We start from the raw sequence: 60,948 nt of genomic DNA, 5'->3' as shown, positions 1-60,948 counted from the left end.
ATTCTGAAGGCTATGCTGAGCCTGAGGGGACCGTGGAAACAGGCAGACTGTAGACAGCCAGGGTAACAGTAAAGGTCCTCACAGCTTCCCGGGCACCTCCTGCAGGGGGTAATCTACAACTCTCAGAGTTACGAATGCCTCGCCTACGAAAGGACGTCCAAGGGGACAAGGGTAACAGCCTTTCCGGTCTCCAGAATGGCAGGCCAGGGCTGGGTGACCGCCACGGTGGGCCTGACATCCCAGACTGCAGTCCTGACGGATTTCTTTAGCTCACTTATTCACATATGCTTATTAAGGGGCACTGTCACGTAGCTGGTGATTTTTACCTTCTAGGAGCTTACAGTCAAAATAATTTTTAAAAATGTAGTCAATCAGTCCGTAGCGTCTAGTAAGTGACCTCTGTTGCCAAACATTTCACCAGGTACCTCAGGATGTTATGCATGTGAAGAGAATCTGAGTCTGCCTTCGGAACAAAGAGGATCAGCACCAGAGAGTGAGGCCGTAAGGGGATGGGATGGCGGGGGAAGGAGGCAGTAGAGTTCTGTAAACACATAAAATCAGGCACTGAATCCCGTTCTGCCAGGATTCAGTGCTGACAAATTGCCACCATTACACATTTTATGCCATAACTGACCTGCGTGCCGATTTAAGCACATGGCAATAGCAATTTCAATAATTACTGCAATTTTAGGAAAGTACTACTACCCAAATGTATTTTGAACACTTGGGAAGCACAGTGTGTCCTGTTTATTGTTTTCATAGGAAAAACATATTAATTTTCATCAAAAAAATAATTGGATAGAAGATAAGCATATCATCATGCTCACATAAACTGATGTAAAATACACATTTCTGATGTTTCTTGAAAAAAGAAAAAGGAGAGTATCATGGGAGTTACAACTTTGAAAGAACTGTGAAAAAATAAAAGCACATTATAGATACTGGGAGTATTTTAGAACTGGAGAAAGAAAGGTTCTTAATGATTATCTTCAGGATAGAACAGGAAGGGAGTCATGGATTTAAATCCAGGTGGACAGAAATTAATTATCCCCCCTAAAAAAGTCAGAGAACATAAAAGACAGAATCTACAACGAATATATAACGTGACAGAAACCAAAACCAACACAAGAAAAATTGCCTACATATTTCTTTCTAGCCCAGGACTCTGACTTCACTTATATTCCACAAGGGAATTAGAGAAAAGAAGTTTTGTTTTGTTCTGTGTTCTTGGTGAGTAGCCTAAAGTCTTATGAATTTTTGTATAATCTCAATAGCACTGCGGGAAAAATCCCTCAGCAACTAATGAACTCTATTTGCTCTCTTTTAATTCTGACTTATACCCTAGTCCAATATGATTGTGCTAGTTCTGACTTTCTACTAAAGGTGAAAAATAAAATTACTTTTAGGCCATTTAAATCATTCTATGTCTTTCAGTAGACTAAACCTGACATTACAGCCCGAGATGTTCTTTTTGTACTCGAATGAGTAATGTTGCCTTCTCCTCCCTCTTCACTTCTTGCTTTCACGCTTCCCTCCTTCCTCCCCTCCTTTCCTTCTTTAGAGTACTGAATGTATTAGTTAGACTTTGACCATCACTGTTGCTCAGAGAGAGGAGTAGCTGTACTTCGAGCAAGCATTTTCCATCCAGGGGGTCCTAAGTTCCCAGGCAAGAGCAGCTCGCCAGCCTCTGCAACACTGATGAGAGTCCCATGGTATTGTGTTTAAGGTGGCCATCAGTCCCTGCTGGGCATGGAGAGAAACCCAGACCTTCTAACTGGAGAGCTAAGGTCTCCTGCCCTAACTGGAATGATTTCTGATTCATTTATACAAAGAAACTAGGCGTTCCTGGGAGATACAGCAAAAAGAAGTACACTTTCCAATCACCCCAGGCTCATGTGACTCCCCACAGATCATCTCAACAGAGAGGGAGAGAGAAGTTGGCAGACTTCAGCATATTAATAGCAAACAACAAATTAACAACTATGTACTTTAATCGTCAACATTCATAATTGCACAGAGTATCACAGATCACTTAAATAATACATGTCAGTTAATCTAATGAAGAAACTAGTCATGCAGAACATTCAGAGCAATACCGTGAGCGTGTAAAAACTGTCTGCGAGTGACACTTAACACAAAAAGTACAGAATGAGAGCAGGTCTTTGAGGAGCAGTTATATAAAACCCCTACCAACAGGCAAAGCACTATGGAGAGACACACGTCAGTACAGTCAACCTGCCAGGTCTCTCCAGTAAACGCACAGCAACTCTAATAGGATCGGCTACACCGACTGTGCACACACACACACAGCCATTTCAAACGCTCTAGTGTTGTGTGGTGATGGGAATGCAGAATAGGAACAAAAGGGGCTACCACTCACTTGTAAAACTGAATCCAGTGGGGGAAATCTAGACTCCTGACTAGTTGACTTGAAAATGGAATAAACAGAACTCTGTCACAGAGAAAAAAAATTTCTTAAAAATGTATATGTGTCCAAAATGGCTGAAAATCTTGTCCATGCTAGGGGAAAGTTGAATGTGGAAAAATTTGCATTAAAAAAAATCTATGCTGTAAAGAAAATAAAAAGCCAGAGCATTTTGGCATTAGCAAAAGGCTGAACTTAGTTCTCAGGCAATAAATTTATGGGGAAACATGACAGGCTCCTCATTAAAGCTTTGTGTACGTTGGCTGAATTTTATACAAGATTCTTGAATCTTATGGAAAATTGGGCACGGCCTGACATCTGAACAATGTCCCTGGTTTGTTTGATTTCTAAAGCATCGGAAAATGTTGCACTTTGGAAATCAAGTAGAGAAGAATAAACACACTAAAATAGAACTGGGCTGAATCTGAAAGTTATTTTTCCATATGTCTCTATAAGATATTTATTACCTTTATTTCTCCTACAAATACAGCTTCCCATGCTGGAAATACTGTGATACCTTTTTTTTGGTGGTGAGAAAAAGAGTCCTGTTAAGACAAATCTTCCCCAGCAGCAATAACCACCTAAGGATAGGCAATTTTCAGCTGGCTTTTCAGAGGCTGGTTGCCATGACAAAGAGCACAATTTATTCCTCAGTCCCTTATCACAACTACAGATCACAGACCATAAAAATTAACAAGCCTCTTTTTCCTTTTCCTGATGATTTCAGAGTTCCTCATCCTTACCTGAGGTCTTTTGTTCCCCCAATTAAATGGAATGAATGTCAGTCATCTAGCAATTCAATTAATGCCGATTCAAAATTCTGGCCAAACAAGAATCTATAATCACAACCTCCTAATCACAGCTCAGTCATGAGAATGAAAAGTAAGCAGGAAATTGCACTAATTACTCAATTAGACTAATACTGTATTTCTAAGCAAGGATTTCAGGGGTTGTCAGCTCTGACAAAGGGCTGTGGAGTCGTCCTCACCTTGTGTGCTGGTGGTGACCCAACCAAAGCCAGTGTTTTCAAGGGGCCATGATTTCTACCCATCTAATATGAATATGCCTGAGCTGGATAATGGAAATTTACAACTAATAAACCAACCACAAATGAGGGGCGACTCCAGGGGGCTTCAATGAATGGCTCTCAACCCAGCCCTGTACAGTGGATAGGGCTTTCCCATGAGGGTGGCTGAGCACACATCATCACCTGTGCTGGCCCCAGAACATCTCGTGAGGGGGAGCTTCGCACACATGTGAGAGCGGCTACTAAGTCTTAACTCAGTAATGCTTACAGGTATCGGCTTCCAAACTCAAGACAGAACGTGCATCGGGTGGGTGCTGGGCAAAAAGCTCCTCAGCCAGCGGGTCCACACCTGATGGAGACCCTGGTGGCGGCTCTGAATCATCTGCACCCCTAGGGGCAGCTTCTCAGGCTGCAAAGCCTACCTAGAGAACCTTCATGAAACCAAGAACACTGAGTGAAAAAGAACTGGCTGGGAAGGACACACAGATGTGCCTGAAGTAGTTACAAAACAATGCAGGACACAGACCAAAACAAACTCGACCTTATTTTTTAAAAAATGAAAGCCTAAAAAAATTAAGACTTTTTTCCTACTCAGTTTCAGAGACTTAAATATTCTGTAAACAACAGGGAGGACACTAGAGCCTGTCATGCCTCTGGTTTTTGTAAAAATCCTTCCCAAGCTGGATGTGGGAAAGGAGTTGGAGATAGGAAGAGGGCCTGGCACACATGCTGAGGTCTTTGCAGCAGTTTCTGAAATGACCAACTTGGGAACTGCTCGGGGTTCCAAAAGGAGAGAAAACATTTATTTGACTAAGGCAGACAAGGTCCTTTACTTCCAGGGTTTGCCTTGCAGGTGGCCACTGCCCAGTGAGCGGGGATTCTGGTGGCTGGCAGGGCCCCCGGCAGGCAGGTTCTGACCGCTGCGGGTGCCTGGAACCTTGGCATCTCTTCCAGAAGCGTTAGCTTGGCTCAGCCGGCCTGGAGGAAGCAAGAAAGCAGGGAGCAGAGCTGCAAAAATGATTGCAGAGACAATCTGCCAAGTATACTTTTAAACTAATGAAGTCTTATGCTACACACCACTTTTAAGCTAATGAAGTTCTGTTCAGCATCTTCTTTAGGTTAAAACTTACTCTTGAGCCTTGAGATCAATTAGAAGGTGGGGAAGAAGGTAGGGATGGAAGGAAACCCAGATTATTGTTCTTTCCTTCCTCTCCACTGTCCCAACCAACCTCGCCTATTCGTCATTCCTTCTCACTAGAGAAGGAACAGGAACGACTAGAGGAGAAAGAGAAAGCACTGTGTCAAAGGAAAGGCTGGAAGTGTAAGAAGCAGCAGCAGAAGGAAGCAAAGTTTTCCAAGAAGGAATCAAGGGCTTCCCCGGTGGCTCACTGGTAAATAATCCACTGGCCAATGCAGGAGACATGGGTTCAGTCCCTGGGTTGGGAAGACCTTCTTGGAGAAGGGAATGGCAACCCACTCCAGTATTCTTGCTTGGAAAATCCCATGGACAGACGAGCCTGGCAGGCTATAGTCCTTGGGATGGCAAAAGAGTCAGACACGACTTAGCGACTAAACAATGGTAATGATGAGGGGAAAGATGGAATGCTTTGTATTCCAAGAAGGAATCTGAATGCTTTGGCTTAGCCTCTCAGCTCCTCCTAAGATACCCACTTTATTTGACTGAAAACTTTTCTTTCAGTTGTCTGTGTGCAATGCCTAATTCTTGCCATCATCTGGGAGCACCTCCGCTCACTCATTTCCCTTCTCCTCACATAGCACCTGCATATTTCCCTCCCCCCTGCAAATATTTTAAGAATCTGAATATAAGAGATCAAGCTTCTCATATGATGAGGTTGATGTTCAAAGCTGTAAATCTCAAGTTCTACAGAAACATTATTTCCAAAGGTCAAAATATCTTACTAGGATTGTCTGCAGGACCCTGGTCCTCTTCCAGGTAATATTCTATCTTCTTTAGGTCTTCCGGGGTAAATCTCCATTTATTTTCAGCTGGTAGGGGTGGCACTTTGGGACTGGATCGTTTTCGGGCAGAACCAGGAGGAAGGGCCTGCTGGCAAGATGCTGGCAGGGAACCTGTAATCAGTCCTTCTGGGAATTTCTGAGCTAAGACTTTTAGACCTGGGTATGGAAGATCATCAGAAAAAGCACTGTTAGCATGGTAAGGCCAAGGCAAACCTGGAAAGGAGCCCACGTGTCTCCTCAACACAAGGACGGGAAATCTTTCTTAATTGCTTCACCATTAAGTAAATTACACCAGAAAATGTCCGTTGTTATGTGGGATTCTGAGAATTCCACCAGAAATTGCTTTGCTCAAGTCTTCAGCATTAAGGCTTTCTTACAGAACCATAAAGCAACATCATTCTTTCAGGAATTAGAAACATGTGCTGATTGAGGTAAGGGAAGTTTCACATATCCTGACTCCCTTCCGCCAGCATGTTTTTTTTCTATTTCCAGAATACTGAATTCTGAGCTCTGCAGGGGAGGGGAGGGGGGAAACTCTAGGAGTGAAGCAGAAGGAGTGTGAGTCCAAGTATTTGCCTTTTAAGTGCTAAGCAGAACGTAGCCCCTCACCTCCAGAAAGCATGAAGAGGTTCTCAAATCCCCGCTCGCACATGGTGGTGGCCGCCTGGCTGGCCAGCCTCTCGTCGTCGTCATACAGGATGATGATCTTGCCGTGGGCATTTTTCTAACAGTCACATGAGTTAAGGTTTGACCACACTGAGCTAATGCTCCTAGACTATACAGAAATGCCGAAGGAAGGAAAGCAGTCAAGGTTTGCCTATCTTGAGTTCAGGGAGCACGGGATGACCCCTCTTCAGGGCATCCTGGATTTTTTTTCCTGTGCTGAAAACCAGCACAAGCTGGTATCCTTTTCTTGTGTGTGTGTGTGTACACATAACTCTCTCTCTCTCTCTCTATATATATATATCTCTCTCTCCAAGATGGCACTAGTTACATACTGTATACTCTTTGGCCCTTTCATCTGTACAGTCCTGGAGAGCAATTATTATAAACTCCATTTACAGATGAGGAAACATAAAAACTTGAGTGCCCGGTGTGTGCACTGCAGCCTTACTGAGAACGGTAAAAAAGTGGGAACCGCCTAAAAGTCCAGTCCTCCAGAGAAGAATTATTTAGTAAACTACAGTAAATCTTAAGATCAGATATTTTACTGCACCAAAAACAGAGTTTATACAGAGCTTGTGTTAGTGTGGGGAAATTCAAGTAATAGGAAGTGGGGGAAGCAACACACTAAATTATATATCTAAGTATGACTTCCACTTTGTTAAAAAGACTACATAGAAGACCGCCTGGAATAACATACACAAAAGATTCCCTAAGAGTTTCTTATGCAGTTGTGTGGTTATCGGGGATTTCAGTTTTCTTTTTTATATTTTTCAGTATTTAAATTTTCTATTTGTACAATTTTTATGAGCAAAGCAAACTAAAATTTTAAGAAGAAAAAAATTAAAATAGAAGGAAAAAATTCAATCCTTATATTTTACTTGGGGAAAATGAAAAAAAAAAAAAGCTTTCTGGGGAAAAAAATGTCTTAGGATTAACTGTCAATAGATCCTAACTGTTAATCTAACGTTTCTTGTCCAACTGCAGGATGGACTAGAAAGCAGCCTCAGCAATAGCTAAAGATCCAAATTCTAAAATATGCTAAGTTAGCTAATTAATATCGGTAATAAATTTGATTCTTACAATCCTTATACCACCCAACTCCTTAAAGTACAACAAAGGATACATACTCAAGAATATCATTTGAGTAAGGGTTCATTGTTCTAGACAGAGTTGCAATTGGGTAACTGTAAGCTGCAAAGAGAAGAAAAAGCTTAGGAAGTTTGTAGTTCTCAGTACAACTTGGCTCCAATCCCTAGCTGGTTTAACACCTAAGAGTTAAACATATTTTCAAACTCACTAGTGATAAACCTAAATGCTTCTGTGAGAGAGAAGAGAACAGGACACAGTGAAGGACAGGAAGCATTCTGACATTTAGCCCTGGGCCCCTGATCCCTCTGAGAATTTCCCCAGCCTCTCTCAGAGCATGCGGTGGAGCCAACTCACAGGTTCCCGGAACCCCTCTGGCTAGCACTGTGCTGACCACGGGGTGTGGGTCGAGTCTGCCTGGGCTCAGGACCGGGCTCTGTTCTTGGGAGTGAGACACTGAAAAGCCTTTCTCTCTTACCTCCAACAATGTGGCACTGCTGGTAAGAGTCTCTATCTCGTACATCTAGCAGCAGGAAAGGGCAGTCGGGATAAGGTTTGTCTTTGGTATTGGGCTCTGTTTTCTTCACAAGCCCTTTGTCTAGATCCAGTTCCCCAACACCACTGATGACGCTGCAAGTGCAAAAGTAGGTCGGCAGACACTAGTCAGGGTGGGTGGCTTAAAGGTCAAATGCGTTTCTTCAGAATGGCGACAAGAGTGCTCAATGTCTTTTCAAAAAACACTTCAAAGGAAAAGGAAAATGGATATGGGCTCTCAGTTCTGTCTCTGAATGCAAGGTACTATGGATGGATTCTTATTCTATCACCCTGGACACCAAGGAAGGGATCCACTGTCCATACTCACCTTCAGAGAGTGCATGTTAGGTCATTAGCATGGCAGAGGGGGCAGAAACTGTAGGGCACATGCTGCCTCCAGCAACAAGGGCAGCATTCAGAGAAAGAAAGAGGCGAACAGTTAATCCAATGGAATTTTGATGAGTGTAAGAAAGCAGAGCAAAAGGAAAGAATAAGGTTGACCGGACAGGAAAACTGAAGACATTTCTATGTATATTATATATAACATAAAGTAACAATGGTGTTTTAATATATTTCATATACTGTGACTTATCCAGTATGTCTTATCCTCAATGTCTTTAATAGTTATCTGTAGTCACTTAAATTTTTATGGGTTATGAGGTTAAGGTTGAAGAGGCTTTTAGATTTTGTGGCATATGATAAGACGGTGGAAAAACTACGATTAAAATGAGGAAGGTTTGTTTCTGACCCATTTCTGAAGTCATAGAATTACCAAAGTTGCTTGCCAGGTTAATATAGGCAAAATGTGGCACAAACATGAGTTGGAGAAAACATGTGTTATGAGCAAAATGCCAAGCAGTGAAATATCTGCACTGGGATAAGAAGATGATCACTCTTCTGGTAATATGGAGACACACATGCCAAACCACAGGCTGGTTGGTCTGTAGCAATAGCTCCTCTCCCATCACAGCAAGTCGAAGTCTGCCTTTAAATCCAATGAAAAGCTACAACTCTATGCCATATGGTGCATATTTTGTTGATCAAAGAAGAAAAAACTATGTCATATGAAACTACATCCTCACGGAAGCCTTGTTCGTCTATCTTGTTTTGAATGCAATTTTAGAGTCCCTGCACAGAAGTAGTCATGAAAATAATAGTAGTGCGATTGACAAGAGCAGTGCTGTCCCCAGTAGAACTAGCTTGTCTGGTAGACCTGTTTTACCAGTAGAAGAGATGGATACGTGCAGAACATTAGTACCATCTTATAACCGACAGTGAATACAGGTGAGGACGTGCTGCACCGTGAAACTGCCCCGTGCATTGGAGAGCTGACATCAAGGCTGCTTTCACTCTCCTTTGCACCTATTTAATATCAGAGCACTATGTGTGGCGCTCTGTTTTTCTTCTGATTCTAGACAGGGTAATTATAAGCTGCAGCAGACAGAAAAGGAGAGGGGGGAATCATACTCTGAGTCAAAAGACAGTGGTTGTAAAACTAAGTCCTAATAGCAAACTTGCATATGTGAAAGCTCAGAAGAAAGGGGTTGAGGAGTGAAAATTAAAGCTCTCCTATCAATATATGCTTGCATTAACTAAGAATGCTGTGAAAAGATTCAGGAGGTGGCATTTATATATAGAGAAAATCAAATGGCTGGGATGAAAATGTGGGATTTCACGACACCAACCTGTTTCTAAGGTAATTAAATCATTGACATGGTACATAGATTAATGAAGGTAAAATGCAGTGAAAACATGAATCTGATAAGAGCACCTCTGAAGAGTTGAGCGGCTAAAGTCCCCGGCTCCCTCACTGTTTATGAACTGCACGGGGCTTGGCGACTGCTCCCCAGGGCTCCCATTCCCGTTGGTCTTGGCAGTGATTTCAGCATCAGGCTCTGAAGTTGCAGAATCATTGTCTAAAATGAATAAATAAATAAATTTAACCTCAGAATTTGTATTTACTTGTTAGGTAGTTCCACTGAAAGTAGGTGGAGAAAAGGAACTCATATGATCATTATTAAACTGTTCTCTAAGTTCTAACATACAGATTCTCAAACTGTAGTCTGTGGACCCCAGGAGTCCCAAAGACCCTTTTTCAGGGGATCTGAAAGGTGAAAACTATTTTCATAATACTACAATGTTATTTGTCTTTTTTATCAAGCTGCGGTTTGCACTGAGGGTAACCATGGCAGTAACATTTTTTAAAAAGTCCCTGATAAAGTAGTAATCATAATTTTTATTAAATGTCCTCCTTAAATAACACATCTTTAAAATATTCTGTGTGATGAAATGGGAGAATCCACACACAACAAATTTGCTACATACTAACATCCCATTGGTGTTTCAAGGGAAAGTATGTGTGGGATTCGTGCTGCTTTTGCCTTGAACTCCACTTTTATGTGGAAGAAAAATTGACATGAAAACTATAGTTATTTAGGTTTGTGCATTTGGCATATATTTTCTAAAAGATGATCTAAGTGAATTTCTCATTTCAAGGAAAACAACCAATGGTATTTGTTGCAATGATTAAATTTTAAACAAAAATAGAATTTTGGAAACTATTTGCCACCAAGAGCTTGACTTCTTTACCATCTTAATGACTTTCCTGGTAAGATGGGTGTTGAGGTTAATAAATGTGACTTTTTGATATTGTGTAGTGAAATCTGTCAACATTTGGAAGATAACTCTTAACTCAGTGAAAGTAGTGAAAATGAAAGTCGCTCAGTCGTGTCCAACTCTTTGCGACCTCATGGACTATATAGTCCATGGAATTCTCCAAGCTAGAATACTAGAGTGGGTAGACTTTCCCTTCTCCAGGGGATCTTCTCAAACCAGGGATTGAACCCAGGTCTCCTGCATTGCAGGTGGATTCTTTACCAGCTGAGCCACAAGGGAAGCCCAAGAATACTGGAGTGGGTAGCCTATCCCTTCTCCAGGGGATCTTCCTGAGCCAAGAATCGAACCGGGGTCTCCTGCATTGCAGGTGGATTCTTTACCAACTGAGCTATCAGGGAAGGCCTCATCAGTACTTTCCAAATGACCAATGAATGATATTATAAAATTATGTATGAGTAAAAAATACATTCAGAGTTCAAAACAGACCAATGGGCTCAATGTAACAGGGTATGAAAAGTTCATTGATATGGTTTCAGATTCCACACTACAACCAACCTTTAAGAAGGTACCAGCTATCAAGTTTTGATGTAGTGTCAAAGAAAAATATTCATATTATATGAAAGGGCTATTAAAATGTTCTTCCTTTGTTCAATTAAGATCTGGGTGAGGCCAGATTTTCTTCAGGTTACTTCAGCCCAAAGAGTATATTGCAACAGACTGAATGCAGAAGGTATGAGATATTAGCTGTCTTCTGTTAAAACAGACATTAACATGACTTACAAAAAGTGTGAAACAATGTTATGCTTCATATATATTTTTGTTTTGGAAACACAGCTATTTTGCATAAAAATGTTATTTATGTTTGCAATGGGGTTAATATTATTATTTTTAAGGTAAATAGCAAATAAATATTCTTAAAATTCTATTTAAATTTTTAATATCACAAGTATTAATAGATATAATTCACAAAAACCAAAACTCTTTGAGGTCGTCAAAAATAAAGTGTAGAGGAAGACTAGTACCAAAAGGCTTGAGAATGTGCTGTTCTAACCAGTATAATGAGAGAATAAATAGAAATAGGAAGTGTAGTTATTAAAGAGAATATAAAATTTTAATTTGCATATAACATACCTAGAAACTTTAAGAGAATCCTATGAAAATAAGGAGAATATTCATAAATATGTTAGATTTTAAAATTAATCTAGATTGTAAGGTTAATTAAAAAAAATAAGCTATTTATAAAATAAATAAATACTGACAATCAAAATATTTTTTCTATATACCAGTAAGAAAATAACATGAAGAACATCTCATTTACGATAACAGCTAGTTACAAAATATACTGTCCTAGAAAATTAACCTATTAAAGAATGTAAAGGCCCTATAAAAACTGATAAGTGCTTTATAGGTCTTATAAAAATTTTACTTAGGGACATTAAAGAAGACCTGAATGAAGAGAGAGTGACATATTGTGCATGTTCCTGACTTAGTGATTAAAGTAAAGTGATGTTAATCCTTTCCTAATTTAATTTTCAGCCTTAAAACAAATCCCAATGGACTTTTTAAAAAAAAAAAGCTTAAAAGGATTTTAAAGATGAGAAGAAAAAAGATATATGTATATGTAATTCGGAGAATCTGCCTTTTCAAGTAGTCACATATATTGAAAAGGTAAAGGATCAAAACAGTGCAGTAGAACAATGGAAAATTACAAAGAACACAGAAACAAATCCTAGGAGATAGATATATATATATAAATCTAATGTATGTTAAAGGTACAAAAACCAGTAGGTAAGAACTATTAAATAAATAGTGCTGGGATAATCTGCCAACTATTTTAAAAAAGCAACCTTAGATAACCTCTTCTTATTTTGGATTTTATGACTCTAAAGCACCAAAATGAAAATACATCAGGCTAACAGATTTAATCATAAAAAATGCAAACCTCAAATATGTCAAAAGTCAACACAAAGAAAATTAAAAATCACAAATTAGGGAAAAAATCCATGACATGTGTAAGTGAGAAAAGGTTAATATACTTAGTTCATTAATATTTTAAAACTAGCTCTTTAGTAGAAAAAAGATTGTATGCACAAAATAAAAATGCAATCAAGATAAAACTGTTAACACGGAAAGGAAGCCTTCTTTGCACTCCAGAACTGCAGGCCATCAGGCCCCTTCCCCCAAGGGAACTACCTTCAAATATTTGTCTCCTTCCAAAAATGAAACAACTACATATTTTACATATATTTATTTCTCCTCTTCTTACATATCCAGAAAGACGCTATTCATACTGCTCTACACTATGGTTTGTTGTTTACTTTTTTTTTAACTTAATAACATCAAGTAAAGATTTTTCTCATTTATTTTCAAGGCTATATTGGTTTCCAATGAATAAAGAGATCATAATCATTTAAAGATTTTACAAATCAGTAAGTAAAAGATGAACATTCCATTAGAAAAAAGCAAGAAAGGACATGTCCTCAAAAGAAGAAATATCTATGGCCAACAAACACAGACATGTATGCCAAGGCTTGATCTCGTTTTCCGATAAATTAAAACTAAAACTATTATATACCGTTCTTCATCCATCAAACTGGGAAACATTTACAAAAGTGAGAACTATTCAGCACTGGCTAGGATGGGGAGAAATGGGTCTTCTTATTTGTTCGGTGGGAATACAAACAAGTAGAACCTTTCTGGAGATAATGTGGAATCAGCGCTGAGCATCTTAAAACGGTTCCACCCTTTGACCCTCTGCAGCAGTTTATCTTCAGGAAATAAGTCAGAACCATATAAAAATTTATGTATTTACATTACAACATTCTCTCATAAAAATGAAAAATCAGAAAAACATTAATGGCCAACAATAGGAGAATAATTAAATAAATCATGGCATATCTAAAGGCTAGACATTATATGACAACACAGCCTTTACAATTGAGCTTTGAAATCTATTTAATAGCAAAGTTTTCATGATAAAATGTTCAATGATAGCAGTATAATACAAAACTATATACGAAGAGTATGGATTTGGGTGGGGAAAATAGACCAAAATGTTAATAGGGTTTATTAGTTATTTTAATGTTCTTCTTTATATTTTTTTAACAGGTTTCTGATTTTCTAGAAATATATTTTAAAGCAGGGAAAAAATAAATATTATAAAAGGAGTTATTTTATTCCTTCAAAAACAGCCAATGTGTATACAGATACAATCTGCTCTACAAGCATTACTGAGTGAGTTATTATTCTGTATAGAGCACTAAAAACACTAATATTACTCACACATTATGGTGTCCTACTTTACAAGAGCCTATTTTGCTCTGCAAATTTATCTCAGAAGAGAAAATTGCATGTGCCCATATGTCCTGGTGTTGCAATCTCGACAATGAATTAAAGGACAAAATCCAGGTACTTTATAATAACCAGGTTAAAACTGGGAGTACTCGTATGAGGAGACTCAATTATCTCTATTACAAAGAGCCCTTATTTCTCTGCAGTGTGAGAGGCATCCGTCAAAAGATAAATTCCTGCCTTTTTCAGATTCTCTTTATCCTCCCTAACAAAAACAAGCCCAGGGAAATGACAGTTGAGTTGTACAAACCCAGTGTTCAGTCTTCCTGAGAAACTTGTCTTGAAATCAGAAGTCAAATTCCTGGCCTACATCAACCTTAACAAAACACATCCCCCTTCAACAAGCAGCCGCACACTGACAGCTGAGGACTTCAGGATGAATAAAGACCTTTGCTCTGTGGATTCTTTTCATGACAGTACACCTAAGAGGCTTTCTTTTCAACTTGGTATTTAAGAAAGGAGATCTGGTGCCTATCTGTCTTGCTAGTCTTATCTCATAACCCTCACTCAGACCCCAGCCAGACTGGGTTATGTGATTCCCCAAACACGCTTGGACTTCTCCGTGCCTTTGCTCAGGCTGCTCCTCAGCCTGAGACAGTCTCACCCTTAACTTGCACCTGTTGAGATTCCAGGCCCTGGAGGCCATGGTATGCACGTGCACACATGTATTGGGGAGGAAAATAACAACAGAAAGACAAGGTTACTCATATGACAGAAATTCACATGACTCCATGTAAGCAGAGCTGTGTCTTTTTCATCTTCAGCTGTAGTCCCATAGCACCTAACTCTGTGGCCTGTACATATACAGAGAGCAGTAAAAATATTTGTTTAAAAAATTAATTAGTATATTAAACACATTTAAAACATTTAAGACTAAAAATGTTACAACCAGTAAACCAGACAGCTTTTTTTTTTTTTAAAGAAATAAGAATTAGCAAAGCAGCAGATAGCATTTCTCAGAGAGTCACAATCTAATTACAGACAGATACATCAAAGTCCCTGTGAACACAATAGCACAGGATCCCACAGTCAAATGGTCAACTTGTTATTTTCCCCAAATCCTCAATTCTCATTACCTTCTAGCCTTTGAATCTCCTCAGCTGTCACTTCCAGTGTTTGATCAGATAGGGACGCAACCTGGATGACCTGATAGAAAACAGAATGAAATGTGTAGATGTGTGTATGTTTGTCTTTAAACAGAGGCAATTCTGGTTTTAACAGAAGATGAGGAAATATCAATCAAAGATCTCCTGTTTTAAGAAACTGTCAGTGTTCCCAGTTGAAGACTAAATCTCAGGTCTTCTTACTTTGACGGCAGTAATTACATTACATTTTCTTAATTCCAGAAGAAAAAACTTGTTTAAAACATTACACAATAAACTCAAAAGACCAAAAGGATAATTTTGGACAAGAAACATAAATAAGGGTTTAAAACTGCCTTCATGTATATTCTAGTTTCAATATAACATGCTATTTCTTAAAAAATGCATAACAGCATTGTATTAGAAATTATTCAGTGAAGAAATAAATGTAATTATGGATATATTGATTACAATGTTGTACACCCAATACATAGTTTTTTAAAGTACTTTTCTGTTGTAGGAAGTGATAAATTAGGAGATTGTGATTAATATACACATACTACTATATATAAAATAGATAATTAACAAGGACCTACTGTATAGCACAGGGAACTCAATATTCCATAATAACTTATATGAGAAAAGGATCTGAAAAAGAATATATATACATATAATAACTGATTCACTGTGCTGTACACCTGAAACTAACACAACATTATAAATCAACTGTACTCCAATAAACATTTAAAAAATGGTACGTAAAATTCAAATTAAAAAATAAATAAATCACTTTTCACAACTTAGCTCATTAGACTAACATCCACCTTGAGTTGCATATCACTGGAACTTTTGTTTGGGGGCCAGAGAGACATTTTGTCCATAATTTTCAAATGAAAGAAGAAAGTGACTTTCCTAAAGTAACAAAATAGCCCATGGCAGAAAGACTTGGAAAAAAGAGTACAGTCATAGATGGGAGATGACCTGCTTTCCACAGAGAAATATGTCCAAGCAATAAAGAACCCAGAATTCTAGATTCTCATTATTAAGATAAATTGACAAGGAAAAGTAAAACTTAAACTACAAATTTGATGATTAAAAAGTAGAATTTATATTTTACTGTATAAAGTTCTTTTCAAAGAAAAAAAGTTTCATCCCAATTAGCCCTCTCATAGGTGAAATATAAAGAAGCAGAAGAAAACCCTCTGCAAACACCACTCAGAGTTGAATTTGGAAACACAGAAAGTAGCACAAATGAGATAGTCTTTACTCCAGTGGAAGACCATTAAACTTACCAGCTGGGCAAAAGTTGTTACTTTTAGTCTCTTGAAAAGCTCATCTTTTTTGTATCTGTAATCTGCAAAGCAGAACGGGACAAATATTTTTCCAGGTTTATTTTGCTTTCTTGGAGGTACTAATTCTTTCTAGTCATCAAGAAATTTCATCAAGAAATGTACCAAAAAATGGTATATTTTTCCAGTTATCTACATGTATTTCCTTGCATTACCTCACTTGATCTTCCTGATACCCTCAGAATTAAATGTGGCAGGTGTTATATCATTTTTGCTTTGGCCAGGAGAAGCCTCCAGCTGAAATTCTAAGCTACCTTTTTGGGTCCAGCAATTTTACCTCTTCCCTTTATTTTTATTGGTCTACAACTATCCTTACTATGCTGTCTCTACTTTGACCTCATTGTATAGCATACATTTTTGTAAGTCCTTTAAATCCTTTTCAGAACAAGCAGGGGATAAATATCTGAATTTTACAAATGAGGACAGAGACCCAGAGAAGCTGAGGTGCCCTAGGTCAAAAGCTGGTAAGACATTTATACCCCAGTATTCTGTCTCTGTCCTAGAAAGAGAATAATTATTCCTGAGGTTACAAACTATGCTAGAAATGGAGGAAGACCTTTTTTTCCTGGAGTCAATACTGGGCACAAACTTATGATTGGTCCTGATAATCTCTTATATCAATTTTCCTTCAACTTTACTTCAATAAAAATCAACTTATTGCAGTTTTGCAATAGGAAAAAGTTCTGGAGATCTATTGTACGACAAAGTAAATATACTTAACAGTACTGAACTGTACACTGAAAAATTTATAATCAAAGATTTATAATGGTAAATCTTGTATTGTGGGTTTTTTAAAAACCAAAATTAGAAAAAAAAGAAAAATCAACGGAAAACATCAATATTTATTCAATGCTAGCTTTACAATTCTGAGACAGAACTCAAACTTTTGCATCCATTTGTTAAACAGTTAAGAAATACAGCCAAACTCACTTTATTATTTGTCCCATAGAGGCATGTTAAAAGCTGGCCTCCCTAAACTTTTCTGAAGAAGACTTGCCAATTCTGAAGAGTTTCCAGCATGGAACTCCTGCCCACCCCTACTCTTCACTCTTCTTCTAGTTTATATATTGACATTCTTGACTCCTTAAATACTACCTCATTATTTCAGAATTACTGAAGGTTAGCTGGATAATTACTCAAGTCTCATAAACAAAGAATCCTAGCAAAGGAAAGGCTTAAAGGTACTTAATATTATTTACTTGGTTATACTAATCATTCCCACGAACTTTCCAAAACACCAGCGCACACCAGATAGCTACTTTGGAGGATAATGTGAGCATGGTTTACCAAACACCTTGAAGCTCAGAGTCGGGAAATGATAGGATCTTAAAAACATGCCTTCTCTAAGTACCTCAAGACTCTTTCTGATGAGGAACTAAAGCTTCTCTGTTCTAAAATGTCCTAAAGATAGCAATTTGGCTAAAAATTGATTTTTCTTCCTGGAAATTCTTAAAACAGTTTCTTCTAGATACAACAAGATAACAAACCCAGACGCAAAGTAGCTTCTAAAACACATCAGAATGCAGACCCGAATAAGCTGAGCAGAAGCTTTAGAAAGTGCAACTCAACTACAGTATTTCTCTCAGTTGCCATCAGCTTGCCCACCCAAAGTCATTTATGTAAATCAAAACGGCAATAAGTCAGCCAATGAAAATAGTCAATAGCTTTAAAAGGAGTTTGCACTGTGGCATTTATCCATTGCTATTCTTTTGGTATAGTTAACATAGTTGGAAGTACTACTCTAGTTCTTCACATTCTATGTACAAAATACACACATTAAAATCCTCTTTATATAGAAATCACCTTAAATAAGAAAACAGGCACTGCTGTTTTCTAATGATCGGCATTTCCAGCATCCTCTCATACCCACTAGAAATTGCACTGCACGTTTGAACCTGAACTCTACATACCTGGTTCTGGTTTAGAAGGACAGCCATCATGAGGACTTTCTGACATTATTACTCAGATAAAAGATTAAGCTAGACACTTTACAGTAAGTCTTAAATTTTATAAAAAGGATAACTTGGAAAGCTCTGTCAGTCTGTCCCTGCAAGGGCGAACAGAGCTTCAAGAATGGAGCTTCTGCTACTGTAGCTTCTCCCGGACTCTATAATGGAGACAAACAATCCTAGTTTCAGATATGTTATCAAGTGTTGCTTCTCCGGTAAGTCTGGAGTCTAAGTGTGTCTCTCTCGAGTTACTGGAAGGACAGAGACCTAACTATCTAGGATGCTTCACACCGGGTCCAACCAGTGTCATCTAACCACCAGAAGCCAAGAATGGGCTTTGTGAATGGTCAATAGACACAGGGTGTCTATTTTCCCCAGGCAGAGTTGAAAGAATATTCAGATCACAAAGGAATTCTGCGTTTTCAGGGTTCTGTTAAAACGCGTTATTAGCAAAGGGAAGTTGGGCTCACAGTGGAAGACAAATCAAAGGAAGTAACAGGACAAGGTTTGTGATTTCACAGAAAGACATGGCATCTAAGGTAATCTGAGAAAAGAGATGGGTTTAGGGTGTCACAAAACAAGGCAACATTCTCTCCTCCTTCTGACCCAAAAGAACACCTACAACAGAAGATGGGAAAAGAGAAGGAAATATTTTCCAAGATGTAGATCCCAAACCAGAATCTGAAGTAATTCTAGCTGGAGAATCAGCACAAAGTGTGTGAAACAAGGTGAGTGGAACCTCCTGTCTTACTAAAAGGAAGCCCACAACTTCTGAAGAGGGAAGGTGAAGTACGCATTTTCAAGGACTCTAACCCACAGGTATTTCTTTTGGGAGATAAGCTCCATTTAAAGTTGATATATCACAGAAACCACATTGTGCTTTTATGAGGAATATTTTAAACAGGGTTTCAGCAAGCTGGGTGGCATGGGACAATTTTTATATGGGACAAATTTTGGTGTGGATGGGTGAGTTTACACTCGGCTACCTTTGCTTAGGCGGTGAAAAAGGCTACAAACCAGAACAGAAGCAGGCCAGTTGAATTTTGCGCCCAGTGGATGAATTAAGGATGACAACAATAAAGTTTAGGTGAGTAAACAAGATTTTTTTCATAGTTTAAAATTTTAATATACACATATGTATGAATGTAAAGTGGAATATTTTGCAGATACATAACATTTTAAATATATAGCATAAATGTATAAAGTATAAAATATATAAGAAAAAAAGGATACTGTGATATTACACATTAAAAAACAAATGTCTATAGCATCAGTCCTTATAGCTGAATGTAGCAAATAACAGATTCAGCACGGAGCTGCTCCTGCTGCTGCTGCTGCTAAGTCGCTTCAGTCGTGTCTGACTCTGTGCAACCCCATAGACGGCAGCCCACCAGGCTCCCCCGTCCCTGGGATTCTCCAGGCAAGAACACTGGAGTGGGTTGCCATTTCCTTCTCCAATGCATGAAAGCGAAAAATAAAAGTGAAGTCACTCAGCCGTGTCGGACTCTTAGCAACCCCATGGACTGCAGTCTACCAGGCTCCTCTGTCCACGGATTTTCCAGGCAGGAGTACTGGAGTGGGGCGCCATTGCCTTCTCCAGGAGCTGCTCCTGAGTCCATGTCTATTGTCTGGGGTTTCTCAATACTGCAGCAATTCAAAAGGAACAGGAACATTATCATTTAAATTAAAAGTCCTGCTATGTATGTAAAAACAAAAGTTCTGGTGAATTCTGGATTTGTAATATTTTCTTCTCAGAAGGTATATTCTACCAGAGCCAGGTCCTGAACTGCTACCAATCAGAGCACCTCTCTGCTCAATACTGCCCTAGCACTGGGTTCTCCTACTGAAGCTATGAGCAAATCCATCTAAGAAAACAGATGTCCCTGCTTCTCTGATTCTGGCCATGATGTGTACATTTTACATCTGTTTTGGACACAGATTGAAAAATTATAATTTTGTGCAAGCGCAATGCACTCAGTGACTAGAAGCATATCTTTGCCAAAGATTAGTTTTTTAAAAGGATGTGTATGAAATATGATTTTTAATTAAAAGAAAGCTGACTGCAATGAATTTATAATGCATAACACTACTTTAAGAATAAGCTCTTTCTCACACCTCTCTTTTGTGAATACTGTCGAATTTATACTGAAAAGAATGCCATGAAATAAGATATTATTACTCCTATCTCAGGTACAGAGAAAATAAGAAAATAGGAAAGATTAAGTACCTTGAATACAGATCATAAAGACTGCAGTGCAATGAAACTAGAAGCTGGGGTTCTCACTGCTTAGCTAGAGATTATTTCATATTCCAACATTAATATCTCCCATGGGATTTAAGGTGGGCAGAACTCAGACCCAAAGACCACAGCCTCAGCAGCTGACCCGATGGTACAGTGTTCCCCACATCCTTCAGGGCATCTGCCATGCTCACCTGACTCCCATAGCTTTGTATGTGAGTCACCTGTAGAGTATGGTTAGGATTGTTAATAACCAACTTCCAGAGCCACTATAGGGTTCCATTACCCCACACCATAAATAGTCTTACTCACTTTTTTTGATCTCTTCTAGCTTCTCAATGTATTTAGTCATACTGTTACCTAAAAAGAGAAGGATTTTAAATATGCTTTTAATGGAAGAAAATGACGTCTGAGCCTTCCCATCCTGTTTTTACAGAACTGCAGCAGACAAATGGATCAGACATAGTAAACAGTCTTTATACGGCATTGTTAAAAGATAAGGAATCCCGGGAAATGTTTTGGTCAAATGTGCTAAGCTGAGGTGCACACCCAATAAACATTAAGAAGTCCCCCCAGGCACTACAAATGATCGCTTTATGTAATTTCTTTTGTTTCTGAGTTAAGCCCTTCATCCTCCATTTATTTGCCCCATAAGCTTTTTTTGTGGGGAAGGTGTGCAGAGGAAGAGAAAGAAGCAACAACCTCTGAATGTCTAAAATGAGCTGCCGGGCCCGGCCAAGTAACCCTTTCCTTTTCACTGAATCTTTGTGGTTTGCTTCTCTTCCCTGAACTTGGTCTTCCACTATTCATGCTGATACTGCAGCCTGAACTAGACCACACAGTCTGTACACCAGCATTCACCATGGATTTGATTTGCTGAGAAATCACAGCAGATCCTCAGCACTGTGGGGAGTCCCCCACCCTCATGTTTTATGGCCCGGTTCTATAACACTAGGTTCTAGCCAAGGTGGTTTGGAGAGTTTTCATGCATTAAAACTGGGCCAGGATCCTTATGGTTTCCAAATGAACTAAAGTCTGGTTCTCAAGCCAGGGGCTATTATTTTTTACCGAGCATACTTCGATTTGATTCAATTCAGCACAGCAAGCTCTATCTGGCACCTAACATGTATAGCAAAAAAAAGGAAAACACTAAAAATACTTTTTCATTTCTAAAACTGTGCTCCTAACTTTTAAGCCTTGAGAACAACTAGTCAGTTTCAGTCACAAACTTTGGGTAAAAGAAGTGCTCCCGATTAATGGTATGAACTTATGGTTTTCAGCACTGTTCTGAACTTTTCTTCATGTGTAGGTGACAAGCAGAGAAAGAAAATTATTTCTCTGAAACCCAAAGCACATTTTCAAAAAACAACTTAACATCACTTGTTATTATTAAATCTATACCATCATGGAATAAAATTTCACTGAGTTAGAACATTCTTTTTTCATCTGGCAACACACAGTCCCCAGATCAGAACCGAAGAGCAGGACTGATTCAGTGCAGTCCTGGACCCAGACCGTATCCTTCCAGAAGCTCAGAGACGTGACAGTAGTAGGGCTGCTCAGAAGGCCTGAGGCTTCTCAAGACAGACACTGAGAACACCTCAGAAGAGATCCGAAAAGGCCCAAAGCCCAAGGCTGGAATCAAATATGATCTTTTCTAGGTTCTTCAGGCTGGAATGAACCTGAGATGTTGACCAGATCTCCACAGTGGAAACCATGAATCCTTCCCAGACTCACAGCCTCTCCTGTGCAAGTCTGCACTTGGGCGGGAACTCAACTGGTCAGTACTTGGGTTAGAAGACAGGGCAAATGGCATGCTCCTCACTGTCCCACAGGCTTACTCTTAAACGACTTTACAGGAGCTTCTGGTTGCACATTCCTAGGCCCCTTTCAATGCCAGGCTGTTGACGTGGCAGTTAGTTTCTTTTCACTGGAGAAGCAAGCTTCAGGTCTCCTTCCAGAATTGCCGAAAAACTGAGGTACAAAAAGGTCCACTGACTTGTCCGGAGACAGCAAGTTAGTAACTAAATCGAGATTAGTATTCCCAACCTCCTGGTTTCTAACATGGCTCACAGAAACACACTGCTTCTCTAGCTGTGCTGTTTTAAAAACATGATTTCACTGTGAGGTAAATACGTAGGAAGTGTTACTTTCTTCATAGTAGCAGGTGGGAACCATTTCATGCTCTCAAATTCCCTGAGGCATGCTATGCATGGGAAACAATAGCCAACCTTATCAGATAGTCTTTATTATTAAAACACTGCATTTCCAGTCTATAGCAGTTTCCACTAACAATGTGTCTAAAATCCATTTCTCAGTCAGTTAACAACATGTTCAGAATATTTACACAGCACTTCATCTTGTACCAGCAGAGCCTCACAATGACCCTGTGAGGTATGTTTTCATTCCTACTGATTATTTTTTCCACTAAAGGAGAAGGCAGATACAAAGTCTTTTGCAGAGGTGTACAAATACTTGGCAAAATTAGGAATAAATCTAAGAGTGCTATTGATAAGAAGCTTTTTTCATTATGGCTATTCATTCTCTCCTGTAGGGGGGAAATAAAAGAAAATGGAAGATTTCTGCATTGCTTCAATTGGAGAAATGACTAATCAACACAAGAGAAATCCCTAAAAATGATTTTAGAAAGTACGAAAAGTAGTATTTTTACCCCACCTCATGTACTGCTTGTATCTTAACTAAGCAGCTCATCTTACTGGATCTAATTTCATCGGAAAACAGCTTTTTGACCTTTTAAAAAGAATACAAATGAATCAATTCTATAATTGACTTATTTATAAACATATTTTTATTTTATACAAAAGTAAGAAGGCTAAAAGACTATCAACAGAATAATTTTTTTAATTGAAATTACACATTACCGCCAGATATATTTTCCTAGACAAGACTTTGATTAAAAAAGAAAGTCAGTGGCTCCCCACTGCTTACTGACTGAAGTTTAAACTCCTTGCTCTACTGCTGAAGGCGCCAACATCTTACCTACCTCTTCAATCTTGCCTTAATTATTAAACTTGACAAACTCTGTGAGTCTTTGGCTCGCTAATATGTCACCTTGCCCACATAATCATAATAGCTCACCCAGCTGGAAGTGACCTTTCCCTCCTCTGAACTTCTATAACACTCAGCTTACCGCTCACAAGGCATTTATCATTGTACTGCCTTATTTGTGTGTAAGTCTTATCTATCTTATTATACTGAAAGCCCTAAATAACTATTTACACGCACATAGACACACAAACACACACACAGAATATCTTTATCCTTTCCACTGTCTAGTGTTGGAGGCACTCAAAAATATTTGCTAAATAAGAAATACTATGAAGATGTACTAGCTGAAGAATCCTTATAATGGATCATATCATAATGTAAATAATCATATCCCAAATTGCTTTGAGTTTTTGGATGCCTGATTTTCTCTAAGCTATACACAACTTGATTTATATATAGTACATATATGTTACGTACTACTTAAATGACCTATATTGTTTCAGGACTCAGGTAATAGAAATGTATAAGGTGGTATTTAGCCTCTACTTAGTTTATAATTTAAGTTTCCAAAAAGAGATATATAAAAAGGTTTTACAAATGGAATCAAGAGAAAGAGACAACTATATTGATATTGCTAAGCAAAGATACAGCACAATCAACGAACTGAGGGGCTCATTCATTAGAGTTTTTCCTTTGTTTTCCTATAATGTAATAACCTTATTTGTACTGAGCCAGTAAGAAAAGCAAGTGATTTTGAGCAGCAGTAATCTAAAGTGGTTAAGATTTATAAGGCAGGAACTCAGTTGCTAAGAGACAATTCCACTGCTTTATTTTTCTTCAATATTTCCCTCCTCTATGGAGAAGTTCTTTTGGCTCGGAAGGAGCAGAAAGCGTGAAAAGAGGCACAGAGGTCCTTTGTTAATCTCAATAAGTTACACGAGCGCATAGCGCTTTCTGGTTTGTAAAAGGCTTTCACATACATTTCTTCCTTTGGTATAAGAAACAGAATTAAATACCAAGCAAAGATGAAGAGTACCTAGTCTGTAATGAGTTTCAGTGCTTAGGATCAAGGCTATTAGCAGATATTCAGGAAAAGTAAAGACTAAGAAGAAAAAAAGAAAATGACTAGTTTGTATGGAGATAAGAAAAGTAAGATGAATTTTTAAAAAATAAAAAATGGCTACAAAAGACTGAGTGGAGATAGTCTATGGAATTTTAGAGAGCTAAAGAAATTTGAAATTAGATTGAATATAGATTGAAATGAGAGAATAATGCCAGGAATGAAAGCGTTTAGGAGACTAACAAAGGGAGAGCCCTGTGGTTTGGAAATTGTCCCTTAATCAGCCTGCAGGGCTACAGACAGAAACCCAGAGAGGGTGCTTGAGAATACACAAGGGCCCTGCGGCGGTGGCTGAACAAAACGCCGGCAGGGATTTCATCGGAAGCATAATCCATTCCGGGCACAGTCTGGCAGTGCTGGGGAGCTGGGAAGATACACTCAGGAACCTATGGAACAAAAGAAATATTTGAAGTTCAAAATAATTCCGATATTTCTAGCCATGGCTATACAATGGTGTTTGAATTTATAAGAGAAGTAGCGTCAGAAGGACAGAAATAAAATATTATCTTTACCCAGGAAGAAGATATCTGGCTTTGAAGAAATCAGTAGAAGGCGATTTGGGTGAAGATTGGAGATGCCACAAAATTCTTGATTTCTTGGGATTAACTCTGAGTTGCTCACTGTTTGGTAAGAAAAGATTAAAGACCCATCTATTTAGCCTAGAAATGAGAAATGCTCATTTGTTCCTGTGCCTATTTCTACTGCTCTGACTGCAGAGCTTAAAAATCATACCTCAGACAGGAATTCCTTACTTTTACTTGACCTTTAAAGTCAGTCTGGTGTTTTCACAGCCAGGATTCCTCACACTTTTCGCCTTATGGCAGACACACATAAGTGGTAACATTTGGACACAACACTGAGGTTTGGGCTGTCTCAGGCCCTGATGGCTAGCCACAGGGCTAAAGAGATCAGTAACCCATAGGCTGCTGTACTGAATATACAGAGAGGTAAGTCACACACACACAAAATGAATAGAAAAAAATGAAAATCTTTCCCTTAAATTGACTTTAACATAATTTTTAAAATCCAAAACAAAAAATCAAACACTAGAATTACATTTCTTCCATACCGACTTTAAAATACACTTGGTTTCCGGCAATGAAGCACACTTTGGCCCTTCCAAAGGTATTATAAAACTAGACTTCTGCTTCCAGGAAGATGAGGTAGGATGTACTTTTCTCTACTCCTCCAGCTAAGTACAACAAAATCCCCAGATGACCCACAAAATAGGAGGAAATATCTGCAAATTATCCTTCAGATAAGGGTCTACTATCCAGGGTATATAACAGAACTCTTGTAACTCAACAATAAAAAGAAAAATAACCCAACTGAAAAAAGAAAACCGGCCAAGGATATGAATAGCCATCTCTCCACAGGAGATGTATAATTGCCGATAAGCACATTAAAAGGTGCTCAACATCATTACTCATTAGGAAAATGCAAATCAAAACCACAATGAAAATACCACATCACACCCACAAAGATGACTATAATCAAAACGATGGACAACAGCAAGTATTGTTGAGGATGTGGAGGAAAAAAGAGCCCTCCTACACTGCTGGTGGGCATGCAAAGTGCAGCTGCTCTGGAACACAGTTTGGTAGTTCCTCAAAAAATTAAACCCAGGGTTAACATCTGACCAAGAATTCAACTTCTAGGTATATAACCAAGAGAACTGAAAACAGGGTAAAAAACATGTATGCTAATGTTTTAGCAGCATTATGGTCAAAAAGCATAAATAAACCAAACATCTATCAAATGATGAGAAGATACACCAATTGTGGTGCTGTGCTTAGTCGCTCAGTCGTGTCCAACTCTTTGTGATCCCATGGACTGTGGCCCACCAGGCTCCTCTGTCCATGGGGATTCCCCAGGCAAAAATACTAGAGTGGGTTGCCATGCCCTCCTCCAGGGAATCTTCCCAACTCAGGAGTTAAACCCAGGTCTCCCGCACAGCAGGAGGATTCTTTACCATCTGAGAAATCAGGAATAGCTATATAAAAGAATATTGTTTAGCATTAAAATAAAGTATTGACACATGCTAGAACAATGATGAACCTTGAAAACATTATGCTAAGTGAAAGAAGTCAGATACAAAGGTCACATGCTGTATGATTCCATTTTTATGAAATATTCAGAAGAGGCAAAGTCAGAGATACAAAACATAGATTAGTGATTACCAGGAGCTGGTAAGAGTAAGGCATAGGAAACTACTGCTTTGGGTATGGGGTTTCTTAATGGGAAATATTCGGGTGGCGCTAGTGGTAAAGAACCCACCTGCAAATGCAGGAGATGCAACAGATATGGGTTTGATCCCTGAGTTGGGAAGATTCTCCTGGAGAAGGAAACAGAAACCCACTCCAGTATCCTTGACTGGAAAATCTCATGAACAGAGGAGCCTGGCAGGCTACAGTTGCAGGCTTCATGGGGCTGTAAAGAGTCGGACATGACAGAGCATGCGTGCACACACACACACACAGAAATATTCTACAGTTAGATAGTATTGATGGTCTGACAACCTTGTGAATGTTCTAAAAATGTCTGAATTGTACATTTTTAAAGGTTGAATTTTATGGTTGTAAATTATATCTTAATTTAAGAAAACATACCCAGTTAGAAAAAAAGATTGAATGGAAAAAGAAAATCCTGGAAGGGGTAAATTAAGAGTTTGGGATTAGAAGCTACATATTACTATATATAAAATAGATAAACAAGGTCCTACTGTAGAGCACAGGCAACTATATTCAATAGCTTATAATAACCTATAGTGGAAAAGAATCTGAAAAAGAAAATACATTTTATGTATATATATATATATATATATATATATATATATATATGTATAAAACTGAGTCATTGCTATACACTAGAAACTAACATGACATTATAAATCACCTTGCCGGAGAATTGATGCTTTTGAACTGTGGTGTTGGAGAAGACTCTTGAGAGTCCCTTGGACTGCAAGGAGATCCAACTAGTCCATTCTAAAGGAGATCAGTCCTGGGTGTTCTTTGGAAGGAATTATGCTGAAGCTGAAACTCCAGTACTTAGGCTACCTCATGTGAAGAGTTGACTCATTGGAAAAGACTCTGATGCTGGGAGGGATTGGGGGCAGGAGGAGAAGGGGACGACAGAGGATGAGATGGCTGGATGGCATCACCGACTCGATGGATGTGAGTTTGAGTGAATCCTGGGAGTTGGTGATGGACAGGGAGGCCTGGCGTGATGCAATTAATGGGGTTACAAAGAGTCAGACACGACTGAGCGACTGAACTGAACTGATACTTAAAATTTTAAAAAATACTGGACATTATATATAAAACAAACATAAGAAGACTCTGATAGGTGGAGCAAGGAAGGCAGATTGGCTAGGGACTTTGGGACCTGAGCAACGACATAATGGTTGAGCTACCTGGGGGTGTGTGTGTTTGTTTTTTGTCTCATTACCCTCAACATGGAGCTGAAGAAGCCAGAAATCCAAATATACCAACAGATGAAAAAATTCCTAACAAAAATCTGCTATCTCCAGCCAAAGGACAGTAAGACAGAAAACTATCAGATAATAACTACCTTATTCCAGTTGCATTCCACAGAAAAGCTATGTCTTACCCTTACCTGCCCATAAAGGCCAGATGGAGAATCTTGATTTTCATCTTTGTTGGGCTGTGATGAGATGCTATCAGAGTACCAAAAAGGATGAGAAAGAGGCTGGGGCTGAAAATGCACTCAAAGATATAATTGCTGAAACCTTTTCAAATTTGTTATCAGTCCCTGGTGGCTCAGACAGTAAAGAATCTGCCTGCAATTTGGGAGACCAAGGTTTGATGCCTGGGTTGGGAAGATCTGGAGAAGGGAATGGCAATCTACTGCAGTATTCTTGCCTGGAGAATTCCATGGACAGAGGCTACAGTCCATGGGGTTGCAGAGTCAGACACGACTGAGAGACTAATACTTTCAACACTATCAAATTTGGCAAGTAATATAAACTTCAGATTTATAATAGAAGGAAATACTGTTTGGCGTTTACTCCAAAGAAATCCACAGTAAGATGTTATCATAGTCAAACTTCTGAAAACTAAAGAAAGAAATCTCAAAAGCAGCAACAGAAAAATGACACCTGACCTATATGGGAAAAGCAGTTTGAATAACAGAAGATTTCTCATCAAAAATCAGGTGTCCAGAAGAAAGTGGCACAATATTTTTCAAGTGCTGGAAGAAAAGAACTGTCAATTGGAATCCTATACGAAGAGAAGACACCCTTTAGGAAAGAAAAGAAATCAAGACATTCTCATTAAGGAAAACTAAGAGACTTTGTTACCAGTTCAGTTCAGTTCAGTTGCTCAGTCGTGTCCGACTCTTTGCAACCCCATGAATCGCAGCACGCCAGGCCTCCCTGTCCATCACCAACTCCCGGAGTTCACTCAGACTCACGTCCATCGAGTCAGTGATGCCATCTAGCCATCTCATCCTCTGTCGTCGTCCCCTTCTCATCCTGCCCCCAATCCCTCCCAGCATCAGAGTCTTTTCCAATGAGTCAACTCTTCACATGAGGTGGCCAAAGTACTGGAGTTTCAGCTTTAGCATCATTCCTTCCAAAGAAATCCCAGGGCTCATCTCCTTCAGAATGGACTGGTTGGATCTCTGCAGTCCAAGGGACTCTCAAGAGTCTTCTCCAACACCACAGTTCAAAAGCATCAATTCTTCGGCGCTCAGCCTTCTTCACAGTCCAACTCTCACATCCATACACGACCACAGGAAAAACCATAGCCTTGACTAGACAAACTTTGTTGGCAAAGTAACGTCTCTGCTTTTGAATATGCTATCTAGGTTGGTCATAACTTTCCTTCCAAGGAGTAAGTGTCTTTTAATTTCATGGCTGCAGTCACCATCTGCAACGATTTTGGAGCCCAAAAAAATAAAGTCTGACACTGTTTCCACTGTTTCCCCATCTATTTCCCATGAAGTGATGGGACTGGATGCCATGATCTTCGTTTTCTGAATGTTGAGCTTTAAGCCAACTTTTTCACTCTCCACTTTCACTTTCATCAAGAGGCTTTTGAGTTCCTCTTCACTTTCTGCCATAAGGGTGATGTCATCTGCATATCTGAGGTTATTGATATTTCTCCCGGCAATCTTGATTCCAGCTTGTGTTTCTTCCAGTCCAGCGTTTCTCATGATGTACTCTGCATATAAGTTAAATAAACAGGGTGACAATATACAGCCTTGATGTACTCCTTTTCCTATTTGGAACGAGTCTGTTGTTCCATGTCCAGTTCTAACTGTTGCTTCCTGACCTGCATACAGATTTCTCAAGAGGCAGATCAGGTGGTCTGGTATTCCCATGTCTTTCAGAATTTTCCACAGTTTATTGTCCACACAGTCAAAGGCTTTGGCATAGTCAATAAAGCAGAAATAGATGTTTTTCTGGAACTCTCTTGGTTTTTAGACCTATCCTAAAGAATGGTTAAAGGAAGCTCTCTAATTAGAAAGGAAAAGATAAAAGAAGGTATCTCAGAATATCATGAAAAAAAGAATTCACTAAGCAAAACTATGCCTCTTTTCAAGTACCCATGGAACATATACCAAGATGGACCACATCCTAGACAATAAAATAAACATCAATACATTAAAAAAAATAATATATACAGAGTACATTCTCTAACAACAGTGGTATCAAACTGGAAGTCATTAACAGAAAGATAACAGGAGAATCTCCAAATACTTGTAACTAAATAACATACTTCTAAATAACCCATGGATCAAAGAAGTCTTAAGAGAGGTAAAAACATACACTGAAGTGAATGAAAATGAAAATTCAACATATAAAAATTTTTGAGACATAGCTATTAATCAGTGCTGAGAGAAATTTGTATTACTAGCTATATGCATTAAAAAGAGGAAAAATCTTTAATCAATAATCTAAATGCCTATCTCAAGAATCTAGAAACAAGAGCAAAATAAACCCAAAGCAAGCAGAAGAAAGGAAATAATAAAGAGAAAAACCAATAACATTTAAAACAGAAAACACAGAGAAAATTCATGAAACCAGAAGCTGGTTCTTTGAAAAGATCAATAAAATGGATAAATCTATAGTGAAGAAAAAAAAGACACAAATTACCAATGTCAGTAATGAAAGAGAGGCTTCACTTCAGACATTACAGATATCAGAAGGATAACAAGGAAACGCTACAAACAACTCTATGCACATAAATTTGAAAACTTGGATGAAATGTATGAATTCCTCAAAAAACACAAACCCACAACTCATCTAATATGAAACAAACAATTTGAATATCCCCTTAACTATTAAAACATTACATTCAAAATTTAAAAACTCTCAAAAGAGAAGTCTCCAGGCACAACAGTTTTATTGGAGAATTCTACCAAATATTTAAGAAAGAATTGACACTAATAATATACAATCTCTTCCAGAAAAACAGGAGGGAATACTTCCCAACTCATTTTATGAGACCAGTATTACAACAATACTAAAAACCAGACAAAGACAATCCAAAAAACAAACCAAAACTACAAACCAATGTCCCTCATGAATAGAGACACAAAAATCTTTAATGAAATAATAAATAGAATTCAGTAATATATAATAAGAATTATTATACCATGATTGAGTGAGGTTTACTTGATGAATGCAAAACTAGTACAATATTTAAAAATCTATAAAAGTAATCCATTGTATTATCAAGATAAAGAAAAAATATGTATGATTATATCAGTTGAGGTAGTAAAAAAGTATTCAATAGAATTCAATTGTCATTCGGGATTAAAACTCTCAGAAAAATAGGAACAGGAGGAAACTCCCTCAACCTGATACAGCGAACAATGAAAGACAATGATTTCCCTGTAAGTCTGGGGTAAAGATAAGGATGTTTGCTCCAATCACTCATTTAACATAGCTCTGCCAGTTCTGACCAGTGCAATAAGGCAATAAAAGGAAATAAACACATGTAGACTGGAAAGGAAGAAATAAAACTTTCTTTTTTTAGATGACATGATTGTCTACATAGAAAAGCCCAAGGAATCTACCAAAAACTCCTCCCTTACCTAATAAGTACTTTTAGCAACATCTCTGGATACCAGTTAAATGCACAAAATTAAGCTGTATTTCTATATGCCAGCAATGAAAACATGGACACTGAAGTTTAAAAATACAATACCATTTAAAATTGCTCAGAAAAAGAGAAATACTTATCTGTAAATCCAACAAAACATGTATAGGATTTATATGCTGAAAACTGTACAATGCTGATGAAAGAAACAAAAAGTCAAGTATATGGACAGAAATAGCATATTAATGGAATGTAAGACTCAACATAGGAACATGTCAATTTTCCCCAAATTGATAAGACAGGTTGAATGAAATTCCTATCAAATGTATATCAGTATTTTTAAAGTGTAAATAAGATTATTCTACAGTTTACATGGAAAGCCAAAGGAATTAGAGTAGCTAAAGTAATTTTGTAAAGAAAAATAAAGTGGGAATAATCCATCTAACCAATATCCAATTTACTATATACAGCTACAGTAATCAAGACTGTGGTATTGGCAGAAGGATAGACATATAAATCAATGGAACATGGAAGCAACCTAGATGTCCATCAGCAGATGAATGGATAAGAAAGTGGTGGTACATATACACAATGGAATATTACTCAGCCATTAAAAAGAATACATTTGAATCAGTTCTAATGAGGTGGATGAAACTGGAGCCTATTATACACAGTGAAGTAAGCCAGAAAGAAAAATACCAATACAGTATATTAATGCATATATATGGAATTTAGAAAGATGGTAACAATAACCCTGTATGCGAGACAGCAAAAGAGACACAGATGTACTGAACAGTCTTTTGGACTCTGTGAGAGAGGGTGAGGGCAGGATGATATGGAAGAATGGCATTGAAACATGTAAATTATCACATGTGAAATGAATCGCCAGTCCAGGTTCGATGCATGATACAGGTGCTTGGAGCTGGTGCACTGGGATGACCCAGAGGGATGGGATGGGGAGGGAGGTGGGAGCAGGGTTCAGGATGGGGAACACATGTACACCCATGGTGGATTCAAGTCATTGTATGGCAAAACCAATACAATATTGTAAAGTAAAATAAATTAATTAATTTTTTAAAAAAATCAATGGAAGAGAATACAGAAACCAGAAATAGATCTACATAAATATGCCCACTGGTTTTTGACAAAGGTGAACATACAATTCAATGGAAGAAATGCAACCTTTTAAACAAATGGTGCTAGAGAAATTGGACATCTTCAAGCAAAAGTTAATTTCAATCTAAGTTGTACATCTTATACAGAAATTACCTCAAAATGTATCATGGAAACATTTTGTTACATATAAACAAATATGTTTATTTGTTTATAAATATAAACAAATAAAAACATATAAACCTAAAATACATAACTTAAAAAAATTATGACAGAAAATCTTTGGGATCTAGGTTAGGCAAAGCATTCTTAGGCCTGACAACAAAAGCAAGATCCATAAAAGGAAATACTAATATCCTGGACTTTACCCAGATTAAAAACTTTTGCTCTTTGAAAGACCCTGTAGGAGGATAAAAACACAGGCTACAGACTGGCAGAAACCATTTGCAAACCATGTATCCAACAAAGGACTAGTAACTAGGATATATAAAGAACACTCAAAACTCAACAACTAAAAAGCAAGCAATTCAATTAGAACACAGGCAAAAAAGACAAACATTTCAGTGAAGATGAAATACAGATATATAGATGGCAAAAAAGCACACAAAGAGATCTTCAACATCATAAGTCATTAGAGAAATGCAAAACACAAGGGCAATGATAGGCTACTACACATCTATCAGAATGGCTAAAATTAAAAATGGCAACACCACCAAATGCTAAGGATATGGAGAAACTGGATCACACTGCTGATGGGAGTGTAAAACGGTCCAGTCACTCTGGAAAACAGTTTGGCAGTTTCTTAAAACACTACAAATGCAACTGCCAAACAACCTAGTAACTGCACTTCTGGGCACTAATCCCGGAGAAATGAAGGCTTATTTTCACACAAAAATCTGTATTCAAATGTTTATAGCACATTTACTTGTAACAATTAAAAAGGGGAAACAATTTAAATGTCCTTCAATAGGAAAATGATTAAACTTGTGACTCTGCAATTCCATGGATAGTAGCCCACCAGGCTCCTCTGTTCATGGAACTCCCCAGGCAAGAATACTGGAGAGGTTGTCATTTCCTACTCCAGGAGATCGAACCTAAGTCTCTTGCATTTCCTGCATTGGCAGGCGGATTCTGTACCACTCTGCCACCTGTGAAGCCCATGGTGCATCCGTACTATGGAATATTCCTAAGAAGTGAAGTCGCTTAGTCGTTTCCGACTCTTTGCGACCCCACGGACTGTAACCTACCAGGCTCCTCCATCCATGGGATTTTCCAGGCAAGAATACGGGAGTGGGTTGCCATTTCCTTCTCCAGGGGATCTTCCCAACCCAGGGATAGAACCTGGGTCTCCTGCACTGCAGGGAGACTCTTTACCATCTGAGCCACCACTCAGGAATAAAAAGGGATGAACTACTAATACATGCAACAACCTGGTTAAATCTCCAGAGAACTTCCTGAGGAAAAAATCCAGTCAAAGTTATATACTGTATGATTCCATCTATATAGAAGTTGTGAAATGACAAAATTATAGAAGTGAAGAATAGATTGGTGGGAGCCAGGGGTTAAGGAGCAGGTGAGGGTGGAAAGTGGATATGAAGTATCCTTGTGGTCATGGAAAAAAAGTTCTATATCCAGACTCTATCTATCACTGCCAGTATCACGGTTGGGGTAGTGCAGTATAGTTTTGCAAGATGTTACTATAGGAAACTAGGTAAAGTACATGGAATCTCTGTTTTATTTCTTACCATTCCATGTGAATCTACAGTGACCTCAAAAGCCCAGATGGTAAAGAATCTGCCTGCAATGCAGGAGACCTGGGTTTGACCCCTGGGTTGGGAAGATCCCCTGGAGAAGGGAAGGGCAACCCACTCCAGTAGTCTTGCTGGAGAATTCCAGGCAAGAATGGACAGAGGAGCCTGGTGGGCTACTGTCCGTGGGGTCACAACGAGTTGGACACAACTTAGTGACTAACACTATCTATAGACACTAACAAGTTTAATTAACAAAAACACTAGATTAAAAAATTCTCAGAATATAAAAGGATATAGGCAATTATTTTGTATTGTAAAAAGAAAATACAAATATCTCAATTTCCAAAAAACTGAATTATTTTCAGATATCATAATTGAGTCAAACTTTGGTTATGAGTTGAGGAACTGAGGAGAAAGAAATGGGTTTTCATCATAAAACACAATTCAATTTCCAGGAGGAAAAAAAAAATGATGTAATAAACAAATCTATATAGCTGAAAAACATCTCAGCTCTTACAAATTTTAATTTTGAGAAGGCTCCAAAAGAAAGCATTAATCAGTCTTTAAAACATTATCTGTACTTCTCAGAGAAAATATGTATTTTTAATAAAAGTACTTCCTTCTCAGAATAACTTTTTCCAGAAGGGTGGATCACAGTTGCAATTATGGGGAGATAGGTAGAGACGCAGGAGCTGAGGGCACTGGTGGTAGAAGAAATGAGGCTGGAGGAAATAACTGGGACAGCGTAGCCAAAGACACAGGACACAGGACCTCAGGCCAGGTCTCCAAAGTTGACTTTTTTATCCTGCACACAAATCCTAGTTCTGTCTCCTTTATTGAACTTTAAGTAAATCACGTAATCTCTGGACTAAGATTTCCTCTTCCTCAAAGACAGAGATAACATTTTTTATCTCCTCCCATAAAACAGGATATTTGCAAGGACAGATATCTGAACAGCACAAAAATGTTTGAAAAAAAGGTCCCAAGAAAGTATCTGCAAAACAGGCTCATTTAAAACATTTAAGTCCATTTTATATGGGGAAAAATGCATAACAGAAGAAAATAATTTTGAAGAAGACTAGGAGAAAGAGAAAGAAAATGAATGAGATTTGAACAGTCAACATATCAATTTATTTTCTTAGTTGTCTTGAGGTTATAGGTAGAAAATTCAGTATTGCTAAAGGCATGTGGTACTCCAATCTACTAGCAAAGCCATCTTAATAGGATGGATTTTCCACAGCAGACTTTAAGAGGTTGAAAAAAACTAAACAAACAACCAAAATCTCACAAGACTGCAAATCCACCAGGGGATTGGGGAGTGGTTTTCATCCTGACACTGAAAAATGTCAACAGCATGGAAATAAGCAGTAATGCACTCTTAAATTTCATTTTACCTGAATTGCAGCACTAATTTAATTTTGTCTGGTATTTTAGTTACTCATTCAAGTCTGTCTGCCTCCACTTGAATCTAAGCTCTTTGATTGCAATAATCAACAGTTCACACTCATCTTTACATGTCCCATAGCCCAGAACTTTGCATGTAGCTTCACTCTGCAAATAGGGAATTGAACATGCACAAAGTATAATCGATTACTCCCAGGTATAAGCAATATACTTAAATTGCTTAATATACTTAAAGGTGTTCCAAGATAGAGGTGACGTCCTGATATTTTTATTAGCCTCAGTCCTGTAACTTATTAAACAATGTTTGTTTGTTTTTTTTTAATCAGTTTTGCAATTTATAGTAAGCTCAATTATGTGAGTGGAGTTTTTAAAGATAAAATGAAAAATAGCTTTCATAAGTCCTGAACTCAAAAAGACATCAGACAAGACAGTGAGAAACTTTTAGCTATGATTTGTTATCAGGCATGACATACTGCTTTTTGTCAATAATCAGCTATTAAGATTTTTTTAAAGTTTTAATTTGTTAATCTTTACTCACCAGTGTCTAGTCTTGACTTGACATGCTGATACCTTGGGTTTTGTGGTATCCTTCTGGTCAGATACTAAAAAATAAGAAAATTCACAAATAATTGGGTTACTGTTGGGAAAGGGACAATGTACTTTAACAATTAGAACAAATTCTAAAATTTAATTGAATTTAAAGATGGAAGGAGCTCTAGAGGTCCAACTGGGCTCCTCACTACAGCTTCTCCACAGGTGAAGATGGTTATCATGTTCTGTCAAAACATTTCCATATTTTGTCAAAATAATCTCATAGCACTATGCAATTAGGAAAAAAGCTCTTGAAAATGATTTCCGACATTGAGCCAAAATTGATCTAATTTCCACCCAGTCCACTGATACAACCTAGAATGAACCATTCCACCCTGCCTCAAGCAAGCCATTAAAATAACTAAAGGCAGCTCTTTTCTCCTTTTTAGTTTTCCCCTTCAGATGATGATTTGAAGGCTGTCTTCTCTGGATGCCCTCTAGATTTTATCTATGCAACCTCTAAAAAATGGCACGCAGACCTGAGCACACTGCCCAGATGTTGCCAGGTCAGGACCCGGCTTGGCAGGTCTTTCCTGCAACTCCCCTTGAGTTGAAGCTTCACAGATGTCATCGTGATGGCATCTGCTCTCACGGCAGCTGGGGTGTATCATGGGCTCAGGGAAAGTTTATGGTCAGTAAAAAGCTGTCAGGTCTCCCCTGTCCTGTGCTTTGGTAGTAAATCTGAATCTAAGTACAAGGCATTTACCCATATTAAATTTCAGTGGCATTTTCAAAAGCCATTAAGAGAGGGAAGGCTAATGAATAAAGACATTACAAAATACAATTTTCTTGCTCAGGCTTTTTTTCTGGCCTACAAGTATGAAAAGCAGATGTTCAGTGACAGGTAGCAGTGGAATTTGAGATTAGAACTGGGTAATATCTCTCCAGCTTCATTTTCTGTTCTCTCCCACATGTTCCTGGGTTGAAGTTGCCCAAATGTTCTCCAAATGTACCAGGTTCACTCAGGTTTCCAGTCTTAGCAAATTGTCAACTGTCCATGTGTAAAACTTCACTTCCTCTATAAAGGTGTCCAGGGTGAAATTAGCTACTTTCTCTCTGGCTCCTAGACGACTGAACCCTGCAGTATTGTTTATACCTTGACCTTCTTTTCTAGCCTAGGATTTCCTTGAGGGTAGGAATGATAACTTACTCAAATTTGTTTTCACCCAGGACCTAGCACATGGAGGGCACATTTACTGATATTCAACCAATAAATAAATATCTAGAATGAGGATTTTGTTGTTTGCTGTTCAGTCACTCAGTTGTGTCCGATTCTTTCTGACCCCATGGACTGCAGCCCGCCAGGCTTCCCTATCCTTCACCATCTCCTGGAGCTTGCTCAAACTCATGTCCATTGAGTTGGTGATGCCATCCAACTATCTCGTCCTCTTATCATCTCTTTCTCCTCCTGCCCTCAATCTTTCCCAGCATCAGGGTCTTTTCTAATGAGTCGGCTCTTTGAATCAGGTGGCCAAAGTATTGGTGCTTCAGCTCCTGCATCCGTCCATTCAGTGAATATTCAGGATTGATTTCCTTTAGGTTTGATCGATCTCCTTGCAGTCCAAGGGACTCTCAAGAGTCTTCTCCAACACCACAGTTCAAAAGCATCAACTCTTCAGTGCTTGGCCTTCTTTATGGTCCAACTTTCAAATCCATACATGACTACTGGGAAAACCATAGCTTTGACTGGATGAACCTCTGTTGGCAAAATAATGTCTCTGCTTTTTAATACACTGTCTAGGTTGGTCATAGCTTTTCTTCCAAGGAGCAGGTGTCTTTTAATTTCATGGCTGCAAACACCATCTGCACTGATTTTGGAGCCCCCCCCAAAATAAAGTCTGCCACTGTTTCCATTGTTTCCCCATCTATTTGCCATGAAGTGATGAGACCAGACGCCATGGTCTTCATTTTTTGAATGCTGACTGTTAAGCCAGCTTTTTCTCTCTCCTCTTTTACTTTCATCAAGAGGCTCTTTAGTTCCTCTTTACCTTCTGCCATAAGGGTGGTGTCATCTCCATATCTGAGGTTGTTGATATTTCTCCCGGCAATCTTGATTCCAGCTTGTGCTTCATCCAGCCTGATATTTCTCATGATGTACTCTGCATATAAATTAAATAAGCAGGGTGACAATATATAGCCTTGATGTACTTTTTTTCCCAATTTGGAACCAGTCTGTTGTTCCATATCCAGTTCTAACTGTTGCTTCTTGACCTGTATACAGGTTTCACAGGAGGCAGGTCAGGTAGTCTGGTATTCCCATCTCTTTAAGAATTTTCCACAGTTTGTTGTGATCCACATAGTCAGTGGCTCTAGCACAGTCAATGAAGCAGAGGTTTTTCTGGTATTCTCTTGCTTTTTCAAGGATCCAATGGATGTTGGCAATTTGATCTATGGTTCCTCTGCCTTTTCTAAATCCAGCTTGAAGTTCATGGTTCATGTACTATTAAAGCCTAGCTTGGAGAATTTTGAGCACTGCTTTGCTAGCATGTGAGATGAGTGCAACTGTGCGATAGTTTGAACATTCTTTGGCATTGCCCTTCTTTGGGACTGGAATGAAAACTGACCTTTTCCAGTCCTGTGGCCACTGCTGAGTTTTTCAAATTTGCTGGCATATTGAATGCAGCACTGTCACAGCATCATCTTTTAGCTCAGTTGGAATTCTATCACCTCCACTAGCTTTGTTTGTAGTGATGCTTCCTAAGGCACACTTGACTTTGCACTCCAAGATGACTGGTTCTAGGTGAGTGATCACACCATTGTGGTTATCTGGATCATTAAGATCTTTTTTATATAGTTCTTTTGTGTATTCTTGCCACCTTTTCTTAATATCTTCTGCTTCTGTTAGGTCCATACAGTTTTTGTCCTTTATTGTGAGGATTATATTACTATATTACTATTTAGTTTCTTAGAAGAGAACATTAGATTTTAAAACCTATATCATTTGCCCTTGAAAACATAGTTAAATTACAGCATGCCCTGTTGGGAGGACTGAAAAACAAATCCACATGTTAAAATACTTTTTCAAATGACTCACAAAGCATAAAAAATAGGGTGTATATATATATATATATATATATGTCTTACAGAATATCTATTAGTCAGAGTTTTTGATTTTGTAAACCAGGGAGAATTTTTTAAAATTGGGATACCTACAGAAAATTATCCACATTTAATTTTGACAAGGACATAAACAAAAACAAAGTAAAACCTCACAATTTCCATCTGCTATTTTAATATTAAAAAGAAAGAAAAAATCCTAGAATAAAAAGATCAGCTCTACAGTGTTATTAAAAAACTCATTGATATTGTCTGTGTTTTTCATTTCACCCCAGGCAAATAAAACCTTTGTCATGGACACTTGGCATGAGTACTCAGAGGTGGAACCCCCGAGCTTCTTTATCCTGAGACAGGTTGGAAAGCTCCATCTGATCAGCAACCCCGCTGTCGGTAAGAAAAAGTGACTCTAACGTCTAAGATGAAGACAGAGAAGATTCTTAAGTGAGAGACGGAAAATATTCAAAGACTGAAAAGAGGACTATAGGATGAGTTCCCCAGAGGGAGACGATACTGTGGCAAAACAAAACAAAACGAACAACAACAAAAACCCAGGGAAAATATGTGCCTGTTAAATTAAGTCAAGGAAAGCTAAAACTCGAATTTAGTTATTGCAGGCTAAGGGGTTTTCTTTTTTGTCTTTCCCTTTCTTTCTTCCCTTCACACGCTGTATTTTTATAGTTTCTATACACTGTTTCCTGTTTTTACTCTTGTTTTTCCCACTAGTTTCCTAGCAAAGCTTATTTTGAAAGATTCCAGGCTAGTTTCTGCTGAACCAGGGGGATTTGTCCATACCTCAGCCAACATAGCTAAGAAGTGAGGGTGTCTCTGGGGACCAGGTGTGGTGGCAGCAGAATGATGGGGGGAGAGAGTGTGGACAGCTGCAATGGCTGAGCCTTTCCCGCCCCCGGTTTTCCCTTACATAGACTAATGAGAAATCCATATGTTACAGGACAAAAATGTAGTGTTTCTTGCCCATTTTCCCATTTTGGTCCAAATCCTTGTTCCTGACTTTCTGGTACCAACCATAACATAAAACTCTCGTGTTCTAGCATATGCAGAACACAGTTTATGGAACTGCCAGACTTTTTTTCCTTAAAATCCTTGCTTTCAGGGTGACTGTTTCTTGACCTACTGACCAACTAGCTTCTTTTTTTCAATTACATAAACAGGATGGAATGGTGGAAAGTGAAAGAGCTGAGAAAAGCAGCTGTTTCAAGGAGGACTATTCATTCATTCGACAAAGGCTTATTGAGCACCAACCATTCATTCAGTCGACATCTACTGGGTGCCTACTAGGAGTAAACTGCCATGCTGAGGACACAGAGGTAACAAAACCCAGTCCTTGCCATCCAGCTCTCTCTGATGCTAGGATGTGAGACAAGCGAGCAGATGTCACACTGCATGATGAACAAGCAGAGGGAAGCAGGGGGTGTGTGCTAAGATTGGAACTACTTCCTGAGGAGTGACTTCTGAGCTGAAACCTGAGGGCTGAGGAAGTCAGTCAAGCTGAACTAGTAGTGGGAGCTGCAGGGTTCCTGGTAACCGTCAGACCTGCGGGACTATGGGCAGTATGGGGCCAAGTGGGGCTAGAGAGGGCGAGAGCAGAGCACAAAGGGCCTCGTACTCATGCTGAGAAACCTAGAGTTTATTCTGTAGATCACTATGGATCCTGTACATCAAAAGGGGCCATTTTGCTCCTCCAACTCACAGGGATATTTATCAATGTCTGGACTGGGTGGTGGGTAAGTTACCAGCATCTAGTAACTAGAGGCCAGGGATGCTGTTAAATATCCTACAACGACAGGAGGAACCCCCAACCCCCAGAAAGAATTAGCTGGCTCCAAATGTCGATCGTGCTTAAATTGAGGAACCCTGGTGTTGACGGGAGTAACTGAGGAAGGTTTAGGGAGAAGGGATGGGATCCTATTTCCATTTTAGGAAGATCACTCTGGCAGCACCCTGGAGAACTAATAGGATCATAGTCAAGAGTGGAGGTACAAAGATCAGGTAAGAGGTTGTGCTCAGAGAATCTGTGGTCCTAAGAAAGTGGCAGTAAAGGTGAGAGGCAGTTTTAAAAAGTCTTTAAGATATAAAATCTTTAAAACTGACCAGTATAACAGGGGAAGGGCAGTGATTGTCATTGTCGTTCAGCTGCTCAGTCGTGTCCGACTCCTCGTGACCCGTGGATGGTAGCCCACCAGGCTCCTTTGTCCATGGAATTTTCCAGGCAAGAATACTGGAATGGGTTGTCTTGGACTGCAAAGTGATCCAACCAGTCCACCCTAAAGGAGATCAGTCCTGGGTGTTCATTGGAAGGACTGATGTTGAAGCTGAAACTCAATACTTTGGCCACCTGATGTGAAGAGCTGCCTCATTTGAAAAGACCCTGATGCTGGGAGGGATTGGGGACAGGAGGAGAAGGGCACGACAGAGGATGAGATGGTTGGATGGCATCACCGACTCGATGGACATGGTTTGGGTAGACTCCGGGAGTTGGTGATGGACAGGGAGGCCTGGTGTGCTGCAGTTCATGGGGTTGCAAAGAGTCGGACACGACTGAGCGACTGAACTGAACTGAAAGGACCTTCCCGACTCAGGGATTGAACCTGTGTCTCTTGCATCTCCTGCAATGGCAGGCAGATTCTTTTCCACTGTGCCATCTGGCAAGCCCAAAGGACAGTGATACCATTCCCCCAAAAAAGGACTTAAGGAGGAAGCATATATTGGAAAACATCATGTATTCTGTTTGGGGCATTTTGAAAATGAGGTATCTGTGGGTTATCCAAAATGGAAGTGGCAAGCTGGATATCTAGGGGGTCTGCAGACCAAGAGAGATTTCTGAACTAGAAAAAACAAGATTTGGGGGTTGTCAGCATGCAGGCAGCAGGGGAAGCCATGGGAATGACAGAATCACCACTGGAGAATGTACAGGCTGAGGGGGAAAAATCCCCAACGTTTATGGTCAGGTGGAGAAAAGCACTGTGGGTGAAACTTGCAAGAGGCCACAAGAAAGTGGGTCATGAGAATTAAAGAGGAGTTTCAGGAAGAAGGGAATGGTCAACAGCGATTGATGCTGTCAAGTCAGAGAACAGGAGATCAAATATGAACAAGTGAACAAGAATGCAGGTCAAGGAAGAGAAAACAGAAAAGTGCATTTGGACTGAATGAACCAACAGTGGTTGATGACCCTGCTGGGTGCCGTTACGGTAAACTGACACCAAGAAAAGCGAAAAAGCAAGTTAAGTGTATGAGAAGGGAGCATAGTAGCCAGTTGGGTCTTTTTTTTTTTTTTTCCTTCAGAGTCGCTAAGGAGTAGTTTTTGTTGTCTGAAGGAAGGAGAGGTTCGAGGATGTTTATAAACAAATGGGCTGAATAAAAGGCTGAAAATGAGGCGAGAAGTTATGAAAACGAGGGAGTAGGAGAAGATGAGGCCCAGAGCCCAGGCGGAACGTGCAGCTTTGGAAATATATTTAAGACAATGAAATAAGGGGACTTGCCTGGTGGTCCAGTGGTTGAGACTGCGTGCTTTCAATGCAGGGGGGTGGGTTTGATCCCTGGTTGGGGGAAAAAGGATCCCACAGGCCCTGTGGTGCAGCCAATAAATAATGAAATAAGATAGGTGGTCATGATGAAGGTTCAACGGGAGGGAGGAGGGAGAAAGTTGAGAAAGTTCATGTTTGTGGTATTAGTACAGGCTCTTTGAAAGCAACCAAAAGTGTCAGAGGCCCTTTGAGGGCTTACATCTCTAGGGAGGGTCGAAAGAAAATACCCTCCCCATCTACCTGCCTAGATAGCAGGTAGTCAGCTATCTAGTTTAACTTCTAGTCAGCTTTCAAGACCCAGCACAAGCACATCTTCCAGGAAGATTCCTCCTCTGGGGAGTGCAGCCAGATAGAAATCTCTTCCCTGCCTAGACTGTCACAGCACTTTGTACCGTTTACACCCCTCACTGCCTGCACTGGGACAGAGGCTCTACCTCTGTACCTGGTACAGGGCCTTGCGCCAGCGTGAGAGGAGTTAAGTACTGCCAGATGCATGGAGGTGGTCCTGAGACCTGAGCCACATGCAGTGTGAGTGCTAGTGCCCTGTGGGCAGCACTGACATCAAGGGCTGGAGGAACCTGGAACAGAGAGAGCTCTCACACTGGGGGTGATACAGGAGACTGAATGGAAGAAATGGCACTGGAGCTGTGTTTCAAGGGTTGAACTTCTGTGGATAACAAAATGGGGAAAACGGATGGAAAAAGTATTCTAAGTGGAAGAAATTATAATAGCAAGGACACTTTTAAAAGCATGTTTGCATGAGTGCTAAGTCACTTCAGTCGTGTCTGATTCTTTGCTACCCTATGGACTGCAGCACGCCAGGCACCTCTGTCTATGGGATTCTCCAGGCAAGAATACTGGAGTGGGTTGCAATACCCTCCTCCAGGGGATCTTCCCAACACAGGGATCGAACCCGAGTCTCTTATGTTTCCTGCATTGGCAGGTGGGTTCTTTACCACTAGCACCACCTGGGAAGCCCCAAAAGCATGTTGAAAGAACAGCAAACTGTTCTATTTGCTGGAGAAGACCCAACGATAATAAAGGTAATTGCTGCTAACATTTACTGAGCACTTAACTGTGTTGTCAGGCACTCAGCTAAGCATTTCTCCCCATTCTCTCCTTTAATCCTCACAACCACCAATAAAGTAGATACTAGTGTTAGCCTCATTCTACATATTAGGAAATGGGAATAAAGAGGTGAAGTGACTTTCTGAGGTTAGCTGGTAAGAGTGATAGAACCTGGAATTAAACTGGACAGTCTGGCTCTAGAACTTGAAATCTTACTCTACTGCACAGCCTCATTCAGGCAGCGGTTCTGAATATGGGGTCCATGGATGGAACTTAGGAGGTCCATGAGTCCCATGAATCTGTATGTAAAAACTTCGAGTGTATGTGCATTTTTCTAGGGGAAGCGTCCTTGATTTTCACCAAATTTTCAAACGGGTCTATCACCAAATGGTTAAGAATCACAGGTATATAGAATCCTATGCCGTAAGGTTGGACATGGATACAGAAGCACCAGGTGGAAACCCCTGAATTTATAATAGCAAGGTCTGAGGGTCTGGACTAGCCCTGGAGATGATGGAAGATACCAGAAACACTGAAGTATGAGCCAGACAATCAAAGGAGTATTTTGGCAGATCACTATTACATGCAAGGTAAGACCATGTATTTGTGAACACATGGATGTTGGGGAAGAAGGGAAAAGAATGAGATGTCAACAGTGGGGTTTTTCTGCAGGAAAATCACTAAAAAAAATGAGGGAGATTGTCTGAATCACAGGTCACTCAAAAACGAATAAGCTTTTCTGACTTCCCACTTCTTTTCAAATGAAATTCACAAGGTTGTTCACATTAAAATGACAATGTATGATTTACAATTAAGGACTTAAAAAAAATTCCATTACATATTTTGTTCAGAATTTCTCTACTTATCTCATTTGCATAAAGAGAAAATCAATAAAATGAAGGCACTAGGTATCAATTTTAAAAGAGATTTTTTTTTTAATCGGAGTTTTAATCTGGTCCAATTCTGCTGATCTTAAACACCAGCCTGGACCCACGTTGCATGTGCAGCAGCCCTTACTCTGCCAGCAGCTACCACCTGTGGTAGACTGTATTTTTCAAGATGGCCACAACAGGATTTCCCAGCCCACTTACGCTGTGATGTTGACACTCCTCCCAATGAGGGGTGGGGACCTATGTTCTTTCCCCTTGAATTTGGGTGGGCATGTGACTGATGGAGGTGATGCCACAGGACTTCTGAGCTGGATCATAAAAGACAACACAGCTTTCACCTGGTTCTTCTGAGACACTTGTTCTTGGGACCCAGCTCACACCACAGGGAAGGCCAAGTCACATGGAAAAGGTCGTATGTAGGTGGCATGGCTGACAGCACCAGCTGAGGTCCCAGCAACAGACTATATCAGCAATCTGATGTGAAAAAAGCCTTCAGGATAACTTTAGACCCAGTTTCTGTCTGTCTGCAAAACCACATGAGAGAGCCCAAGTAATTGCCAAGTTGAACCTAGTCAACCTCTAGAACTTGACCAATAATAATGTCAAGTTATTACATCTCCTACACACTCTCTCTCTTCTGGGGGCTTTATGTCCTTACAATAGTATCCTTTTAATGAGGTTTTTACTGAGGTTTTGGAAGGGAGTGCATTTGTTCAATACACTGTCTTCACCCAGTAGGTCATGATCCTACCTTCTTCAGTTTGTTGTTGTTCTAAGCCACTAAATACTGAGAAAACTCATGACAAACCAACAGATAATTGGAACGCCATCTCACCCTTTTTACCTTCTAGCTAACTTCCTTGTTTTATTTATATTTTTTGGCTGTGCCATGCAGCATGTGGGATCTTAATTCCCTGACCAGGGATTGAACCTGTGCAGAATGCAGGAATGAACCTTGCAGTTGAAGTGCAGAATCTTAACCACTGGCCTGCCAGGGAAGTCCCTCTAGCTATGCTCCTTGTTGGTGGGGGGACCCTACACTAAGTAACTGCATCTTACTCTTCCATCCGTTGCAACGTGGCCACTGTCCACATCATTCTACTATGGTTCCTGGAGGAGCTAGCCAATGTCAGAGATCCCCTACTGCTAAATATAAGCTACTTTTCAGCCTCTAACTCACATGACCTTTCTGCACAGTGTTATATAGTCCCATCTTCTTCAGTTTTCACTTGACTTCAATAATGGCTCTCTCCTGATTCTCCAATGACTCATGGATCCTTCTCTTAGCCATTTAAACACTGTTTCCCTAGGATTCCATCTTCTTAATCTGTAAGTTCTCTGTGGGCCATTTAGCCTTAATTCTATTTACATGCTTCTAATTTCCAAATAGTGAACTCTAGCCTTGACTTCTTGGAGAAGGCAATGGCACCCCACTCCAGTACTCTTGCCTGGAAAATCCCATGGACGGAGGAGCCTGGTAGGCTGCAGTCCATGGGGTCGCTAAGAGTCAGACACGACTGAGTGACTTCACTTTCACTTTTCATATTCATGCACTGGAGACGGAAATGGTAACCCACTCCAGTATTCTTGCCTGGAGAATCCCAGGGACAGAGGAGCCTAGTGGGTTGCCATCTATGGGGTCGCACAGAGTTGGACACAACTGAAGTGACTTAGCAGCAGCAGCAGCAGCAGCAGCCTTGACTTCTCCCAGCTGAGATATATTCATTTACTCACTTAACAAATATTTAAAGAACAATTGTGTGCCAGGCAGTGGCACAGTACAGACAAGATCCCTATCATTTCTTGTAGATGTGCCAGAAATAGACAAGCAAAAAAAATAATTACAGATCATGACCTACTGGGTGAAGATAGCATATTAAACAAATGCACTTCCTTCCAAAACCTCAGTAAAAACCTCATTAAAAGGATATTATTTTAAGGACATAAAGCCCCCCAAAGAGAGAGCGAGTGTAGGAGAAATGATAACATGTGTTTTTAGAAGTCTAGGAAGCCCATCAACAAGTGAAAATTACTTGATATACTCAAGAAAATTGAAGGGAAAGCCAAGAAAAGTTCTTAAAAGGCCCAGAAATTGATAGCTCCAGGCACCTCCAGAAGTAAAAGGGCTGAAATAAGCAAAATTGGTTGAAATTTGAATAAGAAGCTAGTGGATCTTCAAAACCTTTTCATTCTGTGCCACTGGGTGACTGCCCTTCCCTCACCACAGCAGCTATCCATAGAGTTATTTCTTGAAAAGGGTTTTTGGACTTGGGGCGGGATGGTTTCCAGACATAGGGAAAGGCTATCATTACTGAAAATAGGGATATTAAGTGACTGGTGCATACTCATGTTGAAATTTAGCCCCTAACTTTAATTTCTCCAGCAACTCAACTAGGCTTCTACTCTCAGGCTTCCCTGGTAGCTCAGATGGTAAAGAATCTGTCTGCAATAGAGGAAAACCGGGTTCAATCCCTGGGTTGGGAAGATCTCCTGGAAAAGAGAATGGCTACCCACTCCAGTATTCTTGCCTGTAGAATTCCATGGAGAGAGGAGCCTGGAGGGCTACAGTCCATGGGGCTGCAAAGAGTCGGACACAGCTGAACAACATTAAGTGTACAAAAGAATTGTCTTAAAAAATGTATATATGTTAATTAAAAAATACTTTTTTGCTAAAATATGCTAACCATCATCTGAGCTTTAAGCAAGTTGTAGTAGTAACTCAAAGATCACAGAACATCATAACAAACATTAATAAACAGTTTGAAATAATTGTGATAATTACCAAAATGTGACACGGAGACATGAAGTGAGCAAACGCTGTTGGGAAAATGATGCCAAAAGACTTGCTTGATACAGAATTGCACAAACCTTCAATTTCTGAAAATGCAGTATCTGCTAAATGCAATAAAACAAAATACGCCTGTACGAATACACATAGTAGCATCATTCATAATAGTCCGAAAATGGAAACAACGAAAGTGTCCATCAATAAAAGAATGCATGAAAAAAAATGTGGCATATCCATGCAAAGGAATATTACTTAGTAATAAAAAGAAATTAAATATCAAAGCATAATACAACATGCATGAGCTTTTAAAACATTATGAAAGATGCTAGTCACATAAGACATTTTGCATAATTCAATTTACATGAAACGTAGAGAACAGGCAAATCCACAGAGACAGAAACAGACAGGAGAGGATTAAGGAGTGATAGCTAGAGGTACGAAGAAGGCAATGGCACCCCACTCCAGTACTCTTGCCTGGAAAATCCCATGGATGGAGGAGCCTGGAAGGCTGCAGTCCATGGGGTCACCAAGAGCCGGACACGACTGAGAGACTTCACTTTCCCTTTTCACTTTCATGCATTGGAGAAGGAAATGGCAACCCACTCCAGTGTTCTTGCCTGGAGAATCCCAGGGACGGGGGAGCCTGGTGGGCTGCTGTCTATGGGGTCGTACTGAAGTGACTTAGCAGCAGCAGCAGCAGCTAGAGGTTACAAAATTTATTTTGGGGGTGATGAAAATGCTCTGAAATTGGTTTCTGTGATGACTGCACAACTCTGTGCAGATACTGTTGTTGTTTAGTTGCTAAGTTGTGTCCAACTTTTTCCGACCCTATGCACTGTAGCCCGCCAAGCTCCTCTGTCCATGGGATTTCCCAGGCAAGAAAACTGGAGAGGGTTGCCAATTCCTACTTCAGGGTATCTTCCTTACCCAGGGATTAAACCTGCATCTCCTGCATTGGCAGGTGACTTCTTTACCACTCAGCCATCTGGGAAGCCCCAGTATCAGTTAGGAAAATGCAAATTAAGACCTGTCCGACTCTTTGCGACCCCATGGACTGTAGCCTACCAGGTTCCTCCGTCCAATGGATTTTCCAGGCAATAATATTGGAGTGGGTTGCCATTTCCTTCTCCAGGAGATCTTCCCGACCCAGGGATTGAAGCCGGGTCTCCTGCATTGTAGGCAGACGCCTTACTGTCTAAGCCACCAGGGAAGTCATCACTACACACCTATTAAAACAACTAAAATAAAAAATGCTTCTAATACTCAATGTTGCCAAGAATGTAAAAACACTGGATTTCTCAAACACTAGGGCTGGAAATGCAAAATGCTACACCCGCTCTGGAAAACTGGTTTGGCAGTTTCTTAAAAAACTTAACAGATGGGACTTTCCGGTGCTTCAGTGGCTAAGACTGTGCTCCCAATGCAGGGTTTAATCCTTGGTCAGGGAACTAGATTCCACATACTGCAACTAGGAGTTTGAATGCCGAAACTAAAAGATCCTGCATTCCACATGCCGCAACGAAGACCTTGCACAGCCATATAAATATTTTAAAAAGAAACACACCTAAATATAAGCTTACCATACCACCCAGCAACTGCACTCTTGAGCATCTATCCCAGAGAAATGAAAAGTAACATCCACACAAAGAACTGTACCCCAAAGTTCATATCTCTGTTCTGTTTGTTGCCCAAACAGAAAACAACCAAAATATCCTACAATAGTTTAATGGTTAAACAAACTGGTATACATCCACAGAATACTAATCAGCAATAAAAACGAATGAACTATTGCTACAGGCAACAACATGAATGTGTCTTAATAGTACTATTTTGAGTGAAAAAAGCGAGTCTTAAAAGGTCACAAACTGTACGATTTCCATTTACGTAACATTTTCAAAATTACAGAAATAAGAGGCCACATTAATGGTTGCCAGGGGTTAGGATGGTGAGGAGGAAAGTGGGTGTGACTAGCAATGAGTAGCTTGAGGGAGAGATTTGTGGCGATGGAATAGTTCTCTACCTTGATTGTAAATCAACACTCATGCAAATCTTGATTATATTAAATCTACACATGTGATAAAATAGCTCCAAACTACACACATATTGTACAAATGTCAAATTTCTGCTTTTCATATTGTACTATATTTACATAAAATATAATCATTGAGGGAAACTGGGTATAGGGTACATGGGGTCACTTTGTACTATTTTGGAAACTTCCTGTGAATTTATTTAAAAATAAAGGTTTTTTTAAAAGGACATTAGAGCTCAAATCAGAGTTCTTAAGAATTAACAACATGATGGCAGAAATTAAAAACTCAATAGAAAGACTGGAGGATAAAGTTACATCTTCCAAAGAGAACAAGAAAACAAAGCTGTAGAAAATAGGAGATAAAATTTAAGAAAATTAGGGAACCAGTCATATAGAAGCAATATCAGAATAATGAATTCAAGAGAGGATGGAGAAAATGGAGGACGTGAGTCAACAATTTTTAAAAATGTTTACAGAATAGAAAGACATGAGTTTCTGGTGTCTCTCCCCCAAAAAAGTGAGAACAAACACTATCAAGAAATATCTTTGTGAAACATCATAACGCTGGTCACAAAGAGAAGATTCTATGAGCTTCCAGAAAGGAACACTCAAGTGGCATACAAAGGAACAGAATGGTTTTGAACATCTCCACAACAAAAAGTGAATGCTTATTAGACAACAATGCAATGTTTCCAATAGACTGATGATTTCTAACCAAGAATTCCATACCTAACTAAGCTCTCAGGCAAATAAACATGAAGGTAAAATAAAATTTTTAGATATGCCTAATGTTGTAGACATAAATTTAAAATATTTATTTCTTATGCAATCTTTCTTAAGAAAACAACTGGCAGTTGTGCTCCATGAAAACAAGAGAGTAAGCTGAACATCTTTATCCAGGACACAAACATGCAACCATAGAGGGCATCCCTGTTCCTCTACCCCTACACTCGTAAGACTATTCATCCTCTTTCTCCCATATTTCTGATCTCATTAATGGCATCAGCACTAATGAGTAGCCCAAGCTCAAAGTCATCCATCACATTCTCATTTCTCAGAGTTAATCATTAAGTCAAGATTATTTTATCCCCTAAGTATTTCTCTCTGACCCTAGTTCCACAGCCTTACTTGAGCTCTGTATCATAACAACCACCTAACCCCAATCTCCCTAGCCCCAGTCCTAGCCCCCTCAAATCCATTGTCTGCAGTGTGATTACAACTACCACCTAAAACACGCAACTGATCATGGCACTGGGCTGCTTAAAACCCCAAAGCTTCTCAAATTCTGACCAGCAGTCAGCAGGCCTTGGTCAAAGTGTTACTCTTCACACCAACCTCCCCTACATCCATGGTAGACATTACAATGGATCATGGCACTCCCCTGCAGAGCCTAAATTCAACCTTTCTCAACAAAGGTGCAACTTTCTCAACAAAACTCATAGACATCCATCATGAGATCAAACAAGCTGCAACTCCAGTTTGTTACACTGGCAAGGCACAGAGGCCCTGCCTCTCTACGAGGTGCTGTCTACCTGAGCGTTTCACATCTCCTTAACTTGGCTCCGGCGGTCCTCTCTGCCTGGGATGTTTCTTCATCTGCCTAGTAATTTGAGACTTCGGATCATCTCCAGGCTACTTCTCTCATTCCCTCAGGTGAGCCCTAGCTTTCTTCTCTGCTCTCCTAACATCTATTCTCCAAACACATTGAACTCAAATTGTTTATGTCTTCCTCACTAGACTTAATAAACAGGCCTTGTCTGATTCTCTTTGTATTTCTAGCACCCCCTGCACAGTAGGAATCCGATAAACATTTGTTGCCGTGAAATGACCCCATATGCAGAGGGCAACTGAGTGTGAAACTGCCAAGTAAGTAAAAGGTCTTAATCGAGGAGGAGGTAAAATTTATGTCATATTTTGCGTCCTTTCCGATTAGCTTAGTCTACTTATTCCTGCTCTTTCTGTATCCCCATAATCAGAAATGATGGTTCCTTTGATTTGGTTCCTTTAGTGTTTTGGGCTTCATCCTGATGTTACTTATTTTTTAGCTGCCATTCTTAGACTGTAAGCCCTCTGAGGGAAAGGATTGTGTCTTCATGCACTTCGCTTCTTTTGGCGACAAACACAATGAGCCTGTGCGGGATGGTGGCCTGTGGGCCGCAGGATAAGGGTCAGGCATTTCATTCCCCCTAGACCGGCCCCACCTCCCTCCCCCTCCAGACCCCTCCTCACACCGCCGCTTCCCGCCTTCCGGACGGCGGAAGTCGCTGACTACTCTTCCCCGCCCACGTGGAGCCTTTTCCGGTGCGCCCGCCCCCTCCGATTCTCCGATCCGGACCTGGCCCTCACCTCAGGATTCCCAATGTGCCTCCGGACAGACATATTTGCTCCAACCGACCACGCCCGGGGTTCTAGCCTCACCGGTAGCCTCTAACCCTAGCTTCCTACCCCCACAACCCCCGCTCAGCCGCCTCCCTACAACCTCTTCTCCGATTGGCCTGCTTTCCCCTGCCAGCCAATGGATGCCCTGTTTACTCTCTCATTGCAGGGTCAAGGGAGAGAGAGACGCTGCTCAATGGTTGCCAAGGGCAACGCGGGACGCCGGCTGGCGAGGCTCTTTGTGCTCTCGCCTGGGCCTGCAGACTCCAGCCTCCGCGCGGGATGAGGGACGCGGGGGGAGGGGAAGCTGCAGACAGCGCGTGGGCGGCTGCGGAGAGTCGAGGGGGGAGGGGCTCGAAAGCGTGGAAAAAGCAAGTGTTTCTAGCTAAGGTGGAAGCACAAACACCGCGCAGGGCCGCCCCCCTTTAGGGCTCTTTTAGCCAAACATCTGGATACTTCTTCCACAATAAAGGATAGTTATGGGACATGGTTGTTCAGCAGGGATGAGAATCTGTAGTTTATTTTCAGGTTAAGTTAATATGCAAATTGTGCAAAATATCATGTGGAAATACAGGCATTATTGTTGCTTTAAAAGCTTTTAACTAGCAACAGAACGGCAGCCTTAATTGCAAAGCACACACATCATTCTGTGAGTCTTCATTCATTTAACAAATATTTAATAAGCACCTTATGAGAAAAGCTGCAGAAGGTTTTGTGGAGGATGGGAGGATGACTAAGACCCAGTCCCGTTGTCATGGAAACCATTGTGACTCCTGCCATCAGCCACCACCTGTTCTTATTCCAGATCTGAAAATTAAGTCCTAGCACCTTTACAAAACAATCACACACACAGTTTGACTTGGCTCCAAAATGTCCCACCAAATCCATCAAAATTATTATTTCCTTTTACACGGGGGGAACAAACACAGTAACCCTTTGTCCTTTGCTTTAAGTTGTTTTTCCAGGAATGGAGAAAGGTTACCCTGAACTGTTCATACTGGCTAGCTCTCTGCTTGTGAATAATAGCATACATCTGAGCTGTTTCAGGGTCTGGGCAGATGACCCATTCAACAACATGGTGTGACATGCCCTTGTCCTTTCAGACTCCTTAGCAACCCACCCTTCCAGTCAAATCTTGAGTCGTATTGTCACTCAGAGCTGCTTGATCTCCAAGATCTTAAACTGGCCACAGCTGTCTTCTTGCACGTTCATGCCTCCTGAGTTTTAACTTCCTTGTTATCTCAAATCCTTCCACTATTTGCAATTACCAGTTTTTCTCCCCTCCACTAAAATAAGGAAGAGTTTAGAGACTCCATTGGAGGTGGGAGTATATTTAGAAGCTTTTGCATAGCAAGCAGAGGCTTCTGGACACATTACAACTTAGATGTTTACCTGGTGCAGTGGGGGTGGTGTGGTGATAAGACATTATGGGTAGAATAAACAGGAGAAGGGAAAGCAGAGAGGGAAATAATAAGGGACTAAACTACGGGGTTGTGAGAAAGAGGAAACGAGATTTAAAGACATGAGAAGAGGTAAGGAGTGCAAGAGATAGGAAGGAATCAAGGATGGTTATCATTTTTATACCTTGGAGACTGAATGGATAATAGTGATAATGCATTAATCAAGTTAAAGTACAACGGATGTCAAGAAATCAAAAGAACAGAAAGTACAAGACCCAGTAGCTCATCCAAGTTGGAAGCTCAACTTCCATTTATCAGTGTTTGGACTCACTTCTCTGTATGGTTGGCTCCCCTGTGTTGCAGAGGGAATGGGAATATCAGGTTTCTTTGCCTCAGCAGTCGTGGTTGTCAAATTCGGGCTGCATATAAAGCAATCAGAGATATTACAGAAATGTGGCTTCTCAGGTCCAATTGTCAGAGATGCTGACTCTTTGTGTCTGGGGTAGAAATGTAGGAATCTGTAATTTAAATGTGTCTTCCCCCACTCCCACCCCTGAGTCTGATGCACAGGGTCCAAGGGCCACACCTTGAGAGACTAAAAGAGCCTCCTATTAATATTTCCTTCCATTTTGCCTCAGTGGAATTTTTGGAAAGGTTAAAGCTATAAATCAAAAGTTTTTAACATCATGAGTTTCTCTTTAGGATTTCTTTTGGGTCCTGCTATAGCAAAACTGCTTCAAAATTAAAGCAAGGTGCTATCTGCAATATGAAAAGTAGGTAAATCACACAACATAGTAATTCATAGAAGAAAAGCATTTGATAAACTGTGAAGAAATATCCAACTAGTAGGGAAAGAAATAAAAAATAAAACAATTAGATCTCGTTTTTTGACTAACAAATAGAAAAAGTTTTGTTTTCTCTTCTTTTAATGATAAATGCTAAGTGTTGGCTAACAATTTGTGAGACAAGCGTGCTCGTACATTGTGAGTGTGAATACAAAGAAGTGAAAAGTAATTCAAGAGTGGGTATCAAAAAAGCCCTCTAATTTTAATATGCTGAGAATTCTTCCTGAGGAAATAATCAGAGAGCTGCACAAACATTACACCCACAAATGTTCACTGGAATCTTATTTTAAATGATGAAAAACTGAAACAACCTAATTGATCATTAGTTTAAAAATGATTAAAATAAATAATGGCATATCCATAATGAGTAATATTATGGAACCATTAAAAAATATGTTTCAGGGAATAATGAAGGCAATGGAGAACTAACTGTTCCTGACAGAGGAAATGGAAAGAGCTGGAAACAATTTTTTAGTTAATAGACTCCTGATTTGTGTGGAGAAAAACATAGGTATTCCCATATACAAAAAAATCTGAGCAAAAAATATTTAAAATGTAAACCATCTCTAGATTATGGAATACAGTTATTTATTTTATTCTTTACACTTTGTGCATTTTGCAAATCTGCTTCAGGGACTGTGAATTAATTTTATATCTTAATAAAAACCATTCTCTCCATAAGAAGCAAAAAACTTAATTCTGACTTCGGCCTGAAAATTGTCTCTGGTCTTTGTCTGGGCCAATTTAGAGCTGAACTGAATTCTACGCAATTCTGCTCTCTGAAGAGCTATAGCTCTCCCGTTCTTGGCAGTAAAAGACTCTCTAGGCACTTGAGTAAGATCCTTGCAATCAGAGTCATGATTGCTAAGAGGTTCAAGCTTTGTTTGTAAGAGAAGAAGTTCTGATTCTTTTCTTTAAAAGTTCCTACTTTCACTGATTAACTTATTTTTCATGAAGTTAGAAGTGCTCTTGTGAACTTCCATTTGTTGGATGTCTTCTTTTTAACCCTGTATATGTTCCAAAAAGCTTTTGGTCTCTACAGAGTCAATGTGAACCCCAGGTAGGTAAGTGTTGCTGGTTTAGGGCTACTTACTGTCTTAGGCACTCCTGTGCTTGGTCAGTCCCCTCCACCCAGCCTCCTCTCCCCAACAACTAGATGGGTATTTGCGTATCAAGCAGACTGGCCCTCTCTGAGCTAAAACCTTCTGGACCCCTTTATGCCAAATCCATCCTCTCCTTCAGTCTCATGCCATTAGCTCTCCATCTCCAGCTCTCAGCCCAGTTTCCTGCTCAGAGCCCAGCATCCTCCCCTCAGACCTGTCTCATGACAATGTTTCTGGGATCTGGGCCTTGGCTCCCTTCCTTGGCTTCATTTACCTTCATTCCCTAAATGATGTGCACTTCCAGATGTTAAGGAACTAATTCTCTCCAATCCAGTCCAGTCCTGGGTTCCTTCCCTGAGCCCCCAGAAATGAAACTATCCCTGAGGCAGTGAACCATCCATCCATTGGCCGCCCCCACGCCCATCCACCGGGCCCCCCCCACCCCCACCCCCGGAATGAGGTCTCTACAGTTCTGGTAACAGTTTGATGTCGTTCTTACCTGGTGGTGGAATGTACCGAGGAAGGAGCACATTAACCATTGATTGAATAGCTGACCCTTGCCCTTCTCCAGCTTACGACACAGTTAAATTGCTTTATCTGGGCCCAAAGACCTCCAGCATCCATGCAGCCCCTTCCACGGGAGTAATTCCTACCTCCCAGAATTTCTTTGGCTACATTGCTCACTGGCGAAACAAAAAAATTGGCATGCTGGTTCCTTACCTGATCGGATTGGCATTCCCACGTGTACAGTTTTGCAGCCACTTCTGAGAGCCACATGAGTCTCTTACACTATATACTACACTATAGCATTTCCTCCCAGGGAGATCCAAGACCTTCTTTACTACTTGTGAGCCTAGCACATTTAGTTGTCATATGTCATGTTTTGCTTCTGGGATTTGCATAGAACAATGCTTTGCCATGGAACCAGTTCCAAGTGGACTCTGAGCAGCCAACATGGGTCTCAGAATGGTCTGCCCCAAGGTGATAGAGGAGAAGTCAGTGTTCGGAGTTAACTGTGTCACTCTGGGCACAATGGTCAGCTGGAGAGCTTGTGCCCCATAAAAATCCAGTAAAAGTGGCTCAAGTGTGTCATATGGTCCCATTTCTCAAAATAATCTAGAAACCTGGATTCTCATGTGAAATCTACAGGCCACTAATTCACAACCCCTGTGCTAGACTCTGTAAATATAATTCCTGTGCTTCTTGGTTTTTAAATAATCAAGATCATACCCAAGGTAAAAACAAACAAACATTGGTGGAAGCCCTGCTTCTATTTAGGATGGAGGAAGCAGCAAAGGACATCACTCACATCTTAACAATAAGAAAAAAATGAATAATCTACAAAATCATGTTTTCTTAAATCCTTCAGAGTGCTGAGATCACAAGGTAGCCAAATAACCAAATTTCAAGAAGTGACAAGTTGTACTGAGGAGAGGAGGGACACACAGACTGCTTTATGTTTGGCAGACCACCGGAGAAAAGGTGATGGCCATAGAAGTGGGCAAGAAAAAATCAGCTACAATCTTCACTAATTCCTAAAGGCTGAGTTTAGCCTAGCAGATCAGTGTAGAATAACCGGGAGCCTGTGTTTGTTAATTTTATGCATCAATTTGACTAGGCGTGATACCCAGATATTTGGCCAAACACTATTCCGGATGTTTCTGAAGAGGTTTTGTTTTGTTTTTTAATTTACATAGCATTTAAATCAATAGGCTTTGAATAAAGCAGATTGCCCTTTATATGTGGATGGGCCATATCCAATCAGTTGAAGATCTTAAAAGACTGAGGTCCCTGGAGGAAATGGGAATTCTGTCAGCAGACAGCTTTTAGATGTGAGGTATAGAATCAGCTCTCCTCTGGGGCTTTTGCCTGCCAGCCTACCCTACAGATTTTGGACTTGCCAGCTTCCATAATTGTGACAGCCTCCATGTATATCTGAGAGAGAGAAAATAAATCTTATTTATATTTAAATATATAAATATACATTTGTATCTATATGTATTTATACTGACTTTGTTTCTCTGGAGAACCCTGACTAGCACAGAGTCCCAGACACAAGGAGAGTTTCTGTTCACTTGCAAAATCTTCTCCATGGGTGGTTAATAGGTGCTCCTGAGGAAGACTGGGGGCAGGACAGGAGATCAGAGGGAGCCCCCTTGGAGGTATAGGTTTGTAGAGGTAACTGGCTGCTGCTGGGAATAGGCACAAACCACCACCAGGGTCCATGTCATCTGACCCTTCTTTATTAAAGCAAAAAAGCTTTAAGCCACAGGAGGAGAGGCAGTAGACCCTCCTGCCCCCAGGGTCACCAGGAGAGAGGTTGAAGCAAAGACCATCTGCAGATGGGGGATGGCAGGAAATCATTTCTCACTCACAGGAGCTGAGTGGACATCTATTGTTTCAGGAGGAAGTATAGAAGCAGAAGCTGTTTGTTCCTGGGGCAGTGCAGGGAGGGTGAGAGAAATCATGGAAACCACGGGTCCAAGAACCTACACCAACGTAAAACAGAGGTAGACAACCACTGGGAGAGAAACACATGCTTCTCTCCTGGTCAAACCCCACCAAAGACACAAGGCAGAGCTTGGCTATCATTGGAGATGTGGGGAAGGAGGGTAGGAACATTAAGAAGGTCCCGCTCCCCAGGCGCAGATGCATAGGCCTTATCTGAGACTGGACCAGGAGAATCAGGGACCACCACCTGCTTCCAGCACGGTCTGGTAACAAGCAGCCTGTTGCTGAGGTGGAGACAAGACTGTGAGAGAAAATCCTCCAGCAATCCTTACTCCATACTAAGCACAAGGCAATGGCACTTGCTGCTACACCGAGGGTAATGATAGTGACAACTAAATCAAACCAGCTCAACTACTGCCTGGGAGAAGGCACTGGTGACACACTCCAGTACTCTTGCCTGGAAAGTCCCATGGACAGAAGAGCCTGGTAGACTGCAGTCCATGGGGTCGCTAAGAGTCGGACACGACTGACGTGACTTAGCAGCAGCAGCAGCAACTGCTGCCTACATCAACTCAGTTCAGTTCAGTCTCTCAGTCGTGTCCGACTCTTTGCGACCCCATGAACCGCAGCACGCCAGGCCTCCCTGTCCGTCACCAACTCCCAGAGTCCACCCAAACCCATGTCCATTGAGTCGGTGATGCCATCCAACCATCTTATCCTCTGTCGTCCCCTTCTCCTCCTAACCTCAATCTTTCCCAGCTCAACTCAAGCCCCATAATAATTGCCTAACAGAAGAAACATGACTCTTTCCAGGCATAAACACTATTTGCCTCCATCTCTATTGGCTTCTGCACATAATGTCCAGCATTTGATAACAAATTATGACAATACAAAAAGGGAAAAATGAGAGCAAGAGGGGAAGCCTTATCATCAAGAGATAAAGCTATCAACAGAACCAGATCTCAGCAATAAGGGCCTATCAGATAGAAACTTCTAAATGTCTACGACTAATACATTAAAGATCTAGTGCAAAAGGCAGAAAACATGAATGAACATATGGGAAATTTTGTAGCTAGATGGAAACTCTAAAAAGTAAATGTGAGAGATAAAAAATACAATAGCAAAGATCAAGAATTCTTGTAATAGAATCATCAGCAGACTAGATAACTGGAAGACAGTACATTAGAAATTATCCAAAGTGAAACACAAGGAGAAAAAAGTGGGGGAAGAGGGCACAAAAGTGAGAATTTTAAAACTGTAGGACAGGAAATTCCCTGGCGTCCAGTGATTAGGACTTGATGCTTTCACTGCGAGTGCCTGGGTTCAGTCCCTGGTCAGGAAACTAATCCCACAAAAAATGGCCAAAATGGCCAAAAAAAAAAAAGAAAAAACTGTGAAACTGTGGGACAATATCAAGGAGAAGGTAGAGAATGGGGCAATAGAAATATTTAAAGATATAATGAATTTTCCAAATTTTCCAAGAATTTTCCAAAATTAATGACATACAACAAACTACAGATCCAAGAAGCACAGAGAATCTCAAGCAGCATAAACACAACCAAACCAAAACAAAGTCACATCTACCGATACAATCATATGTCATTTTGTATGTGCTTTACTAATACTGCAATTTTTACAAACTAAAGTTTTGTGGCAGCCTTACATTGAACAAGTGTATTTTCAATTTTTCCAACAGCATTTGTTTACTTCATGTTTCTGTGTCACATTTTGGTAATTCTCACAATATTTCAAACTTGTTTCAAACAAATTATATTTGTTATGATGATCTGTGATCATTGATCTTTGATATTACTACTACAACTTGTGAAAAGCTCAGATGATGATTAGCCTTTTTTAGCAATACAGGATTTTGAAATTAAATTATATATATATATATATATATATATATATATATATATAGGTTTTAGACATAATGCTATTGTACAGTTAGTAGTCCACAGTATAGTGTAAGCATAACTTTTATATGCACTGGGAAACCAAAAAATGCATGTGACTAGTTGTATTGCAATGTTCACTTTATTGTGGTGGTCTGGAATCAAAACCATGATATCTCTGAAAAATGCCTATATGCTCACAATTTGCTAAAAACTAAAGATTTCTCTTTTTTGGAATAAAATCTCAAAGGCAACCAAGGGGCGAAAATTATACACAGAAGAAGAAAGATAAGAGTACAGCAAACTCCTTGTCAGTAACTATACAGAACAGAAGACATTTTTAAGCACAGAAAGGAAAAAGTCAACTTAGAATTCTATGCTCAGTGTAAATATCTGCTGAAAATGAAGATGATAAAGACTTTTTCCAGACACCAAAAATTGAACGAACCCATTGCTAATAAACCTGTATTACACAAAAAGTTAAAGAAAGTTCTTTGGCAGAAAGAGTATGATCCTAGTGGAAATTTGGACATACGTAAGTGAAGAGTAATGGAAATGACAAAATGAGGATAAATATAAAAGACATTTTTAAATATTTATTCTATTTGAAAGAAAATTTACTAAGTACAAATAGTAACAAGGTATTATGGGAATTATAACATACAGAATTAAAATATATAACAATGGCACAAAGGTTAGGAGAGGAAATTGAGATGTACTGTTGTAACGGTCTTAAACTAAACGTGGAGTGGTATGTTATTTCAAGGTAGACTATAATAAGTTTAGGATGCATATTGCAAACACTTAAAAAGTCATAAACAACAAGATTAATAAAATACTGCTACTCCAAAGAAGGCAGAAAAAAAAAGAATAAATAATAAATGGAACAAATAGGATACAAAGAGCAAGATATTAGGTTTCAATCCAAGCATGTGTGTGTGTGCATGTTAAGTTGCTTCAGTCATGTCCAACTCTCCGTGACCCTATGGACTGTAGCCCACCATGCTCCTCTGTCCATGGGCTTCTCTAGGCAAGAATACTGGAGTGTGTTGGCATTTCCTTATCCAGGGGATCTTCCCGATCAGGGATCGAACCTGTGTCTCCTGCGACTCCTGCATTGCAGATGTATTATTTTACCACTG

The 60,948-nt window shown here is 39.9% G+C and overlaps 1 protein-coding gene across 5 annotated transcripts; it reads right to left on the bottom strand.

Moving 5' to 3' along the window:
• Positions 1-2,796: 2,796 nt before the first annotated feature.
• On the bottom strand, positions 2,797-52,202 carry CEP41 (centrosomal protein 41). 5 transcript variants are annotated; one of them, XM_070369226.1, is made up of 13 exons: positions 52,083-52,156; positions 36,307-36,370; positions 24,946-25,053; positions 22,981-24,819; positions 20,617-20,664; positions 16,060-16,121; positions 14,762-14,831; positions 9,490-9,634; positions 7,663-7,814; positions 7,222-7,289; positions 6,042-6,156; positions 5,373-5,588; positions 2,797-4,460 (listed from the first exon to the last, which is right to left on the bottom strand). In XM_070369226.1, the coding sequence occupies exons 5-13, from the start codon at positions 20,654-20,656 to the stop codon at positions 4,282-4,284; spliced, it is 1,047 nt and encodes a 348-aa protein (XP_070225327.1). In that variant the 5' UTR covers positions 20,657-20,664; positions 22,981-24,819; positions 24,946-25,053; positions 36,307-36,370; positions 52,083-52,156; the 3' UTR covers positions 2,797-4,281. The 5 variants fall into 5 exon arrangements, with proteins under 5 accessions (XP_070225327.1, XP_070225328.1, XP_070225325.1 ...); XM_070369227.1 differs by lacking the exon at positions 24,946-25,053 and having other exon boundaries at positions 52,083-52,143; XM_070369224.1 differs by lacking the exons at positions 22,981-24,819; positions 24,946-25,053 and having other exon boundaries at positions 52,083-52,202.
• Between the last annotated feature and the right edge of the window lie 8,746 nt (positions 52,203-60,948).

The sequence above is a fragment of the Bos mutus genome, chromosome 4 (genome assembly GCF_027580195.1).
Source record: "Bos mutus isolate GX-2022 chromosome 4, NWIPB_WYAK_1.1, whole genome shotgun sequence".
NCBI classification, from domain to species: Eukaryota; Metazoa; Chordata; class Mammalia; order Artiodactyla; family Bovidae; genus Bos; species Bos mutus.
The sequence above is the reverse complement of the archived record's forward strand: the minus strand, read 5'-3'. Positions and strand labels throughout refer to the sequence as shown.

Coding starts and splice junctions, on each gene's coding strand:
- CEP41 (XM_070369224.1), bottom strand. CDS start 52,115: ATGTCTGTCCGGAGGCACATTGGGAATCCTGAG. Junction 20,665..36,306: donor CAAGTCAAGACTAGACACTG/GTGAGTAAAGAT, acceptor TTCTCTTTTTAG/GTAACAGTATGACTAAATAC. Junction 9,635..14,761: donor GGAGATTCAAAGGCTAGAAG/GTAATGAGAATT, acceptor TATTCATTTTAG/ACAATGATTCTGCAACTTCA.